Source organism: Trematomus bernacchii, unplaced genomic scaffold, assembly GCF_902827165.1.
Source record: "Trematomus bernacchii unplaced genomic scaffold, fTreBer1.1, whole genome shotgun sequence".
NCBI lineage: Eukaryota > Metazoa > Chordata > Actinopteri > Perciformes > Nototheniidae > Trematomus > Trematomus bernacchii.
Genome location: NW_022987910.1, coordinates 6,882,799 through 6,954,887, shown reverse-complemented (window position 1 = coordinate 6,954,887; position 72,089 = coordinate 6,882,799). Strand labels below are relative to the sequence as shown.

Here is a 72,089-nt window from a genome sequence, read left to right as displayed (position 1 = left end):
TAGGAAACAGCCGTGGACAGCTGCTAAAGGGAGAACTACAAACAATCCTCCTAAACCACCAAGTGTGCCAATCCAGAACAGATACGCTCCGCTGACCGAGAACCGGAGATCTCTTTCTGATGACCTGGATAACCTGTCCTCTTCACACAGCAGGGTAAGGACCAATAGCTACTCCAAAAGTAAAAGGCTAGAGGGAAAGCTAACGACTGGGCCTGAAACTCTGATTGTGGGTGACTCTGCTGTAAGAGATGTAAAAGGTCTGTGTAGTAAGAACAACACCAAAGTACTCTGTTTTCCCAAGGATATGGTCTCCGACTTGGCTGAGAAGATCCTGCATATTGGGGCTGAACATCCGACTGTGAAGAATGTGGTACTACATATTGGAACAAATGATGTTGTGAAACAACAGTCAGAAGCGCTGAAAGAAGACTTTAAATGTCTGTTGGAAACTGTCAGCTCTCTAAATGCGGAGGTGTTCATCAGTGGCCCTCTACCGCCAGTCAGAAGAGGAGTGGAGAGATTCAGCAGACTGTTTGCATTGAACACGTGGCTTTCAACTGCCTGTACTGACCATTCTGTCCATTTTATTGACAATTTTAACTTTTTCTGGGATCGCAGACATCTTTTTAAGGCAGATGGAGTTTGCCTGAACAAGTCAGGAGTGAAATTGTTTATCTCTAACATATTCAACTGCCTGCGTCATCAATCTGTTCCCTCTGCCAAGGACAAGCGGCAAGAGGAATCAAAACAGGAGAAAGACACAACACATCGCGCAGAAAACCCTGAAGAAGTATCACTGCACCCGCCTGAGGAATGTTCTGATTATGGGAGACCTATGACACAAATGGAGGAGTCTCCACTGCCCGTCACCCCCCCTGTCAACGCCTTTGAGGATACTCTTCATTCATCCCCCAGCTCTCTCTACTCTCCGCTCACCCTTTCACCCTCGCCCTCCCCCCTGGAGTTCGATGACCGCATGAAGGCGATACACAGGGTTGGCAGCATGTCCTTTACCCCCGCCCCTCAACGACGCCCACCAAAATCACCGAAGACAAGCCTACGTCAACCACCTCCCCCCCCTGGCAGCATGTCCTTTACCTCCGCCCTTCCACAATGCCCACCAAAATCACCGAAACAGAGACGTGCACCATCTCCCCCGTCTTCATCACCGTGCCTACGTCAACCACCTCCCCTCCCTTCAAGAAAGCATCTGCAGTCTCCGAAGCCTGATAAGGATGTGTGTGTACAAAACGCAACAAACTCTTACTGATATGTGCTGGGTCCAGGCTCAAGGGCGTATGGCACTCTCAACTCTTTCCAGGACATGCCGGGGCCCTGCCTGCCAGTAGCTTTGCCGATATCTGTGTTGATAGGTAATAGATTAAGAGTGGGAAATCAGCTTAGAAACAGGAAGTGCTCAAACGTTTGTGTGAGGTTATCAAATTTAGCAGTGATTCCATGTCAGCCACAGCTTGTCACAAAAAATCTTACTGATAGTGTATTTAACAAACTTAAACTAGCTTTATTAAATGTCAGGTCTTTGGCAGGAAAAACATTTTTAATCAATGATTTTATCACTGAGCACAATCTCGATTTTATGTTTTTAACGGAAACTTGGATTGAACAAAATAACAGTGCAGCTGTTCTTATCGAATCAACCCCTCCCAACTTTAGTTTTATGAGTCAGGAAAGAATGCATAAGAAAGGGGGTGGAGTTGCTATTTTGTTCAATGATTCCATTCAATGCAGGAAGACATCTTATGGGGACTTTGCTTCTTTTGAATATGTGGCCCTTCAGCTGAAATACTCCTCTCGAGCTCTGTTCCTAAATATCTATAGACCACCCAAATACTGTGCAAGCTTTTTTGATGATTTTACTGAACTGCTGTCTATATTGTGTATTGACTTTGACCGTTTAGTCATTGTTGGTGATTTTAACATCCATGTTGACAACCCCCAGGACAGAGGGGCTAAAGAACTGTTTTGTGTTCTTGATAACTATGGACTGACTCAGCATGTGGCGGAGCCCACACACAATAAGGGGCACACTCTGGACTTAATTATCTCAAAGGGTCTGAATATCTCAAAGGTTGTAGTGACTGATGTTGCACTCTCTGATCATTCCTGTGTTTTCTTTGAGAGCTCTATTTCAGTTCACAAAAATGTTAAAAAAGAGGTAACCACAAAGCGATATTTAACTGAAAATACTAGGGAAATGTTTACTAACCCCCCAGTGTCAGTAGCCTCTGAATTTCTATCCACCAGGGCATGCAATGATTTTGCCTCCTTCTTCACTGACAAAATTCAGAAAATTAGACAAGCAGTCAGTGCCTCTGCATCAGGTACAGCAAATGTGTTGTCCCTATGTCCACCTAATATCAATTCAAACACCATGACACAATTCCATCAGATTAATGATAAAAACTTAGAGGACATTATTCAACTTCTGAAATCCTCCTCCTGCTGCCTTGATATTATTCCAACAGGATTTTTCAAAGATGTTTTTCATTGCATGGCCTCAGATCTACTTCATATAGTAAACACATCTCTTCACTCAGGTATTTTTCCAGAGGCCCTGAAAACTGCAGTCATTAAACCGCTCTCAAAAAAGAATAATCTAGATGCTTCAGTAATTAACAATTACAGGCCCATATCAAACCTGCCATTTCTAGGTAAAATCATTGAAAAAGTAGTTTTTCAACAGTTGAGTAACTTCTTGCATTTAAATAACTCTTTGGATGTGTTCCAGTCAGGATTTCGTCCAAACCACAGCACTGAGACTGCTCTTGTAAAGGTCTTCAATGACATCCACTTAAACACAGACAGTGGCAGAACTTCAGTGTTAGTATTATTAGATCTCAGTGCTGCGTTTGACACTGTTGACCACAACATATTACTAGACCGACTAGAAAACTGCGTGGGACTTTCGGCAACAGTTCTAAATTGGTTTGAGTCCTACTTAAAGGACAGAAAAAACGTTGTTTCTATAGGTAAATACACATCTGAGTTGACAAATATGACATGTGGGGTACCTCAAGGCTCCATCTTGGGGCCTCTTCTCTTTAACATCTACATGCTACCACTGGCTCAGATAATGAAAAACAACAAAATAAGTTACCATAGCTATGCGGATGACACACAAATTTACGTAACAATTTCACCAGGAGATTATGCTCCAATTCAAACACTGAGTAAGTGCATTGAACAAATCAATGACTGGATCAGGGCTCTCGGCTAACTTCTTTCACCATCCTCCCGGAACCGTCCCGAAATACAATCTAAGCCGTCCCGAAATTAATGTGGACCGTCCCGAATTTAAAATATTAGTTTTTCTACATTATCATTAGTTAAAATCATTCAAAGTGACCTTTAACATAAATAAAACATCATACAAATCATTAGATGATAATTCATCAACCTTTTTAATTGAGTAAATCAGTCAAACACATAAACAAAGGCCAAATATATTTAAAAAAAACACACAAGCGAGAAAGTTACTCTAATATTGAATCCAATCAAGTTCTATCCAATTATCAAAAACATCCAACACTCTGTCCTGAAGACAGAAGACAGAACCCAGAGTAACCACTAACCAGGATGACAGTCTGTAACACAGTCAGGAGACCTTTACAAACTGCCCCGCCCCCTCGCACACAGACGGGGGAGAGAGCTCTCTCGTCTGGATTGGAAAGATCGAAAATAAGATCGAAAATACATCATAGACGCATTTTGTAGACTTATTGCATATTAGAAACGGAGTTGGCGAAACTAAAACTGCGATATAATGTTCATGTAGCAATAATACATGACATATATGTTTTAAATGTCTCCACTACCGATACAAAGTCAGATAACGTCGGAGTTTAACGCTACCACTGTCTTTAATAATTCCGGCCCGGGGCCCGTTTAATACCGGGGCTCGGTACCCATCCCTACATGGGGAGAGACGCAGCATATTGCTAAGGACTAAATACGATGGAGAGTTCTCATCTCAGCCTTATTACCCATAGGGGATGAAGAGGAGTTAGTAAATAAAGAGGCCGGCGCTCCAGGGTTAGGTTCTGCTGTGCGTTTTCGTGATGTAACGTAAACAATTGCAGAATTCCTCCACGGGATGCCATTGTCATTGTACATCACTCAACGCGAAATACACACACTCAGTACATAGCTAGACCCAATAATTTGCGGGCCAGGAGTTTGCGGGCACAGGTGTGTGTGTGTGTGTGTGTGTGTGTGTGTGTGTGTGTGTGTGTGTGTGTGTGTTTCGCGGTTTGCTAAATGTTTTGTGCGTGTGTGTTTATGTTGACAAGGAGGTTTAATAACTGTGTGCTACACAAAACGTGCAGTCAGTTTCATTTTCATCGCCGTTCGTACTGTAGTAGAGTTATCAGGGTATTTTTATTTTAACTCTCGTCCCAAATTCGTCCCAAGATTATTTTTTATCCTCCCCGACCCTATTTTTTTCGGCCCCGGGACGACGGGACGTCCTTAAGCTCGAGCCCTGGACTGGATGTGTCAGAACTTTCTCCAATTAAACAAAGATAAAACTGAGGTAATGGTTTTTGGAGCCAAGGCAGAACGTATAAAAGTTAGCGCTGAGCTTCAGTCTGCAATGTTCAAAACAACAGATGAAGCCAGAAATCTAGGTGTAGTCATGGACTCTGACCTGAGTTTCAACAGTCACATTAAAACAGTTACTAAATCAGCCTACTATCACCTAAAGAACATATCTAGGATTAAAAGACTAATGTCACAGCAGGATTTGGAAAAACTTGTCCATGCTTTTATCTTCAGTAGACTCGACTACTGCAATGGTGTCTTTACAGGTCTCACTAAAAAATCTATTAGAAAGCTGCAGCTAATTCAGAACGCCGCTGCTCGAGTCCTCACTAACACTAAGAAAGTGGATCACATCACTCCTGTTCTGAAGTCCTTACACTGGCTTCCTGTGTGTCAAAGAATAGATTTCAAAATATTGTTGCTGGTTTATAAAGCTTTGAATGGTTTAGGCCCAAAATACATGTCTGACCCACTGCTAAATTATGAACCATCCAGAACTCTCAGGTCTTCAGGGACTGGTCAGCTTTCTGTCCCCAGAGTCAGAACTAAACATGGTAAAGCAGCATTCAGTTATTATGCTCCAAATATCTGGAACAAACTCCCAGAAACCTGCAGGTCCGCTGCAACTCTTACTACTTTTAAATCCAGGCTGAAGACTTTTCTTTTTGCCGCTGCTTTTAATTGAACTATTCACATCTTAAACTGCACTGTAACTTTTATCCATGTATTTTTTCTTTTAATGTTTGTTTTATTATCTTTTCTTTTTAATGACTGATTTTAAATGCCATTTTCTTAATGTCTTCCATTTTTGTAAAGCACTTTGAATTGCCTTGTGTTGAAGGGTGCTATATAAATAAATTTGCCTTGCCTTGCCTTGCCTTGCCTAAACCTCAGATTCCAGAGTGAAAGGGGTAAAGAGATAAATAAGCTTTGGTAAATGATGAGCGATGTCACTGATTGCTCACATGAATTATGGCATAGGGCTATTTCCCAGCAATTACATTAGGGTAAATAATGTGTTTTTCACAGCCTGTCCTCCTCCAAAAAACGACCAAATATGTCGATTGTTCAGCAGCTTATTACGACCTAGAGTCACGTTTTAAAGTTTAGCACCTCTAGTGGTCATGTAAGAAACAACAATTTGCGGCATATGCTCCCGTTGATTGCAAACGCTCCGGAGGGTCGTATATTCACAAATAACCCTCTCTGGAAAATCCTAAATTGTAGGATAGTTTGGCCATTAAAATGCTTTTTGATTAGATTTATAGCGAGAAGTGTATATTGTACTTTTAGAATCCACGTCCAGTGGATGTGTAGGATCTATAGTTTGATAGATATTACGAAGATGATTTGAGGTCTCGTCAGGAGAACGTTAATATACAGTACTACGCATGGGCGTCGCAGCCATTATATGAGGGTGGGACAAGTCCCCCCCACTTTTTCAAATGGTTAGTTTAGACCCCCCCACTTTTACTATGCGGAAGGTCCGTGAATCGGTCTATCCACTCGCCGCACTTTGTAGAGCGCTGTGTCAGTGCTTCACTATCAAATGAAATCCATTCCACTTGCTTATTGAGAGAATGCCCAAATCAATGAAACTCCGTACCATGTTTTCACTGCTACTTTGTACCAAGGCAGATTCTCACATAGCGCGCGCATGTTCAAGGAGTGTTGTCATAGTTGGACAGCTCAGATCTGTTGTATGAAGCGATGCCGGTAGCGGAGGTAAGGCACACACACCAAATGTTCAGGAAATGGTTAATACAGCGAAAATCAAAGCTGACGATCTCTTGGTTTGATATGTTTTCTCCCCCAGACAACATTCAAGGTTCAAGGTTCTTTATTGTCAATCTGACATAGCTACAGAGTAATTATGCAGTTGAAAATCTTATGTCACAGGCTTCTCCAACAATGCAACATAATAACATAACATAATAACAATAAGAGCATGAGCAATACAAAAATAATAATAGTTATAAAAATGAAATAAAGTTATGATGTGGAATAGTGCAGTATGAGTCTATATACAAGTTATTGGAATGATATATATATATTAGGTATTAGATACATACTACTGAGTAGCAGATGAATGTTTGATGTTGTTTCAACAGTTCAATTTTTTAACAGTCTCACTGCCCGCGGGAAGAAACTGTCTCCGAATCTTCTTGTCCTTGCCAGGATGCTGCGGTAACGTCTGCCAGACGGCAACAGAAAGAACAGTTTGTGGCTGGGGTGATGGGGGTCTTTGATAATCCGTAGTGATTTCTTCCTGAGCCGCTGGGAGTAAAGGTCCTCCATGGATGGCAGCTCCGTCCTGGTGATGTGCTGTGCAGTTTTCACCACCCTCTATAAAGCCTTACGATCGAGGTCGGTGCAGCTGCCGTACCAGGCCGTCATGCTGCCAGTGAGGATACTCTCTATCGTGCACCTGTAGAAGTTGCAGAGTATCCTGGAATCCATTTTGAACCTCCTCAACCTGCGGAGGAAGAAGAGCCGCTGTCGAGCTTTCTTGGTGATGGTGGTGGTGTGAAGAGACCATGTCAGGTCCTCAGTGATGTGGACCCCAAGGAACCTGAAGCTTTTGACTCTCTCCACCGTAGTCCCATTGATGGCGATGGGGGCGTGTCCCTCTCCCTGCTGCTTCCTGTAGTCCACAATCAGCTCCTTTGTTTTGCTGATGTTGAGATGGAGGTTGTTCTCCTGGCACCAAGATGTCAGGTTTTTGACCTCCTCTCTGTACGCCGTCTCGTCATCGTCTGTGATCTGGCCGATGACGGTCGTGTCATCAGCAAACTTCACGATGGTGTTGGAGCTGTGTGTGGCCACGCAGTCGTGGGTGAACAGGGAGTAGAGGAGAGGGCTGAGCACGCAGCCTTGAGGGGCACCGGTGTTGAGAATCAGGGTGGAGGATGTGATATTTCCCACCCGCACTGCCTGGGGTCTGCCCGTCAGGAAGTTCAGGATCCAGTCACAGAGGGCGCTGTTGAGCCCGAGGTCTCTGAGCTTGATGGCCAGCTTGGAGGGCACAATGGTGTTGAATGCTGAACTGTAGTCAATGAACAGCATTCTCACATATGTGTTCCTGTTCTTCGGGTCCAGGTGTGAGAGGGCAGTGTGGAGAGTGAGGGCTATGGCGTCGTCTGTGGACCTGTTTGCTCTGTAGGCAAACTGCAGGGGGTCCAGAGATTCAGGGAGGGAGGAGGTGATGAATAATTTGACTAACCGCTCAAAGCACTTCATTATGATGGAGGTGAGTGCTACTGGGCGGTACTCGTTGGGGCAGGTGATGATTGTCTTTTTGGGGACAGGAATGATGGTGGAGTGTTTAAAACATGTGGGGACTACAGACTGCAGCAGGGACCTGTTGAAGATGTCTGTGAACACCTCTGCCAGCTGAACTGCACACACCCTGAGAACACGGCCAGGGATGCCATCAGGTCCAGGAGCCTTGTGTGGGTTAACCCTTTTAAAGGATTTACACACATCTGAACATGGACATGAACATGGACATAAGAACATTTTTTTCAAAGAAGAGGAAAATAAGTCATCAGCTGGTAGCAGTTAATCAGTTAACAGTGATGGCGGCGTCTCACTTCTGGAGAGGAGTTTCGTCTTTATGTCATGATAGAGAAATACAAATACTGAATAGTTTAGATGAGAAAAAGGCATCGAAATGCCAGGTTACTAGTATTTATCATGTAAACAGGGAACATGAATAACCCGATCTCTCTGTGCTCATGTAAATACCATATCCCCAATATGATCATAACCAGGATAATACTCATACACGGCTTACTGATGTCCATGTAGAGACGCAGTCAGTGTGTTTTACTGGAGCCTCAGTTCGATAAGAGATTATTTTCTGAGTTCTTTAATTTAGGTACTCTCTCTCAAAATGGTAATGTGCATTATGTTTTAATTATACTTCTTATCATTCAGAAGCTTTTTGTGTGTGTTTATATTTTACTGAGTGCTTATAGGCTATTTCCATCCCAGTATTCAGTTAACTATTTATTTTCTGTGCACATTACATAGACTAGCTAATATTCTACCTACTGCTTGGGACTTTGAGTCTTCAAAATGTCCAATGTCACAGACTGCGACTTACTTTAGAGTCAGTTGTATTTACATTCAGTATGACTTGTTATGATTCAATGTGAAAGAATATACTGCTCAATAAATAATTATCACTTCACCACCTCTCTTGACATCTAGGCACTTGAGAGTGAGTCAGAGGCAGAATACAGGGACAGTGGAGAGAGGTCCATTGCTGAGGTGAGTGATGAAAGGGAAATGACAGTTGAGAGTAAATTGTGATGTGGACTCTCATCCCAGGATTTTAAGGAAATCAGTGGGGATATTGAACAGGAAACATTTCAGTCAAGGGGCATCATATGACCAATATAGACAGAAGAGCAACATTTATTTGAACATTTAAGTCAATGATACCATTCCTAGGTGAACTTAACATCTGTATGGAGTCAGATCAGTCTCAATATTAATAAATGCTCACAGAAGGATTCACAAATGTATTTTGCGATTTATATATAAATGACTCTCCACAACAATATCTCTCAATGCACTCACAAATAATTATTGTTGTATATAAATGTACAAAAAATGGGCATTTAAACTGCTTTTTATTAATTCAAAGACGGCTCTGAATTAATAATCAAATATGTTTCCTTTCTTTACTACTGGATGAAATTACAAAATGTACCCATCATTTTCCTCATGCTAGTATAGCCACATAAAAGTATCAAACCACCTGTTAAAATGCACCAGAATACAGGAAATCTATATATTTTTTCGCCCCCACACCCCCCGTTAAAAATGTCCCCCCCACATTCAGGATGCTTCCTACGCCCATGGTACTACGTCTTTCCCCACAGCGTCCATGTAAAGTTGGCGTCAACCCTCACGGGGTGAAAACAGTATTTCCGGTCTCGAAGTTTTCATAATAAAACCGGAAGTATTCCCCTCACTGTCAAATGATTTCACAGTAATATATCTGCAGTAGGCCTACTCATCCACTAAAAAACATCAGTTTATCCTTGTTAATTACACAACATTGATTGGTTTAAATTGTGAACAATGCTTTTGTGTTTTTAACCTTCGATTCTGAGAAACAAATCGTTTTTTCGGAGTTTAGGATGGCCGAAGACACTACACTGTAAAAACTGTTGCTTTGGTAAAACTTAAAAAATATGTGTCAAGTGATTCCAAGCAATGTTAAGAGTTTAGTCAACTTTTGCATTTTTTGAGTTGGTGAAATGTACTTTTTTTAGTTTTCCTCTACTCAAGAATGTGTTACTTTGCTAAAACTTAAAAAATATGTGTCAAGTGGTTCCAAGCAATTATAGGAGTTGGGTAAACTCACTAATGTGATTTTCTCTGCATATGAAAAGATGAGATGAGCCTACAATTAAAAGCCCAGATATTAAGTGTAACCAATGCAAATAACAATCTGCTAAGAACCACACGAGAATAAAGTAAATTATAAAACACAATTGAGTTGCCGGAACCTATATACGACAAACTCTTCCTGATTTCAATCCAACTCTTTAAATATTTGATAGCATTGAAACATTGCAGATTAAACAAATAAATTAAAAAAGGGAACGTTATGGACATGTTAATACATTTGATTAAAATGTGATTATTTCAAAACAGTTGTCATAAAAGAGTAACAAGTTTGTTTAAAAGCACAACACATTAACATGGAGACACATGGTTATGACTTGATGGTTATAACTGCATCTGGCTCTTGGGCAATGTATAACTTCATGCTGTGCATCACGAGCCTGTTGCACTTCGACCTCTGCTGTTCCCTGTAAATACAAACAAAACACTAAATTGAGTACAAATCAGGACACACCACTACCCATAATCCTCAGCTATCATTTGAGACTACAACATCAGCTTTGCTTGACAAACCCCGTGATTAGTCCTCAAGCTCTGTGATTGGATGTTGGAGTGGCAGTGCGCCAAGGTTACGCCGAGCTCTTTGAAATGGAATGAAACCACTGCAGATCCAAAACTGGACTCGAACGGATATTTATCTGTCGATACCCCCAAAGTTGTTATCTTATTCAAAAGAAGACCTTAACTTAAAGTATTCTTTAATGTTTAAATAAAGCCTTATTAGTTTGTCTGTTTTGCACATCCTCCTATTAATATCTTTGTACAGGGTTAGGGTTAACATTTAGCATTAAAAATTCGACATACTATTCCTAGCCTGAGGAAGTGTTCTGTTACAGCTAAGTGTACTCTTGTTTGCATTTTCTGGGCTATTCTTTGTGTGCCTATTGTGCCTAGTCGTGGTCCCTTTAAGAATCAGGATGACATCATCAGATGGGTGTGTCAGGTGATCATTAGAGAGGAAATAGGCAAAGCATGGCTCTGTGAGCAATGTGTTATTGTTTGTAAGAAATCCAGCTACATCTGCATACGTCTTAATGCCTTTGATCGCATCGTATGTAAGTATTGTTTATGTTTATGTTATTAACAATTACAGATGATTATTTTTAGAAAATATTGTATTCTGTGGTGTTTAATGCTGGAGATCTTCGGAGTTGTCTCAATATTGTACAAGGTTAATGCAAGGAGAGTTAAATGAATACATGTACAAATGGTTGATTATATGTTTAAAATATGATGCCATTTATAACTGTTTAAGTTCTAGAATTACAATAAATACATTAAAAAGCTTACAGTAAATATAACAAGGCAATTCAATTCATGTTCAAACTGTGTTGATTTATATACATTGTGCATATTTGTGTATGTAGAAATGATCATAGAATTGATTATATTTTGTCTTGTTTATTTTTAGTTTCACACCATCCTTATATCATTAAACCTGTGGGCAAAGGATTTACGTCTTCAGAGTCTTGGTGTACGGAGGGAGTTTATCTGGCTGTTAAGCTATATACACTACATATACCGGGGACAGCACAGTGAAAATACGGCATTCTAGCTGGCAGGACAACGCAGTGTAAGCTGGCAGACAATGACAGCATATTCACATACAGCCACTGGATGACCGTCAAAACAGTGTCTAAAGAGAGGTACACTATCAGACGGTGCCATGACAGAAAAGGCTTCTTCGCTAAACACGCTCTCCCGTGTTTCAGGCTCCCAACTACGATCAAGAGCATCATCAACTGGGTCCGCTGCAGTCAGGGCACGAGCGAGAGCAGAAGCAGCCAAAGCACGTCTTTCCTACGCCGAAGAGGAAATTAATCTAAGGCTGGAAAAAGCTAAGTTGGAAGCATCTATGGAAATGCTCAACATACAGAAAGAGACAGCTGCAGCTATAGCTGAAGCAGAAGTATTCAAAGCTGCTGAGGATTTAGACATTGAGAAAGAAAGGAGTAAAAAATGTTTAAGCTCTGTATCATTGGAAGCCGCATTACGCACACAGCAATATGTTGTTGACCAAGCCAAAATAACGGATGCGAAACCTCATCATCATTATGTACCAGCAAATACAAAGCCAAGCCCTGGCGACAGCATTTCACATTCACAGCTCAAACCAGAAGCCAAACCTTTCATTCTCCATCAAACCAATCCTGGATCCCAAGCACCTCATCTTACCTCACAGCAGCCTGGCATCAACGGAGACGAGTGTGCTCATGGTTCACGCAATGTAAAGTTTGAGAACAACCATTGTACTCCTGGACAGTATTACAGGCCTCAAAACCACAGTGGTAATCCTTCCTCATCGCCCCATCCCATGTCTCCAAATTACAATCACGACGACTCAAACCTAAATGACTTTGTGAGATATTTTGCACGGCACGAGCTTGTGGCTACAGGTTTGCTTCAATTCAATGAAAAACCTCAGAATTACAGAGCATGGAAACGGTCTTTCCAGACCGCAACCCGGGTTTAAACCTGACACCAAGTGAGGAGATGGATCTTCTGCACAAGTGGCTTGGTAACGATGCAAGACAACATGTCGAACAGATAAGAGCAATACACATAAATCACCCTGAAGCAGGATTAGCAATGATATGGGACAGACTCGAGCGAACATATGGCTCACCAGAAGTCATTGAAGACGCTCTGTTCAAACGTATTGACACCTTTCCTAAAATAACAAATCAAGATTATTCCAAACTGACAAAGTTAAGTGATCTATTAATGGAACTTCAATCTGCCAAAGCAGAAGGAGACTTGCCTGGTATCTTCTTCCTCGACACAGCCAGAGGCGTCAACCCAATAGTTCAGAAGCTTCCATTCGGTCTGCAGGAAAAGTGGGCATCAGTCGGTGCATCCTACAAGCGGCAAAATCTTGTCCACTATCCACCCTTTGACTTCTTCGTGAACTTTGTCAGCCAGGAGGCTATCATGAGGAATGATCTGAGCTTCAACTTCGCCTCCCACACAGACACAGCTAAACAGAACGATAAGACAGGTTGGAAACCAAACAAATATCGGGAGGTCTCTGTCCACAAAACAGAGATCTTCCCCGGAGTCGTTACTGAAACCGGTGAGCCCCCAACAAGATCTGAGGACTTCGATAAAATGTGTCCGATACATGAAAAGCCACATCCACTCTGCAAATGTCGTACATTCCGAGCAAAGCCCATTGATGAGCGTAAGGCATTCCTAAAAGAGAATAATGTGTGCTTCAGATGCTGTTCTTCGTCATCACATTTCGCGAAGAACTGTAAAATGAAAATTCAATGTTTTGAATGCAAAAGTGAAAGACACCATACAGCACTTCACCCTGGACCCGCACCCTGGATGGAGGAGGTGGTCCCTGCTCCAGAGCATGGCGGGGAGGAGGAGAAAACTTCACCTCCTCCTCATGTCACCACCAAATGCACAAACGTTTGTGGCGGAGATCTGGCAGGTAGATCCTGCTCCAAAATATGTCTTGTAAATGTATATCCATCAGGCCACAAAGACAAAGCAATTAAACTGTATGCAATTTTGGACGAACAGAGCAACAGATCATTAGTTCGTTCACAGTTCTTTGAAATGTTCAGTGACCAAAGTCCGAGTGCTCCTTACACATTGAGAACATGTGCTGGAGTGAAGGAATCAGCAGGAAGAAGAGCCAGTGGCTATGAAGTTGAGTCTCTAGATGGAACTGTCCACATCCCATTACCCAGCCTCATAGAATGCAATGACATTCCTAACAACAGAAATGAGATCCCAACCCCTGATGTGGCTCTCAATCATGCACACCTCAAGTCATTGGCGCACCTCATCCCAGACATTGACCCACAAGCCCCTATCATGCTTCTCCTAGGTCGGGACGTAATAAGAGTCCATGAGGTTCGCGAACAGGTGAACGGCTCACACAACCTGCCTTATGCTCAAAAGTTAGATCTGGGGTGGGTCATTGTAGGCAATGTTTGTCTAGAAAGCGTCAACAAACCATTGACGATCAACAGCTTCTACACGAAAACCACAGAACTAGAGCGTCCTATTCTCCAAGTCACTCAGGATTCAGAGGGGAAAACCTCCTGTGATGCTGACCACCTTGGAAGTACTGTGCCCAATCAGGACCATTTGCCTTTTGTGCCGACAGATCAGAACCCCACAGATCATGCAACACGTTCGGTGGCTCCAGGTAATTTAAAAGACACTAACTGGCTGACTGGACCCAAGTTTCTGTCCAAGCCAGAGCCAAGTATCTCTGAGAGCACCTATGATCTTGTGGATCCGAGTCCAGACCCAGATATCCGGCTTCAAGTGTCTACTTTGAGCACTGCAACAGCTCACAAGCAGCTTGGTTCCCAGCGATCTACCAAGTCCTCTTTATGGGAGTCACTCACTCCTTCTGTTACTCGCCTCTTGCACATCGCATGTGTGTTCAAGGCAACCCCAAAAAAGAACAGTTATCGTAAGGGCTGGCATTGCTGCAAGGCAGAATTCACTGTTGAGGAATCCAATCAGGTCGCAGATATCATTCAAGCATGCAGGAAGTGGCAGTCAAATCAAGTACCAAGATATGAATGGCCTCTTCGACTGACAACACAGACGTTTCCGAACAAAGACAGGAAGTTGCATCAGGTCGAGGTGAAGGTCATCGAACCAGGAGGGACTTCGCTCTTTCTTAGGCCTGTTGCAGAGATGGTGCCTCTTCTCCCCCCAGATGGCTAGGTAATGGAAGTGTTCTAGATTTGGGTGACGTGTATCACGCCAGACGGGGAGTGTTCTGTTACAGCTAAGTGTACTCTTGTTTGCATTTTCTGGGCTATTCTTTGTGTGCCTATTGTGCCTAGTCGTGGTCCCTTTAAGAATCAGGATGACATCATCAGATGGGTGTGTCAGGTGATCATTAGAGAGGAAATAGGCAAAGCATGGCTCTGTGAGCAATGTGTTATTGTTTATAAGAAATCCAGCTACATCTGCATACGTCTTAATGCCTTTGATCGCATCGTATGTAAGTATTGTTTATGTTTATGTTATTAACAATTACAGATGATTATTTTTAGAAAATATTGTATTCTGTGGTGTTTAATGCTGGAGATCTTCGGAGTTGTCTCAATATTGTACAAGGTTAATGCAAGGAGAGTTAAATGAATACATGTACAAATGGTTGATTATATGTTTAAAATATGATGCCATTTATAACTGTTTAAGTTCTAGAATTACAATAAATACATTAAAAAGCTTACAGTAAATATAACAAGGCAATTCAATTCATGTTCAAGCTGTGTTGATTTATATACATTGTGCATATTTGTGTATGTAGAAATGATCATAGAATTGATTATATTTTGTCTTGTTTATTTTTAGTTTCACACCATCCTTATATCATTAACCTCTTAAGCCCTGAGCCTGTTTTTCAGGTCTCAGGCTCGAAAATGACATTCCCAGAACAAATGACTATATCTTCCCTTCTAAAAGGGTTAAATTAATAATCTTTATTCTCAAAGTAATGATAAACCTGTGAGTTGGATGTAGAAAAGTCAGAATCAATATAGATGTTTTTTATTTTAAAGAAAATTCAGATTTTACATAGTAAAAAACTGTAAATTATAGTGTCCGTCCAAAAATTCTTTTTTACTTATAGTGAAAACTACCCTTGGATGATGGGTTAGTAGACTAAAAGCTTAAGGAATCCAAAGTACAACATATAATAAGTACCCTGTATCAAGATTGATGCAAAACAAGTGAAATTTTTTAGAGAGATTTCGCCAAAAAAACCCACTTCTGGGGTCATTTGGGTGGATTTGACCTATCTCTGGCTCCCCTTGCTCGATTTTGATGAATGAAATCTCTTTATAACCGCTAGAGCCAATGGAATCGAGGGAAAGTTCTATACACACCAAAACGTTAACAAATAAGGAGTGAGAGTGACGCGTTACCAAAACCGGAAGCTGCATACAGATGGAGCCTCTTATTTTGGACCCCAGCATACAGCTTCCTGCCGACTGCCAGCCAGTTGCCAGCCAGTTGCCTGCCAAAGACCAGTATTCAGGAATGTTAGGCCCTCCCACTATTCTCCAATTTCAGGGTTTAACCAGGAGATGGCGCTATATATTAAATAACTAAGACTTAGTTTTTCACAATAGAAAATGCAGATATTATATAAAAAACTAAAGTTAAAATCTTGTTTTTAATGCCCCAAGAGCAATAACATCTTGTCACAAGCTTTTTGGAAGAAAAAGACTGACTCAAGAGACCTGTAGTTGACTAATTACAGGCCTCAATAAAGTTCTGCCATTGGTTGTGAAAAACAACGGTGGACATAGTGGAAAGTGAAATTGACATTGTCGAATTTAATAAAAATACAAAATAATGTATCTGTGTACGTGTTTTACTATGTGATCTGCACTTATCAAACATCTAATTAAGGCGAGACACCCCAGGTGAATAGGGTATTTTTAACTTAAAGATATCAGCTAAATATTTCTCCAGTTAATTACTTACAATAAGACAATTGTTTTTTGTATTACAAGTTTTCTGAAATAGCATGTTTAAATATCCAAATGAACCATTATCTCATGAAATATGCGCATATTTTAACACATTTCAGGAACCGAAATCTGAACTTTGGATAAAGCCAGGATCAAAATTATTGTTTCATTTTGTAGTCATATTAGTATCTAAGGCTTTTACAGAAGGGATTTTGGATATCTCTTTGTATCACTCCATAAATCAGAAAATACTGTCAACAGCCCTAAAATATCAATTTTCACCATGTTTTTAGGTATAAAATGTTATATAATTCAGGCTATGAATTATATATGACCAAACCCTTCTGTAAAAGCCTTCATAATATTGATAGGAATATAACTGGAAGGTTTGGTGTATGTAACTGCTGAGTGATTCTACAATTTAGGGTACATTCCATGTCCATTGATGTCCATTGATGATAATTATAATTATTCTAACTATTTTCTTCAAAAAGATCATATTTTGCCTATTATTGGAAAGCATGTTATAATATCACACAAACATTATGTGCATCCTATGCTTTATTTAGCTTGAAATGTGTCATGATGTTCTTAAATTGTCAGTTTTTGCTATGTCCGTTTTTCAGTTGAGGGTGTCTTGGATTCAAAATAATGAATAAAAACCATTAAAGTAAACTTAAAAAATGATTCATTTATTTCAAAAGTCTAAATACTAAAGAATAATAACATATTTTTAATTGATTTCCCCCTTTAAATAATTTAAATATCTTAATATATGAATGTCCGCAAAAGTTCTGTCAACTATGTTACTAACAGAACTTCCCCCTTTAACTCAAAAATTGTTTGTCCCAATACCATGTCACCAGCATCACATGATGCCATGTTCCTCTTTGGCAGACATTTTGAACACACTGTGGTGATTGTCCTCTACATTTTTACAATATTTTATGTATAATAGCACATGGTCAATTAATATACTCATTGACAATCAACAATGTTACGTACATTGTTATGGTTTACAATTGTTTAATGATTTTAATTCAATTATATGTGCAAATGTGATGTTAACCTGTTCAAGAAAATGACATGTGGTCATCCAGGCAAGGCCTACCATTGAAATGATGGGTCAAAATAGGGAAATTGTCAACTAGGATACCTGTCAACTGAGTTACCCAGTACTGTAATACCTGTAGTAACTTAGTTGACAGGTAACCTAGTTGACAATTTGTACGACATGTAGACGTCATTACACATCATTATCAATGGAATTTTGCACTTCTGCCTTGAAATTAACATAGTGCTGATGGTTAATAATGTGTCCAGTCAACTATGTTATTTGCGTCAAATGTTTGACTTTCATTGTCAACTATGTTGCACCTCATTTTTTCAAATTTAAAATATCTAAAATAGTGCTTCTGATATCCTTTATAGTATAATGTATATCTACACAGGTTGGAGTTTTACATGACATCTCTTAAAACTATCAAAATGACCTGTATGGTAGTTTTATAATACAAAATATCCCTAAACTTAATGACAGTGCTGAACATATCACATGAAAAAACAAAACTTTAATACAATTATTTAAAAAATCTTTGGATATATGGTAGAATAGACTCAAGAGCCTTTCAAATTTGATTTTACTTGAAGTGCAGGACTTAATCAAATGATTGTAATGACATCAAGTTTGTCCGTAACATAGTTGACAAACTGAGTAGTGAAAACATCCTTTCCCTTAAAATAAAAAAATATGTAAAAATGTTTAAGCTTTGCAACTAGTGGATATGTTACACTGAGGAATATACTAACTTGAACCACTGATTGTTCTATCTATACATTTTATTTGGCATTAGTAAATAATTATGCACATTTACAGATATTTTACATGATATGAGTGATAACACGTGTTATAAGGGCTATTTCGCACAATAGGTGTGCCTTGAGATTTTTACTTGTCCTTTGGTGTGCCTTGGGCACAAAAAGTTTGGGAACCACTGCTGTAGAGAAATGTAAACGTTCACCATCCCCCACCCGCCTACTGTATGTTGCTTTTTGACATGTAAATGGGTAACTACCCCCCTCTGAGTGAATACCTGTTGTACCTGTCCGGGGCTAAGCCCATAGGACGATGCTCTGATGTCATCACCCTCGCACATTGGTCATATGTTTACAAAAAACGATGTTAACACTTTCTCGTTCTTAATATATGCTATATTTAGGGTCGATATGTGTTGAATTTACTTTAAAATAGCAGATCACTGTGATTCACTTCTCCGCGGCTCCTCCGTGCAGATAGGCCCCCCCCCCCCGTTGACAATTCACGAGCGTCTAACTCTCTCCCCCCTGTGAAGAGATATCACAGGGGGGGGTTGGGACACACACATTCCGATGGCCAATTCGTTTTAAACAAAGAGTGGGGTGGGGGCTGGTGAACGGTATGGTCAATGTTTGTAAACACTGTGACATTTTGACTTTATTTGATCATTTCAGTTAAAAACTAACGTTCATATTTCATATTACTGTTTTGCCTGGCTGGACCTGTAATTTACAGGAAAGGAGTGCACGCTACTAAAGAGACACGCTACCATGGAAACCAAACAATGGTGTTGCTGTATTGAAGTCCGAGTGGAAACAGTCATATTTGGAGCGTTATGTTAGAATGAAACAGCGAGGTCGTGACTCACAAAAAAAAAGTGTTACTTCACTAACTGTAAGCTTGTCACTCAGAGTAACCTACAGTTAACTTAACTGTTGGAAAAGAAAGATCAGAGTTAGGAGTGTGAACACACAGCTGAGAGCTGCCGTTTCATTCTGACTGTTTAAAAAACGGTAACAACGGACTATTTTTCTTAGCGGATGCATGTACATTTAAATCAATACATAGAACTATGTTTTAAATCAATAAAAATATTTTCTAAATCCATAAAAGCATTTTAATTAATATTGGGAGTCATGTCGTTACTTTGTTGAGAATGTGGCCATGTAATAAGCGGGATAATTTGCAGCGACTTGGTCATTATGGGGAAAAATAACACCCAGGGATCAAGATCCCTCCGCGACGCGGAGGGATCAGTAATTTTTAGTGAATTACTGAGTTTAGGCACGTTAATAACATTTTAATGAAGTTGAATACAGTATATTCATATTTGTCAGTGATTTCATGTCAATTCGGCGAACATAAACGATTAAATTAGGATTAAAAATCGAGAGCCGGCTGCTGTTCGTTACGGTAACCCAACTAGGACACTTGACACAGTGGCTTTTGGCAAAGCACACAAAGAAAACAAAAAAAACCGAGAGAGATGAGTTATTGTTATTACAACGTGACTTCACTATTATTTAACAACTATTTTTATTGGGTTCTTTTATTTGGGGTTAAGTACATTGTCAGAATAAGTGAGAAATGGATTTAACTTCTGTTAGACAGCTATCATACTGAATAAATATTTATGCAAAAATGTATGGCATTAATAATGTATATCTAATTACATTTAAAAATGTATGGCATTAATAATGTATATATAATTACATTAACTGTGAATGTCTTTCATTTTATTTAAAATGAAATAAAATTACATAAAACATTTTCCATAAAAAAGTTGATTCAAGAACAAATCAGTACTTTTCTTATATGACTATTATTGCTAAATTTGAAAGGTCTTTACCAGCTTTGGAATTATATATATATATATATATAGCACCTTCTGCCATCCCATCTCTACTGACATATGGATCTTAACAAAGATCCGCTATACATTAGTACCAGATATACTGTACACGGACATTTTAGTGAACCAGACCAGCTGTTTCCGCCGGGTCTTCGCTTCCCGGGCATCACGTTGTTTACAAGTGTGTTCAGATGCTAAATGACAAGTGCAAGTGACAATTGTTGTCGTCTTCTCTGTGAATGTTTTTTTCTCCGTTATTTTGCCATTTTCAGATTTAAATTTCGAGCGGAAAGCTAACCAGGAAGTAATAATTACTTAAGCGGAGAACGGAGAAAGTAAACGTTACAGCAGGCATAACAACAGCCGGTGTTTATTTTATTATAATATATATCATTTGTTTTAAAGCTCAATATATAGTTCTATCCGTGACATATGGATCTTAACAAAGATCCGCTATACATTAGTACCAGATATACTGTACACGGACATTTTAGTGAACCAGACCAGCTGTTTCCGCCGGGTCTTCGCTTCCCGGGCATCACGTTGTTTACAAGTGTGTTCAGATGCTAAATAAAAGTTTAGCTTGTACTTTTGATACCCCGCCTCTCGGCACCACAACATCCAGTTTACTGTATTTCACATGAGCGATGTCGAACATTGAAAAGTCCTTATAAAATCTCTGTTATTAGATCAGTACTTTTCTTATATGACTATTATTGACTTGAACACTGAGAATGTATTTATTAACTTCAGACATTTGAAATATTTGAAATCAGATGAAAACAAACTGTAACGGACCCTGCCGTGTTATCTATGATTACTATGCCTTACTGTACATTCATAATTTCAGCCGGAGGTAGGTGGTAGGCGTTGCGGAGGAGCAGATTGCGAGTGAGGTGCCTGTTCTAAACGAACTATTCCAGCTGTTATAAAGCATTAAATAAAAAGTAAGCAAGGAATACAGAATGTTTCGTTACGTAACTTTGTTGAGAATGTGGCCATGTACATGTAATACATGGGATCATTTGCAGCGACTTGGTCATTGTGGGGAAAAATAACACCCATCCTGATCGTTTCAATGAAGTTGAATACAGAATATTCATATTTGTCAGTGATTTCATGTCAATTCGGCGAACATAAACATCAATGATGATGATTAAATTAGGATTAAAAATCGGGAGAGCCGGCTCGTTCGTTTTTTCCGACTAAACAACATCTATTATTTAGAAGTTGATTTCACATGACTCCAGTGTGGAACCCCACTGCACCCCCTGGTGGATCAATGATCCATTGCAGCTGGCTTCACAATAATTAAATGTATTTATCATGGGGGCGGTATCAAGTCTGACTGGGGGCCGGCCGGCCATCACGGAACGTGCATGAACCGATCACGACCCTCGCACTTTAAACTGTCCAAAATAAGACGCTTCATCTGTACACTCTGGTGGCTACCATTAGCAGCTAACTTTTCCGCTCCGATCTTTACATAAAATATGGAATTATGGATTATAAATAATTTTTTAAAAGGCACAGGTACATTATCAACCTATGGATCAACAGTTGTAGAATTTTTTTTTTTTTCGTTTTAATGCCATTGAACACGTCTTTTGACCTAATTGACAGCTACGGTGAGACGATCTGCCATAAAAGCTCCGTAAAGGTACGTGTTGTGATGTCTGTGTTTGCTTCCCCTGTCGCAAGTTCGGATCGCTCAGTGATGATACTATACCTAAATAATCAGTGGAGTCTCAGCTTTAATTGGCTATATTGTATGTGCAGCTACGATAAGTAATAAGGGTATCTTTATCTTGAATTGTGTGCCGCAGTGCGTTAGAATTTTTTCGCTCAGGGGTCATTTAGACCCTTCTTATGAGACTTGTGTTTTGTTTTGGTAAAAATGGTTCATATCTTCAGTTAGCTGAGATTCTTCCCGTTAATCTGGTGCTACACATTAATAGTTTCATAAATGTTAAGAAGCCCTGAGACATTATCTCGAAAACAAAACGGTGGGAGGGGTCCAATGGGGGACCGCCGTGCTTAAGAGGTTAAACCTGTGGGCAAAGGATTCACGTCTTCAGAGTCTTGGTGTACGGAGGGAGTTTTTCTGGCTGTTAAGCTATATACTGTAGTGCCGAGAGAAAGGAGACGGAGGCGGTGCATCGGAGGTGCAAATCTCTCTTTATTGGGGAGCAGAAATCGACATGCTGTCGGGTCGAAGGCACAGGAGACAAGAGAAAGTGCAAGAGACACACACACAGTAGGTACCCCGGAGGTACCGTCAAGATATGTGTCCGTGCGAAACAATACCCCCAACCTGTAGTTCCATGCGTGAATTATGTACCCTAGTTAAATAGTGGTCACTACACAAGCCCCCCCAGAATTCAACCATGGACACAATCCTCGCGTCCGGGAGGAAGCTCCACAGGGGCCGAGGAGGGCGGGCCATGGAACGGGCCGTCGGAAGGGGGCCGCAGGAGAGGGTAGGGGCCCCAACGAAGGCGAGGGCATCCCCACCGGAGGGAGGGAGGCGGGCCGGAACGGGCCATCGTCAGGGGGCCGCAGAAAGCAGGGTCGCGTCGTGGGGACAGGCGTGAAACACCCGGAGGTCCCCAGCAGGGAGGAGCGCCGCCCGGCCGCAGGCGAAGGCACAGCGGCGGCGGGCACGAAGCCCTCGGGAGGAAGGAGCCGTGTCCCCGGGAGGAGGGAGACGTGGACAGGGGAGAGGCCAGACGGGGCGCCGTCGAGGCGAACCGTGAGCCGCGGCTAGAGGAGAGGCCAGGCAGGGTCCCGAAGCGCGCCACCCGCGGGCCGATGAAGTCACGGGTGACGTTCGAAACCGCCGAGGCGAGGGAAGAGGCGAGACGGGGTCCAGAAGCGCGTCACCCACGGGCCGAAGCAGCCGCGTGTGACGTCCGAAACCGCCGTCGAAGTGGTGATAACAGCGAGAGGGTCCACACGAGGCCGACCAGACATGGTCGAACCTCCTCTCAGGCACCAGAAAAAGCTCAAAAATGGTCGTCCCGTCCACGAACAAAAACAGGTGGGCGAAATAGCGAGAGGATCCACGCGAGGCCGACCAGACTTGATCGAACCTCCTCTCCGGCACCACAAAAAAACAAAAATAAAAATAAAAAAACAGTCGGATGTCAGCCGCTAGCTGCTGTGGCTAGCCGTTGTTAGCTGTTGCCAGCTGCTAGCCGTTAGCAGTCGTGGCTAGCTGATCTTGGCGGCCGTTAGTCGCTGGCCGGACATGCAGCCGCATGTCCCGAACCAACCCGGCACGGTCGTGTACCGGCCCCATGGAAGGCTTGCCGTCCCCCAGAGCCGAAAAGCCGTGGAAATGGCGAGCGTCGTCCGCGTCCATTCCGTGGGGCGCACCGAGCCACAGTCCGAGCGCACGAGGCAGCTACGGAGGTCTCCAAAAATCCCCGGCATTTCGAGAAAAGCTGTGCTTTTTGCCGTGTTCGATTCAGTCTCGGATCCTTCGCGAGACTTATGTCAGGGTCACCACTGTAGTGCCGAGAGAAGGGAGACGGAGGCGGTGCATCGGAGGTGCAAATCTCTCTTTATTGGGGAGCAGAAATCGACATGCTGTCGGGTCGAAGGCACAGGAGACAAGAGAAAGTGCAAGAGACACACACACAGTAGGTACCCCGGAGGTACCGTCAAGATATGTGTCCATGCGAAACAATACCCCCAACCTGTAGTTCCATGCGTGAATTATGTACCCTAGTTAAATAGTGGTCACTACAATACACTACATATACCGGGGACAGCACAGGAAGATCTGAATAATCAACAGATTTGAATGGAGTCTCTAACATTTTCATGTAGATTAAAGACAAAAGAGTGATTATACAAATTACATTTATTGAAACATGCCATTACGTCACTTTACTCAGGAAGAACAAAATGGAAAAAGAGAAATGTCCAACGAGGCGTTCTGGGGCAGCATAGACAGGTATTTTCTGTGTTAGAGTTTTACTCGCTACAGGGTGTACTTTGAGGGTTTGTGACTTTGCAGACCGTTTACATGCAGAAAAAGCTACATAACACACAAGGGGACGGGTAATAACCGGAAAAGCATATGATGAGACCTTTAAAAGAGAGAATGTTTTGTGTGAATGTGTTGTGTGCTAAAGTGGACAAAAGATGTACAAAATGTTCATATAATTGAATAAAATCGTAATAATTAACTGAAGAAATAATGGCTCTTTTTTTGTTTGTTCATTTTAGTTCATTTGCAATGTCTGACATCAATGTTGATTGCAATCTTCAGTGTGACAATATCTCAATGTTGATTCAATTACTTTTTGCTATCTGATAATAACATTGTTTCAATGTATAATGCAACGCATAATATAGTTGAATCAATGTTGATGCAATTCTACATTATTTCAATGTTGATCATATCGTAATTGAATCAAGGTTGATTCATTGTTGGGATTGATTGAAAATGCAATGTTCTTTCAATGCTGATCATAGCGAGCACTTTCAATGTTATTTTCAATGTCTGACATCAATGTTGATTGCAATCTTCAGCGTGACAATATCTCAATGTTGATTCAATGACTTTTTGCTATCTGGGAAAGGATCAAATTTAGATGGTAAGAATTAGATATTATGGTTAGGAAGTAAGGGGAAAGAAAGATAGATAGGGCGTACAGTTACACTTTAATATTAGGCATTTAAAATCACTTCATCATAAGCAACACACACTTTAGTTCTGCTGACTGAATCCATCAACATCTGATTCCCAAATCTTTCAAAATCATCACCCGTAGACTGTACCAATCCCCAAAGTCCACCCTGTGATGCGCAGCAGCTCAATCTTTGCCCACGCGTGTGCAGTATTACTGGGAATTGAGTATCATTATGATTGTCACACATCATTAAACCTCACCATGGGTCTACCTAACACCTCATAGGTGTTTGCCACAATGGAGGCTGCAGTGCAAAGATCGCCAAAAATAACTGGCACACAAATGAACCCAAACTAAGTCTGAGTCTTTTGAGTGGCGCTCTCTGCTAGACAAGTATCATCTGCCGTATAGCTGAGGGTGAAGTTTGATAGGAGGACTAGGGTTATTGGACATTTCCTCCACTGCAAAGATCATGGCCTGAAGCCAGTGAGAAGCTTATTGGTTCTAACTGGAGCAGGTGCGACACAGGGGAAAAAAAGAAAGTTGATCATTGAAAATCAGGACATATGACGACAAAGTGTGTTAAACAGACTTAATTCAGCTAAACAAGGACAAAAGATATTCAAAATCTTTTCAAAGGAATCTACAATTTACTACAAAAATCCAACTCACCTGTTCGCACAAACAGGAAAAATATCTCCTCATCACGTACCGGATTATTTTTACCTGGAATAATCTTAACCATCGACCTCTTTATAATCCCTGCAGGATAATCCCAGGGAGGCAGCAGAGTGAAGCAGTGCAGAGATATGCATCACTTGGAAGACAGAAGGTCAGCAAGAGAAATCCAACTGAAGGACAAAGTATGAACAGCATGCCTTAGTTAACACAACATAGTATGCTGCAGCCAGATAAAAGGGATGAATGTGACAAGAGCTAGAAAAATTCAATATCCCGTGGAGACAATATGTGACCTTTTATCAAATGCTCTATCTGCTGTTCAGAGGAATTTAACAGCGGTACAACAAATGAGGTGATATATTCCATCTTCTTCTCAAAACACACTCCATGCCAGCCACAGTGAGGGTTATTTCTAGTAACAACAAAGAAAAGAAGAGGAGGACTATGCATTTAATATAGCCTAGAGAAATCAATGCCACATAAGAAGGGAAACAGATTGGGTAGGAGAGAATTGTAAACAAGTAATTTGGAGTTAAAACAGTAATGGAGCAAACCCATGGTGCTTATTTAGATCGACGGGGACAGCAGTTTCCAAATAGATTACGTGCCTTTTCTTATCTTAATCTCAGGAACTGTAACTTTTGCAGAGACTAAGGCTTTGACCTTATTATTGACCTTTGAAAGATAGTACAAAATATTTTGATGAAAATCAACAACTAAACTTTATAGTAGCAGGGATTGGGTAATTCCATGTTATCACGCAATCAACTTGAGCCTATATCTCTTGAACCGTACCTGACTAATGATGGGTTACATGCGGGCATACTTCTGATACAATTAGCAGATGATATATTCGAGTGGTCTAAAAAGATGAGAGGGGTTAGAGGAAGAAAGAGAGAGCTGTCATTTTCAGGATCAGGCTCTGTCAGTGACAAGTGTTCGTTCAATTATAGCACGAGTGCCCTCTCTTCTCCACTCTATCATTCTTCCTGTGCTCTCCTCCTTCAGCCATTGTTGGTTCTTAGAGAGTCTCCAGTAATTACCTCTCCTCTCATCTCTTTTCCTCTCCCCTGGCCTCTTTCGCTCTGTTAGAGGAATAGTTTGATATACGAAATATGAAGCTGCGAGCCATTTGCCTCATCTAAGATCAAATGCATTTTACCTTAGCACAAAGACTGAAAACTGAAAAGCTGACCTATCCGTGACAAAATCCCTGTCCCAAAATCTCTCACACTCATATAAACTTAATCTCATGTGTTAAATCTGCGCAAAAATCAAAGTGTTAAAACATCAAGGCTCCAGGAAACCACAGCTCCGGACAAGAAAAAGTCCTTTGCGTAACCTCTTGACATTAAGATGTTTATTGTGACATGCTGTTTTAGGCTTTTTTTTTACATTATAACAAGATGTTTTCAGGCTTAATAAATATATTTTGATGTTATCACAGCTTCAAAATTACGTAGACTGTTATAAACATGTTGTTATAATAACAAACTTTTGTTTGAAAAAGGGAAATGGTGTGCAGAGAACAGATACATTGAGGAATATAGCTCATTTACACTATTAGATTATGTTCTACTTTATGCTTCGGTTGAGACATGGCAAGATGCTGATACGGTGGATGATTTAACTAATGCCTTACTGTATTGGGTCACAACATACCCAGTTTGAAAGCAGCTCAGATGGTGTTCCTTGTATCCATAGAGGATCCGTGCTCCTGCTGCTGATCTGATAGAAGCAATGTTCAGACTCATTCTTCCTTCTAGTACAACCCAACACATTTTAAAAGCCTCTTGTTTGTGTGTCCAACTTATCAAAATATCATCCCCCATGATCAATAACAGCATGTGTTGCCATGTCTCAACCTTTCCAGCCTCTTTGTTTGTTCCTCACTTTATTGAGCTAACTGATGAAGACCCACTTTACCCTTGGGAGACAGAATTTGCCGGCCCCAGCTGCAGAAGCTCCTCCAGGGGAATACAGGGAGAAAGGCACAGGGCCTTGCACAGATGAGACCAGGTCCACTGAGAGAAGAATATGACGAGAGTGGCATCACCTCCAAAAGATAAGGGAAAACCGTACGTTCCTGGGATTATCATAATGTGTTTCGTTAATGTTGAGAGGGGCATAGGCTAGAGTCAGATGTGACCGATGAAGGGCTAAGGATGGATTTAAATCCCCAAGATTTGTTCCACCCTTCCCTGCCGGATGCCAGTGTCAAGCCTTCACAGCACGGAGCCTGGCGGTGCACCCATCACAACAAAAAGATTATAGAAGAGAGAGGTGCCATGTCCAAGAGAGGTAAGAAACCCACATTCCAACCACCAATTCAAGCAAAACATGATCCTGAGTTTAATTCAGCAAATCTTTCCACAACACGTTTTAATTGTTTCTTTTATATTTGTCTCTCAGCTTCGTCCCACAAACTCTTCCCTGTTCTGCTGATAGTGGGATGGATTGTTGGCTGCACAGCCGTTGTCTACTTTGTCTTCATTTTTGCTTGGGTACGTGACTTTACCAATAAAGTATAATTTGCTTGTAAATACATGTTTAAGCTTTTGAACAAAACACTAGGTGAGTCCTAACCCAACCCTAACCCTAACCATATTCTTAATTATACATCAGCATGTTAGTATATTCACGCATGCAAGCATAATTAAACTAATGTTATTTAAAAATATAAAGACAGCTGTTTGTTTGCTCTACTAATGGATTTTGATTTTCTTTCTTTGGCAGAAAACAGGTGCACGGGGAAGACATTAAATTCATCACAGAAACTCCTTTAATGCAGGGTCAAAAGATGATTTATCTTATACAAAATTATGTTTCTATTACATTCTGTAACCTTCTTGTTAACGTGCTGGAATAGAATGAATGATGGACTCGGATATCTGTGGCAACCTTTATTTTGACATGAAAACGTAATCAAATAAAGATATGTATTGTGGTTTTATCCTCTTCGATTTAATACATCACATAATGTTGTTTAACTCTTTTAGGGATTACATATTGAAATCCATTAACAATTAACTCAAATAGAAGTCCCAATGAGAGCACAGTGTCAACAGTGTCAGATGTAATACATTACATTTCTATTCAGGCTGCTACACTTGATTCAGAAGAGCCTTTGAGAGATAAAGTAAAACTGACTGTGTTTTGTTACAAAGGAGTAGTCATTTGAGAGATGAATATACCTGAGAGTTTCTGCATATTTCTGTCCTCTGTGTATTCAAGTCACACTGCTGTCCATTAAACATACTAAGTGTTAGGAATGTCAATTTGGTTGCCATGGTCACCACGCATCTTTTTTATCCTGATGAGTGCCACACTCTCATAGGACGTGATGATTAAAACAATGGAAAGAAAATCGGGTGGGGAGCTACATCTTCTGAATCACTTTTAATTGTCATGAGCAGAGACAGCCAAAAGGGACTTTGTGTTCATAATTTGATTTTTGTAGGGTAAACACTTGATGAATTGTTTTACTTTTGACACATTAGGGAATTTAAGATTAAAGCAGAATATTTCGATTTCAGCTACAACTAATATGCCTGACATGTCGGCTCATAACTTGCCATTACAACAAAGCTTCCATGTCATAGTAGCACGGTCAGCCTTAAAGAGCATTTTCAAGACTGCCTTTAATAACAGGGAATTAGATTGTCTGGTCCTTAGTGCAGGTTGTGCCACTTCCACTTTCCAGTAAGCAGAAGGTTTAAGCCTTATAACACTGCACACGCAAAATCATCTTGTTTCCTTGGTCTCATGTGCTCCAGATGCAAACATCACTGTAATGAGGTTTAGATGGAAACTTTCTCTACCACAGAAGTTCAATATGGTTAGTAGAAACACATGTAAGACAACAAACACATGCAACACATGAAGGCAATCAATCCAACTCAGACACATTAGTGAGAGTCAGGCAGAATGAAGCTTCAATTGAACATGTACAATATTGCATTATCATTCCTAAATGTTACATTTTAACTGGTAGAAAAAGTATGTGTTTAGGCCATTAAAAGACCCAATTTGTATACCCAATACCGCTCACTTGCACTCGTCGAGACGTACACATCTCCAGACTATTGCACGCTCAGTCTATATTTAGAATGACCTCTGTATAGAGCAATATGCAGGTACACCACAGAGTGCTGACTAATAAGATGTCTTCCAGGTGTTGTACATTAACTCTGTGGGTTTACAGTACTATTAAGATTGTATGTTAATTGCTAGACTGCTTGCATAACAGAATGATTGAATGGAAAACATGTGGTTATGACCCAAAGGCTACAGACCAGGGGTGTTTAGTGAAAAGCCAGGTCTCCCTCGGTCTTGGGACCACAAAAAAACCTTCATGTGATAGGGAAATCATAGGGATTTCTTAAATGTGTTATAACTGCAGCTTAAGACCAGATCAAACTGCAGTTACTAATACAAAATAAAACCCTAAAATAAATCCAAATATAAAAAGTCAGAAATTGAGTAATGTGATTTGTTGTGTAAGTGTCTAGAATTTGATGGAAACATTTCAAGCAGTCCAGATGTCAATAAGCACAAAAGGCATTACAAGCTAGATGAAAAAAAAAAGATTGCATTTCTCTCTTTAAAAAGAGCAAATGCCCTGTCTAATATTATTTTTAAACCCGAATGAAATGATTGCACTGGCAACCTGCCTTTCTACCTGCGCGCACTCTGCCTGTGCACTCATTGCTAATCACCGGAGTCTTCTACAAGTTGCTAGCTTGACAGCTTTGGGTTACGTTTGGATGGAGGGCCTAAAGGAACTTTGCTGCTAGATTTAGCAACGTTTTAATCCAGTGTTAATGCATATACTTTAAATGAGTTGCCTACAATTGTCTGTTCTACAATTAGATAATTATTAAAATGAAGTATACTTTTGCTTACTTCTCCAATGTTGAAGCTGCCTTCACTTGATCAGCAGTAAAACCGCTCTGCAATCGTTATGCAGTTTGTTCCTCAAAGTCTGTGCCGCTCAACTAGGGGTTAGCTCTACCCTTGGCATTTTTCACTGCTCAAAATGGCCAGAGCTCACTCACAAAGGTCAAATAATTTATACTTTTACATTGTTTGCCCCTTTATTCAAATCGCAATCCTTGCTTAGATACCAGCTGTTCGAATTTGCACAAGCAGGGGATGAAACCATGGAAAAGAAGCTAAATAGCTGTCTTCACCCCAAAATTAGCACCAGCCTCTTGGTAAGCAGTGTAGTGTGAGTGCAGCTTAAGAGACAAACTGAAACCTACACAGTACCTTAACTACCACCTTTAACACCAACTTCACTGATAATTGCCTCTCTGCCAACACCTTTCTGCAGCATATCCTCTCTCCCTCTCTCCCTCTCTCTCTCTCTCTCTATCTCCCTCTCTCCCTCTCTCTCCCTCTCTCCATCTCTCCCTCTCTCCCCTCTCTCTCTCTCCCTCTCTCTCCCTGAACACTGAGTTCGCCAAAGGATCTGTGGTACTTTCATAATATGGAGGTAGACATCCTCCTGTAATTGGTCTGTAAGTTTAAAGCAACCAAAAATATATTTCAAACTAGAAAAACAAACCAGATCATAGTTCAGTGAATCCGTTCTGAGACCACCTGTATCTGTGATTCATCAGTGTGTTATGATGCAAGATTTCACTGTAATGTAAGTAATGTGTTCATGGACTAACAAGGCATCACAATGGAAAGCAATATGCAATATACTATAATAGTACCGCCTCTTAACGAAGAAGTAGTATTCCCCCCTTGTGACAGAAAGTTTGTTGTATCAGCTGAACCAATTACGTTCGGTGACCTTCAAGCCAGTCCTGAATTTGAAGCAGTTAATAAGAATTGCATAGGTTAGAGTGTCACTGACTGCACTAAGATGTGAAAGTAATGAAACCGATATTTCACCTGTCTCCTGCTAACAGATGATCAATGGTTACTTTAATGGTGGCAGTCACTGTACAGTAGTAATACAATAGCCTCGATAAAGATTGCATTTCTTGAAAACTATTTTGATTCATTAAAGCTATTTGCTCGTAAAACAACTATAACATAGATAAAAGCTTTCTTTAAGGCTTTGGAGAGATAAATGCTCCCTTCTGTGGGGGATCAGGTTCAAAAGGGAAAGGTAAGTGCACTGCTGTAGCCTGGTCGAAACGTGAGGAGAGCATGAATTAGAATAAAGCATGAATGGCTTTCTCCAGATTGTCAAATGATATATGTGGTCAGTGAGCTGTCAGTACATGTGTGTTAAAGGGTGTGAGAGAAAGCCAACATGGAGCTTAATCTGAAGAAGAAATTAGATTCAATGGAGAAATATATAGATGTTATATATTTGCTACAAATATATCAAATATTGTATGCATTCATGGCTTTATTTGTTATGCAACCTTTGAATTACTTAAGTCAGCTGAACAGCATCGGTATTTTTAGCAACCACAGGATGTCACTGTTTTACATTGAGAACATAATATACTACTCAAAGAGGGTATGCTTTCTTGGATACATGATGTAAAACTTGGAGTTTATACATTTTCAAGGGTTCATCAATAGTCATGAACTATTACATTATTTCAAACATAAACCCTTAACACAAGTCAAAAATGCAAAGCTACAAAACTAGTGATACTTTCAAATAATCAAAGAACCGAATCATAAATGTTTTATGCCACTGCCTGAAAAAGTATTGGCATTAAAGCCTTGATAATTAAAAACGTTTACAGAATAATTCTGCCTCTTCGAAATCAGAATGCAGAGTTATCATTGGCCTTTTAACAGTGAGAGCACAATTTGATTGCACTTCACAATAAGAGGTCCTTTTCAATCAAGTGTGCAATGGCACAGTGCTCTCTCTAATTGTCTACCTGAAACAATGTATTACTTATGTTATGATCCTAATAAATAATTTGCACGTGTATGTAAACGGTAAGCACATGGGGACTTTAGTGCATGTGTTCTTTAAGGTGTACATGTAGCGCATCTGCACACATATCTTATAATTGCGGTGTGCTTCCCTTCAGACACATCAGAGACCACATACTGCCCCAAGCTCACACACACACACACACACACACACACACACACACACACACACACACACACACACACACACACACACACACACACACACACACACACACACACACACACACACACACACACACACACACACACACACACACACACACACACACACACACACACACACACACACACACACACACACACACACACACACACACACACACACACACACACACACACACACACAAGCATTCCAGAGGCTGCCTGCCCCCACACACACACATACCACTGGACCCACTGTTGGGTCGCTCAAAGGGCAAATGCAGGAAAGCTGAGTCGTTTTATGACCAGAGTGCAACTAAGGAGAGCAGAAGTTTTTTATTGACAGCAAAAACTAAAAGTAGGTCGACATTATAAAAACAATCTCCAATATCAAAGATTTGCAAATGCAAAGGTGTTAATTATGTTTTTTTTTCCAATGACAGATACTGTTTGTTTTTTGTTTTTTTTGTATGTTATCAATCAAGTAATTTGCTTATTCTTATTTTGTTTAAAGTTTCAAACATCCCTCATGCTGTGTTACTCCGGGTTAAAATCTCAGACGTTTATGGTGAGCAACGTGCAAAACACTCCCAGGAACATGCTGAGGTGTCGTAATGTTAGCTGTGAGCTTAGCTGCTAATGACAGGGAGGGTGAGAGCACGTTGAAAGTGGGTGGTGTGAACCTTTAGACTTCTAAGTGCTACCAGCCACTGAGAGCTAAAGGGGAAGCCAGGATGTAAATAAGGTATTGCAACTGATATTCAGCTGACATTAATACTCCAATGAGTTTCAGAGAGTCACCTCACCACACAGGCTTGTTTCTATATTTATTGTACATGATGAAGTATGAACAATAAGTCACCAAAAGTCGTTGATTAAAGCCATCATAGTTGAGTCTGCCATATTGGTCACTTGGGTCATCATGACATTTTTTGGGAGTAAATCCCACACAATGATGTTGGTCTGCTCCTCCAATCAGAGGTAGTACATTCTCATTTGAGTTGTTTGGTTTTTCTTTTTTATGAAGAATTCCATAAAAAAAAGATCATGAACTTCCCAAATTCCCTCATGTGCATTTGCACTAAAGTAAATAAATGTGTTAAAAACTAAATGTTTTGTTTCTGGCTCTTGTTACATTTCACCATTCCTCTAGATATTTGTAACACTTGGCTCCAATGTTTGGCTATATTTCTGGTGCTCTTACCTTAAACTGTACATCCTGTATGTTAGAATCCTCTTTGGCTCTCTCTTTTACACCTGAACTCCTTGAAATGTTTTTTTTTTATTCCCTGTACATCTTTGACGGCCTCTCCAGTTTCAGCGTGGGTACGAGCCTTCCCTGTGCAGGAAATGTGCTTGGTAATTGCAACATGGGGTATAATTACCAAAGGCAGCATGGGGGAAGCTATAAAGAATTTAAACATTAATTGTTTCTATCTAGCCTTTGACTTACAGTACGTAGGGCATTATCCCTATGTTTATAGGTCTAATTGTTTAGCCTAATGCTGCCGCATTTCTCTGTCTCTGTGGAAATAAAAAGATAAAGCTGTCTCTATATTCCTAATGCTACCCTAAAGACATTTAATACTGTATGAATTAAACTAATTATTTCACTATATAGACAGTACTCTAGGCTGCATAATGTCTGCTTCGATATATAGAGGAATAATGCAAGATTTCTATGTAAAATCTCTAAAGTCCAGAAAAAATGGTTAGACACATCGAACTGCCCGATTACTACGCCATATTGTGTGTGTGTGTGTGTGTGTGTGTGTGTGTGTGTGTGTGTGTGTGTGTGTGTGTGTGTGTGTGTGTGTGTGTGTGTGTGTGTGTGTGTGTGTCAGAGTTCCCGTTAGAATATTTTTTTGCCGGTCAACATGTCCGTTAAAGTTGAAATCTTCCGGACAAAATTAGATAAGTGCCGGTTAAAGGTCTTCTTTGTTATTTATTGAGCTTTAAAACAAATTGATATGATTCGACATTAAACAAACTAATTATAGTAGATTAACTACATTATTCAAAAGTGTACAGTAATTTACAAAAACGCGGGAATAATAAACGGAGCGCTCTCTCCTTCTCCTGACAGCCCGTCAGTATCATGCAGCTCGCGGATCCAGTAATGAGTGACCCGACAGTAAAACTAAACATATCTATAACTAGTTTAGGTAGTTTGAGAGGTAATTAAAATAGCTACGTGTGATTTTCTAACCTGAAGTGTGTTTTGCTCTGCTCGCCGCTGCAGGGGATCATGCAGAGCTGCGTGTCGACTCGTCAGCAGCAGCCGATCTCTCTCTCCTGTCAGATTAGACTTTACTCGCATTTATGTCCATATCGATCAGATCTAGCTAGTTCTAGCTAATGATATGACTACCTGCTTGTTAAAAGACACCTAAACAATAAGCGTCGCTATGCAACCGGATGAGGCCACAAAGTATAGCGCAGCATTATGCATTTGTTTACATGCCCACCGGAACCCCGAGGCATTACCAACAGATCAACGCACAATCAACCCATACAGGACATCTCTTTCTCCACATTAAGTGTTAGACATTAGAATTGACAATTTTTGTCTGTCACATACTCTTTTGTCTGTCACATACTATTCTTGTCTGTCACATAAGTGGCGCAACTGATGCGGTATTGCGCTAAGGGAAAATTATTTTGACCGGACATTTTGACCGGAGAGATTTAGATTTGCCGGACTTCAGCATATTTTACCGGTCATTGTCCGGTAATTACCGGCTAACGGGAACTCTGGTGTGTGTGTGTGTGCATTTGTTTTCAGAAGATATTATGATAGTGGTGTTTGTTCCGGAGCACTCCGACAGCATTTAGCACTAGCCTACATCGAGATTAAGATTAAACAAACTTCTTTCACTTGGGAATACACACAGGGCCGTCCCTGGCCAATTTGAGGCCCCACGCAAAGTTAAATGATGAGTCCCTCTGTTTCGCGAGTATCGACGGGGTGCTACTGGAGCCTCGCAGTGGCAAAATCGTGCCGCGCCACACTAATTGCGCCGCAGAAACGCATATGTGCGCCGCATTTGCGGCACAGTTGAGGCTCCCTCCGCAAGATGAGGCCCCCTCCGCAAGATGAGGCCCCCTCCGCGAGGTGAGGCCCCGCGCAGTCTGCGTGATCTTCCTGTAGGGAGGGACGGCCCTGAATACACATGTGTGTAAATTACTGTTCATGGTAATTTGAAAACAAATGTCGGTGTCGGACACACACATACACCGAACACACACACCCACACAGAGCTGAGCTGAGCAGAGCACAAACACACACACACATCATGTAGCATTTCACTTTTCCATAGCAACAACAACTTCCTGTCAACAGCGTAAAATCTCCTTCAAAATAAAAGCATCTAAATAAACCAGGAAGTTAATCTAAATTACATTTAAGACATATACAACTGCAACGAAAGTAACAAAAACAATGTCATATCCTTTTCAGTTTCACAGAACACAAATTGGTTTATTTACACATCATGCGCCCTGGTGACCGGACATTGATAAAACGAGTAATAGGGGGAATAATCGGGCAGTTCGATGTGTGTAGAAGTGTGTGTGTGTGTGTGTGTGTGTGTGTGTGTGTGTGTGTGTGTGTGTGAGCGTGTGCGTGTGCATGTGTGTGTGCGCGTGTGCATGTGTGTGTGCGTGTGTGTGTGTGGCTAAAACGTAGCAGCCTCGATCTCTATTCAGCTGTTCTAATGAAGGTAAACACAGTGAAGGCGCTGCGTAAAAGACACAGCTCTCTGATAGCAGATACTGTGAGAGTCACGGACATGAATAGAGTGGCGAAGTCACGCCCATCTACTTCCGGTCCATGGGACCTTATTTCGGAAAAATTATGCATTGAAGTCAATGGGGAGAGAAAACGTATCTTTCGATCCCGTTTGAATTGTGCCATGAATTACACATATGATGTTTGTCAATCTTAAAAAATCATTTCCATGTCAAAAAAGTCACAGTTTGTCGTAAAACTGTTGAAATATAAGACTATGAAAAATACGCAACTAGAAAGACTACAAATCCCAGATTTTGTAGTCTTAGGTAAGTGATGTCACAATTGTTTTCATCCACTAAGAGATAGCTAAGATCAGCGCCATATAGATAGAATCTATCTATATGGCGCTGGCTAAGATAAGATAACTTTAACAAGATGCCTGTGTGCTTAGTACCAGGTTGTTATCATACCAGCAATGGGTCTTGCTCGTTCTTTCGCTTCCCGTCTGATGAAAGGACCAGGTGTGGCTTGATCAAGTTAGCTACATAGCTAGTACTGTAGCTAGCATGTTAGTTAGCATTACAGCCTTGTCATTTTTATTAGCCTTAACATAAAGTAACATTAAGTAACCCAAAATGTTAAACAGTAAGAGTAGTAGTCATATTTCGTGAACCCTTTGAAGAGTACTGTCACACCGGTGTGATCATTCTATAATACACAATTTAAGCCCAGGGGAGAAAGGCTAACGCTAACGCTACATTAGCATCGGCGATCTTTTGCACTTCATGCTATCTGCACAAATGGTTGACATTAAACATTAAAAAGACCAGGCAGTTCAGAGAGAATCAAAGGAAGGCAGGCAGCTTTGCACGACATTCATAGTGAGGGTAGTCAATCCTTTTTTTGACAAGACAGCAGTGATGGCCATCTTGGTGACGTGTGTTATTGTGCGAGACCGGAGATGTAGTTCATTGAGCGTTTCACACAAACAAATGTGTTACTTCACAGTTTTACGACATATATATATTTTTTTGACTTGCAAAATTATCTTTTAAATTGACAAACATCATATGTGTAATTCGTGGCACAATTCAAACGGGATCGAAAGATAATCTTTCTCTCTCCATTGACTTCAATACATAATTTTTCCGAAATAAGGTCCCATGGAGGTCCACCGGAAGGGGAGAGACTTCGCCACACTATTCATAGATCAAGGCAGACTGGTTCACAGACTCTCCTGTTTTGCGAATCCGGTGCTTAAAAAAATAGCTCTACACTTCTGGCCGAAATGTCCCTAAAATGAAGTCCGAGTTTGAAATATATCTCAAATAATGTATGCACTGCCATTTCCCCACATAAACATAACAGTCTGCAATGAAACGGTTGTCTCCTGTGCGCTCCACTTCCTACTTGGCGCACCGGTAACTTTTTCGTGCGAACGAGAAAGTATCTCATGCGCACAAAAAAGTATCTCGTGCGCACGAAAAAGTATATTGTGCGCTCTAATTAATAAAGTGTAGCCTCGATTTATTTAAATTAAGGCCATGAATGACATCTCGTACGCACGAATTACATCTCCTGCGCACAAATTAATAAAACGTGGCCTCGTTTTATTTAAATTGAGGCCACGAATTACATCTCGTGCGCACAAATTAATAAAACGTGGCCTCGTTTTATTTATTTCTTCTCTCTATGAACCCTCCAGGGCTCCGTAGTTGTGCTATGCATAATTTAAGTCTTAAAAAAGGTTTCTCATTTTGAGTCTCCCTTAACAACACAACACCTGTTAAGCCCGAGAGACCCCGGTACCGGGGCACTGCCGCAACATCTTGCAGGAAACAGTGTCTGAGGGCATGTTCATTTAATAAAACTATGAATGTTTTATATCCATGTAACGGGAAGAAACTCATCTAACTGATCATTTTTATTTATTTTTCAAAAGAAAACCCACAATGCTAATACTGAGCCTCTGAATTAGCAACGAGCGAAAAATGCTAACACCTTACTGCACCGAAAATCACTCACAAAACCTTATTATTTATCTTTTCACCACATCCAACACATCGTTTCACATCGTGAGGTGACACAGAATCGATTGACACTGACATTACCACTGAATTATACGTATTTGCGACGTTATAAGCAAAAACGGACATCAAAACAGGTGACGCTAGGTAGCTAAAAATGCTAACATTTTTACCTTGGCTCTGTAGTCTCTCCAAAGAGGTCTTCAATGGCATTAAAACGATAAAAACGCTGCTGAAGTTAATCCATAGGTTAATCTAATGTGTCTGTGTCCCTTTGAAATGATTTCTGATAATCCATAAGCATTAACACTGCTTTTCCGTTTCCAGATGTCAAAGCTAGAGATAGGTTCACTCTGATGGAAAATTACATGCGCGAAGCCTTCACCTTTTCTCTTCACAACGTGTGTGTGGGGGACTCCCCCTTCGATTCTATTGGCTCTAACGGTCAGAAAGAGGTGTCAACCATCAAAATCGAGCAAGGGGGGCCAGAGATATGGAAAATCCACCCAAATGACCCCAGAAGTGGTTTCTTTTTGCTAAATCTCTCTAAAAAGGTCAAATGTCACTTGTTTTGCATCAATCTTGATACAGGGTACTTATTATGTTGTACTTTGGATTCCTAAAGCTTTTAGTCTACTAACCCATCATCCAAGGGTGGTTTTCACTATAAGTAAAAAATAATTTTTGGACAGACACTATAATTTACAGTTTTTTACTATGTAAAATCTGAATTTTCTTTAAAATAAAAAACATCTATATTGATTTTGACTTTTCTACATCCAACTCACAGGTTTATCATTACTTTGAGAAAAAAGATTATTAATTTAACTCTTTTAGAAGGGAAGATATGGTCATTTGTTCTGGGAATGTCATTTTCGAGCCTGAGACCTGAAAAACAGGCTCAGGGCTTAACAGTTAAGATGTAATGTAAAAAGTTCTTTATATAAGATTTAAGAGCTTGCTTCCACATAGAAGCCTGATTCAGATGGTAAAACAATACATACACACATAAACAAACGTTCACCTGCAGGCTTAGCAAGTAATTTATAGATTTATTCTGAAAGAAAAAAAATGCTCCCCAAGGTGATTATCATTCATTATTATAAAGTATCTAAATACAGGCAACTGAGGTATATCTGTATTTCTACATGTGGAGTGTGATAGAGAGGGAGATATAGAGGCAGAAAGAAAGCATTAGGGACTGAGAGACACAGAGAGCTTGCACAATCAATGAAAAGGACGAAACAAAGGAAACCAACACGTATAAAGGCTGGACAAGGACTGTTACAGTTTCTATACAAATGGCCCATGATCATGGCACATCATTCACGTCTATAAAAGGGGTCAATTAAACCTTGTGCTAGATAGAGCCTTGGTTACACTTCAATGTAGAAAATAAAGCCTTACGCAATCATGAATACTATTCAATCCAATGATACAACCTTCTTCAAAAAAATGCATCGACTGTTGAAGAGCTCATTAGGTTTCAGCAAAGACTTGGCCCGCTGTTTGAATTAGATCATTCCTTTGAAAGCTGTGTTATATCATCATCTTTAAATTGACTCCTCAATGTTTAAAAATATAATTATATAAAGATGGAACATGTGGGGCACATAATGTGATTAACCATGATCAGCTCTAAAAGTTGCTACACGTTTTTTAAATAGTTTCATATTTTGTCAAATAAACTACTCCTCTTTTTTACCAAAAGTTAGTTGAGAATATTGATACCACTCATCAGTTTGCTATATGTAAAGCTACAGTCAGGTAGTGGTAAGCTTAGCAGCTAGTCTGAGTCCAGTCCAAACAAAGAATATGCCTACGAGCACAATTTAACCAATTAAAATTGCATTTTTTTTTTCAATCAATAACAAAGGAGAAAGAATTCAAGTCGTGTAATCTTGTCATCACCATTAGGTTTCCAGGCAGCTGGCTTAAACTCAAGGAAATGCTACCTCCAACCAAGAAACAGTCTGGTACATACTGCCATACAAAACCACAACCTATTGCTTTCCACACTTGCTACTTGTACTGATAATACTAACATGGTTAATAATGAGCTTAAATGATATTGCTGGTCAGGCAGGCAGTTTGCGGTTGTTATGCCCCGCTAAGCTAATCAGCTCCTGTCTGTAGCAAAGTCACACGACAATAGTAAGTGACTTTGCAATCAGCAAGAAAAGTGTATTTGTGGTAAGGTCAAACACATTTCTTTATGGAAAATGTTCTAATCTTTAGTTTTTCTGCAAATACACATACACACGCTGAAACACAGCAGCAAAACAGAACACGTCAGACATACCAATTTGCGTGACAAACAGTAGGCAGTAATCATAATGACTTAAAAAACCTCAAAGAGACAGTAATCCACGCAGAAACACACAGGAGGATCAGTGAGTGTATAAAAGGGTCTGCTGACTGTAATTTGTCTGCCTAATGATTCATGAACAGCTGTCATCTTAAAGGCAAACATTTAATTTTGGTTTATTTGACATACTGCTAATGAACAGCAGCCATCTGTCAACCACAGTTAAGTCATTATCCTCAAATATAGAACAGTGTTGTGTAATATGTGATTACAATGACATAGGTATTGGTCTATTCAGCAAAATAAACTCTGATTTAATAATTTACCTAATCTAGTTGTTCTTATAAACAAAGAGTACATTACAAATACATTGTATACTGTATCAGCGTGTAGATGAAGGCTGAAACCAGCTGAGGTTTCAAGAGAGGCATACAGCTCAGTCCCACAAGGAGCACAGAGGTTCAGCCCTGTTACATGTGTATGTGCGAGTGGGTGGCTGATGTATTCATATGCTAGTGGATATGAGCACTTTTGTCAGCCTACCCCTCTCTTTACAACTACTTGTACAGTATTTTGACTGAAACACACACACAAGTACAGTATTTTGACTGAAACACACACACAAATACACACACACACACACACACCCCCACACACCCACACACTTTGGCAGACTCAAAACAATGAGTAAAAGAAGATGAAAATCCAGAGAGAAAAAACAAACAAAAAACACAATGAGTGATTGTATCCAGTGAGTAGCAGAATAATCAGGCTGATTGAATGAACTACAGTATCAGAGTCAGAGAGACAGTGCTCCGTCTGTCCGTGAAGGTACAGTCCACTGCTTTCCTCAGAGGAAGTGCATACTGCAGTGTCAGTCCACCAGCCCTGGTCCATCCAGTAAAGAGCTAAGGGGAGCTTTCACTTCCCTGTAGCCCCACACAAGTCCCACAGTCAGAGGGAGAGGTACTGCAGCGGGACAGGATCTACCCACGTCAGAACAGTCCCCATCCTAGAGGTTAAGGGATCACCACACACGGCAGATGTTGTCCGGGACCATGTAGCTGTTCTTGTTGCATTTGAATGCTTTGGCAAATTCGGGGAAATTCTGAAGAGAGCCCAGTACCCTGTAACACATACAGAGGGTAAAAGATGCTGTATTAGAAGGTTACTTGACATTATAATTCACACAGCATGAATATTTATCAAGGTTTTATCAACTGTTACCATTGTCATTTATGTAATCCCCTCCATCATACATGGCGGATTGATGTAAAGGAAAACATTTTGTTTTACTTTACCTGAATTTCCCTGGACTGTGTACATTTACTTTAATAGAATTAACAGCTTGTTCCGGTCGGTGCGTTCCACACCACACCTGAAAAGACAGAGATTAGGATGCAATGTATTTGACCATTATCATTTCTTATCAATTTATGTATCTATCCATTCATCCATCACCTCAATTATACATTTCATCATCCATCAATAACTGATACCATCAATTCATCATATCCATAAGCCAATCAATCCAACCATATATCGATCCCTCATACATCCATCAATCCATCTGTTTATCATGTATTTAATGTACTCAATCATCCAAAGATCCATCAATCAATAATCAGGATTACCTGAGCAAAGTTTAAGAAGAAGAGTTGATCGTGGGAAAGGCTAATGCCAGGCAGTGATGGCTCCTCTCCATGCTCCTTCACGTAGTTCTTATAGGCCTGCAGTATTGAAACAAATGTTCTTATCTTATTTTACCAACTGTTAGTCGAAAGAATAGTACAACTGTTTTGAAAAAGCTTTTCATCCTGTTGTTTCAATTGTAAATGATGACAGATTTGGTTGTTATTATCCTCATCAAAAGGTATAATTACACAGTAGTTTCACATGCTGGGCTAATTCATTTAACCATAAACACATGTCAGATATCCTGCAGAGCAAGAAACATCAATAATTATACAGGCATGTTGTCTGTTTGAGACCGGTTTACTAATCAATAACATAAAATCTATACTTTGGCTCAAAGGAGCAATGCAATGGATAGAGTTCATGCAATTATAAACGAAACAACATGACATTGCAGTTGACCTAAATTAAGAATACATAATTATCTCTTGAAATCAAATCTGTGAATATCCTTTCTCCGTTCACCTCTAGTAAAACTGAGAAAATCAGCAGCAATATCATATCCTTCATTGTTGTATTTACATTAGCTAATGAGCCTGTCAGTGACTTGGCAGAATGACACATCTATTAATGTTGGCAAGCAGACAACATACAAAGCTGCATACTGAATCCCATCCTCGATCATCTTTAAACTAGGGCCATTAAACTGAGTTTCTTCATTTGTTTTCAAGCTCATTACCTGATATGCCTGCCGTATCCCTCCATTGTCAGCGATGTTCTCCCCGAGGGTGTTGTTACCATTTAACTAGAAATGGGTCATAAGGACAGAAAACAAAAGGATGGAAGGGAGAAGGACAGAGGGTGATATTGATTTTTCCGATGTATTTCAGCAATTCACAGCTATCACTTTTTTGATAATACAAGACATCTTTGTCCCAGGGGATAAAAGAAGCATTGTGCAAAGCAAGCGGACAAAGGGAAGGGGGTGGATATGTCAACACTACATATTAAAAAGGCACCTGGAGGAGAGAGGACTATAGCTTGCAAAACTGGGGAAAAGATGAAAATGGATAATCTGACAAAGGTATCAGGAAAGCAAATAAATAAGACAAAGATTGAGGTTTGGGATAATACTTAAAAAGTTTTACTGATATAAAAACTTGAGGAGAAAGCCAAGCAAGAGATAGAGTCTACCAGGACATACATGAAGTCCATTGGCCAGGTCCCAGGAGAAGTTGCCATACTGATTGACAATGCACTTCGACAGGTCTAGGAACTTCTGAGTGGAGTCAGGTGTCCACCAGTCCTTCAGGTCACCATCCTTATCATAATTACGGCCTTAAAAATAAGCAAAATGCATGAATGGTTGACTTTCTGGATTAGAAAAATATGACACAAATAACAGCAACACTTCTTTATGCCCAAACTTAAATGTTCTCGTTAGCTGAGATAGCACTGAAGTGGTGCAAGTAATGCCAAAAACATTTTCATTTTAATTTGCTTATGTGTGGGTTGGTTGCAGTTGGGGGTATCAGTATCAAACAATACTGACACTGAACCTCATAACTTCAGATTACCCAATGGATATGAACTCAAAGAAAAATGATCTGTCGCACAAAGAAATTACATTTCTGAATTGGTACCAGTTACAAAAGGGGAGATATTTCTCTCAGAATGGTATTGTCTGCCAAAACTGCCTTTGGGGGAAATAGAGAGCAACAGTGTGGAAACTCATACCATTGTCATCAAAGCCATGAGTGATCTCGTGACCAATCACCATGCCGATGCCACCATAGTTGAGAGATTTAGCCTGGCCTTTGCTGAAGAAAGGTGGCTGGAGGATTCCTGCAGGGAAAACTAACAAAAGAGAAAAGCAAAATAATGTTTTTTCCTAGAATACTTAACAAAATGATTACACAGATGAAAGTTTGCATGTGCATATACCTATTTGGTTTTTGCTGGATGAGTAGAAGGCGTTGACAACGGCAGCTCCAGTTACCCACCTGCAGAAGGAAAGGAGGGTGAAATTAAAGAGATGAGCCCGGTAGTGCAGCAAGATTCAGAGTTGATGAAAGGTATTAAAATTAACCTAACAGAGAGCTAATATTAGCATTCCTGTTGTGCTCAGTGAAAGGCTGAACTGTATGTATGAGTAGGAGTTTGTGTGGGAGAATGTGAATGCACTGTGCTAAATGCAAGATGGTGTGTCTTACCTCACACAAATACATCTTTTATTACTAGTCACTTTCAATTACCATGCAATTGAAATAATCCTGTTAGCAGAGCAATGTTCTAATCAGGCCCCAAGAATTACATCAGTTAACTCTTACTCCTCTTTGTTGACTTTGACTCTGAGTTTCCGCAGGCGTTTCTTCTGCACATACTCCAGGTTCTGCAGGATGTTTTCAAAGTACTCCTCTGCACCGTAGCTCAGCTAACACCAACACACAGCCAAAGAAACCGGAGGATTAGCCATGATGAGAGCTATCAACACTTAGTCATATTCTCCAGAAAATCTCAGAAAAAGCAGGAATTTACAGAGATGTTTTCGTAGCACTGATATGAATGTATTCGGTTACACTTATTCCGAGAAAGAAAGAAAAAACATTAAAATTGGCAACTCTTCAGACACTTACATCTTTGTATTCATTGTTAAGATATCCGTCATCCCTGATGTTGTCAGAATAGCCAATCCGTTCCCGAATAGCACGGGCCTATAGAAAAGTAGATGAGAAAGAAATGGGAAAACTAAGTCTTAGTCACAAACCCCTGCAACTTTGGGCCACATGTTATCAGCATATTAAACACTGAATCATTTCTTAAATCATTTTTAGCAAGCAGAAGGGAATTTATCCTTCTAAAAAAGTAATGTTATGTGCGTCTTCCCCTGCCTGCAAAGCCATTATTGTCAAAATGAAATGACCTCATGTGCAGTCTATTTATGTATTTTTGTTTTGTCTTCATTTGAATATATATATATATATATATCTATAATATATTATATACTATATTATATATAATACTATATATAATATAAATTATATATCTCTACATATATATATAAATATAATATCTATAATATAGTCTCTAATATATTCTAACTCATATATATCATATCATATCTATATCAATATCTACTCTCCTTCTACTTCTCTCTCTCACTCTACTCATCTCTCTCCTCTCCATCCCGCTCCCATCTCTCTCTTCTCTCTCTCTCTCTCTCCCTCTCCCTCTCTCTCTCTCTCTCTCTCCCTCTCTCTCTCTCTCTCTCTCTCCCTCTCTCTCCCTCTCCCTCTCTCCCTCTCTCTCTCTCTCCTCCTCTCCCTCTCTCCCTCTACTCCTCTCAATCTCTCCTCTCTCTCTCCTTCTCTCTCTTCTCTCTCTCTTCTCTTTCTCTCTCTCTCTCCTCTCTCTCTCTCTATCTCTATCTCCTCTCTCTTGGTTGTATGTCTGTGTGTGTGTTAATAAAACATTCTGTGGGTCCCAGAATCAGCATTGTGTTTTCTCTGCTCATTATGACTGTACTGTATGACTTCTGGTGGAGCTATTCACATTTGTATTGGTAAATATAGACTTGAAACCAGCAGTTAATACCTTTTCCTCAGCTGCTTTCTTGGTCTCCGCATCCATCCATGTCAGGTCATAGAGGTTACTAATGAACACTTCCCGAATGTCTTTAATCATCTCCTCCATCTGATCGCACACACACACACACACACACACACACACACACACACACGTCACAGATATTTGACAAACGTATAAACTATTGTACATGTTTACAACTTAATTGTACTACTTGTCGTCTTAAAAGGTTCTACAGTGTATCTCAAATGCATGCTTCCCACTTCCTTTCAGCACTTTACAACTTTTAATATTAAAATGTACTTAAAGAAGCATCTAGTAGTTTGGGATTGACTTTTTGATTGAAAAAAATCAAGAGCTTTTTAACTCCAAATTAAAGAAGAGGTTATTGATCTTAATATTTACAATATCTAACACAAATTAGTTATTTTCTTATTAACCCTTAGATGCATAAGTGGGTCCATTTTGACCCGGTAAGGTGGTTTTCTTGAAGTATCTTTGTAATTACATTTTTTGTATAATTTCATATTCCAGCTATTCCTCAAAAAACATGTTTTGGATATCATGCCATTCAAATTTTGTATTTACATTTTAAGAAATTGTAGTTTTTGTATTACTACCCCAAGCTTCCATAAGTGGGTCAAAAATGACCCGCATGCATTTTCTATGGAATCCTATGGGAAAACCTTTTTTTTCAAAATGTAAAAAAATGTCTAAAATTATAAATAGTGAAAAATGTAATATAAAATATTTCTAGTGTGAACCAAAATATAATACTAAATATTATACAAGTGATTTTTCTTAACCAAAATGACAAAAATGGCATAAAAACACATTATTCTAATACGGGTCCTTTTTGACCCACTTATGGAAGAGTGTAAGGTCCAGTCACTCGTGCATCTAAGGGTTAAGCAAATAATGTGTGACACAGAACGAATATTACCATGTGAGAAAACTAATACTAACCAATTGTATACACATATAATATTGGCATTGTAGAGGTCTCAAGATGGAGGTCTCAGAATAATCAGATGTTTTTATATGACCGTTCTCACAGTAAGATGCTCCAAAATCAACATCCAAATCTCCATTTTCAGTGGGAACCTGTGGTGCAAGTTGGTCTCCATACAGTATTACTCTTGAGTTACAGTATTTACAAGTATGCGCCTAAATACTGTTCATAGAGACAGACTGACTGACGCCACCATACATAATTCTGTGCAAATCATGTACTGTACCGTGGTCATCGGATAGTTATAGGCCACACACAAACAAAACAAAACGCAGTAAGAATGAAATCTAAACAGTAAAGGGGGGAAACTTAAAAACTGCAGTGACAGCTAAGGTCATGCTCGCAGATCTCTATAACCACAGTTGTGCTCTGAGACCGCAGAGCGCTGACAGAGGCATTCCAGCGTCTCATCACATCAGCCGATCCCTCACTAATACACTCCATGACCACTCGGACAGCATGCTGTGGTTTACCAATAACTAAACTCCAGGGACCATACTGATGAAGCTATTTGGAAGCCTTGAAACGTGTGTGTGTGTGTGTGTGCACATGAGTTTGTCTTGTGTCAATGCATTAGAATCATATTTAGATGTCTGTTTGCATGTGCAATTTTAAGATATACTGTATTAACACGTGTTACATGCTGGGTTTCTATTAAATGGAAAGCCTATTTAAACTTTCTGTATCATATTAATCATTTAAAGTGCAATGATTTCCATTTATGGGCACCAATTCACCGCTCTTCAACTTGATCTATTCACTCGCTCTCAAAATAATGAGGTTTTGCATAGAGTCAAGTCGCTGAAGAGAACAGCATAATCATAAAATAATCTAAGAATCAAATTTCTCATTATGCAGAAAGAAGTTGTTGTATATTATTGTTGCGTTATTTTATGGATCAGAATAATATTTGTTTAACTGTGTACGTAGTTTTTTTGTCTGTCATAATAGTTGTATCTTTTAGTAAAAATCATGCTGTAAAAGATTTTCACATAACTTAATAAAGGCAAAAAAGAAAAAAAATTGTCAAAGATTAAATTGTACAATGTTTTCTTCTGAGTCATAGGTATCAGTGTTAAGTATGTGTGGAAAAGTACTTCATTACACTGATGATCATATATCTGAAATACATCTCTGTGGCTGCGAGAAGGTTGGTATGTGAGGAGTGCAGCATGTGTGCCAGCTGCAGGGCAACTCTCAGCACACTTACACATATTATATGCATGGTCGTGAATTCGGAGAAAGGGGTGTTGATACCTACTTGGAATTGTGTGTCACTTTTCACACACACACAAACACATTTGCTCAGGGTGCAACGTGAAATCCAAGAGTGGGTAAAGTTCCAGGAGAGGACCAAGATTTAAGGAGTGTGAGGCACTCAGCATTGCAACTGATGTACATGGTTACGCAATCTGACACGCATACACACATGTGCGCACAGAGTTGAAATTCACGGTGGTGTTGGTGGGGGCATGATAACCAGGACACCTTGTTCAGCTGCTTTGAATGGGTGCAAGCACATAATACATTACAGTGGTGGGGACAGAAGACGCACATGTGATGAAAGATTAAAACACGAAAACACACTTAGGAGGAGTCTGAAACATAAATGCTGTCAAACTGTCTGGATGCATGTTCAAACCCTCCAGTATATAATCAACCCTTCACTGACCAGTTCTTTGCTCTTTTCAGAGAAGGCCTCCTGCACATACAGTCTTCCCACAGCATTGTCCATGTTGTTGTTGACGTAAAGTGCACACTGTCGCCACACTGCTGCCTCTGACGTTGTACCAGACAGAGCCTGAAGGAAAAGTAACACGGCACCGATCAATTAGAGGTGCAGAATGAACCACTCAGCATGTTGTTTAAAGAGGCTCATGGTGATTCTTTATTTGCACCTCCATTATGCATCACTTTTGCACTTAGGCCTATAAGAAAAAGGACAGAAGGGAATTGATTTGTTTACAAAGAAAAAATGAGCAGTGTTGACAAGAACTGTTTATTTGAGCCTATTAAGCACAACTTATATCTGAGTATCTGCATATAGGTAAGCTGATGCTAAGAATCTGCAGTATAGAATAATTTAGTAGTGTTTCACCAAAGCTCCAACAAGGTTATTCCAGCAGCATGGCTTTAGGGTCGGCCACATTGATAGACTTTTGATCAAGTTAAAAATCTTGAGTACCGGATGGATTTCTATAAAGTTATATTCACACATGCATGGTCCCCAGAAGATAAATCCTACTAACTTTGCTGCTGCTTTGACCTTTTATCTAGACCCAAAGTGAGCTTCGCATTTTTTCTTATGAGTGAAATGTCTTGTACAAGTATTCATTTTAATAACCTAGGGTTCCACCAGCAGTGGAATAACATTGCCAAATGCTTTTGTTTATGACAAAACAAATGCCAACCTAATTATGTTCCCATCAGCATTAGCTGTCCTTTTGTTTTGATGCTATTTAGCAAATGTTCCCATGCCTAATATGTTACATTAAAATGGTACTATACATACCTGCCAAACATCAGAAATGTTTTATTGTCGAGTTATAAAGTTCTAACGATAACAATTAGCATTTAGCAAGTACATTTTGTTTTTCAGATTCAGAATGATCAGATCCAGGAATACTATATTGATCCCAGGGAGAAAGGTGGCTATGTCACAGTTGGTCCCATCCTAGAATCTAGTATAAGAATGAATATATAGACCATAGACTTAGAGATATCATAAGAAATGGAAATAAAAAAAAGTATATAATATACACAAATACATTTCTTTTTATAAAAAACATGTTTACTACAACATGTAACACAAGTTTAAATACTGACAATATAAAAGCACTGGATCTATGCTTGAGTGTGGTCATATTTCAGAGCACTTAAAAAAGGATATGAGTAATAATATATGATGTAGCATTTACGAGTAAGCTGTAGGAGTGCAGGGTTGATTTATTGCACAAAACTGTTGGCATAGTTGAATATATAGATAAATAATGTGGTTATAGCCACTGACAGGGGTGAAGTCCCAGGGCCTGTTTACTGATGCTATTTAGTGCCCAACTGATTGCTATCCACCTCTAAAATGTAGTATCAGTTGTGCCAAGGTCTTTGAGGTTTACCTTGCGGAAGGCTTTCCTGGTGTCCCTGTAAGATCTGCTCAGGCCCACCACCATATTCATAGCAAAACGCCACACCATGTAGTTCTGCAGATCCCTGTGAGCAGAGGAATGATGTTCAGAGGAATTATAATCACACAAAGCTACACGATGTCAGTACTGGGTGAGCAGCTGTTTTCATTGCAGCACCGAAAGGCACCCACAAACACTTCAGTCTCAAACAAAAACATACACACACCTCTTGTTGTATTTGGCCAAGATAACGCTGAGTCTTCTGTAATAGTTGGGAGAGTAGTTGATGACCTTCTCTGTGTCAGGAACACTGATATTGACTGTATCCATTATCTTCGCTGTGAAGTAACTCCAGTCAAATACCTTCAAGTCCAAAAGCACAGAGAAACAGGACAAAAAGTGGCATTAAAAAGAGGAAGGAAGGTGAAACAGAAACAGTCAATTCTGACATAAAAGCAGTCTATTTTTACCTGGGATTCAACCTCAAGGGTAAAGTTGGTGTTCAGATCACCCAGTTCCATCTTGTTGTAAAGCAACACAGGGTTGTTACGGTCCTCTGGAGTATCAGTAGCCTTGGAATGGATAAGACAGATAGGCAGAAAATCAAGAATGCTGTCAGAACAAAACTCTCCTGTTTTCTGACACATCTGAGCAATTCCCTGGCAGGTCCAGCAGCAACAAACATATGTGGTGTCCCGTGAGGCTTCAGGTCTGTAAATGTCAGAGCTTGAACAGTGTGACTGCCTTGTAAAAGCCATCAGCCGTGTGGAGGGGAAGTGAAGCGTGGCAGTGAGCAGAGCACAGAACCAGCGCAGAATGACAAACATGGACTGTGGAAACCTGTTGATGTCAGAGAAAAGTTGTTGTGTAGGGATCAGGCTGGTTAACAGCTTGTTTTACACAGCAGCTGCTCCAGACTAAACCCCAAAACACACACAGAGGAGAGCAGTTTGGGCAACAAATTGTTTGCTCACATTATATACCTAGCTGAGACAGACGATAAGGTGTGCATTGTGTGTTAACGTGTCCTCAGTTTCTCAAAGAACAAAATGGGATATTTTCTGAAGCAGATGGAGGTGGAGTGCTTACATTGGCGATGTCCTTCTCCAGGTCCATGACTCGTGCCACCTGCTGCCTGATGCTGGTCTCATTGATGACCAGTTTCCGGTCAGTGCGAATTAGCTTAGCCAGGTCAAACATGAACTGCTCGTAGGCCCGACATGCCTGTTAAACACACACATTCATGATATTTGTATTCAGTTTTGACTTTTAAAGGAAGTTATTTCCAAATGTATTTTCATAGAAGATTATTCATTTATTTTTCAATAGCCTATTTATTTTTTTCACAGATTTTAGAACTGCTTCTCTTTTATAAAAATATGGGTGTTAAAATTCAGCAGTTTAATTGTAAAAACTTGGAATTCATCCTGTATTGAATAAAACCATTCAATAATTCCCAAGTGTGTGGGTCCACCTCAAGCCTACCTCTGCGTAGAGTCCAGTGCAAGCATAGTAATCTCTGGACAAGAGTCCAAGGTTTGTCTGCTGGTCAAACTGGTGGAGAGGAAGACAAGATCATATACATCCTTATTTATATAAGCCAAGAAATACGATTTGAAAGAATTGGTGGATAGTTATTTTCTAGCTACATGCATATTATGATGTGTGAGTGTCTGTATAGATGTGATTTTATGCAACAAAGAGAGACCTGGGCTTTCTGCCAACAGTTGCACACCTACATGAATGATGTGAGAGTTTGAATCCCTGTCATCGGTGCCAACAAAAAAGTTAACCAAGAGTTGTGTTCCATATTTCTCATTCAGCTTGGCGATTACATTCTCCAACCTCCACGTTTTACCTGAGTAAAGTAGAAAGAAGGAACAGTGAAAATGAAAATAATTGCTGGTGTATGACATCTGTTCTATGACAGTGGAAAATAATACTCTACCATAGTTGGTCTCCCAGTTATCCACAGCCATGGGCCAATCAAACACATCAGACAGCATGTCGAGCAAAGGAGCCCCTCCTCTCAGCTCAATTAAACCTTAAATGAAGCGTAGATAGAAACAAGCAAATATATCATTATGAGAATGGTTATACTTTTTTTATATTTAAAATTCAATTTTCTTGATTCTTTAAACTAATCAATTATAATTATTATCACAGTTTTTATTTATAGTTTGAAAATGTAATAGACTTAATGAGACACATGACCTTTGATGACTGTAAGAAAAATGGAATTAAAAGATTTTAAAATGAATTGTCCGTTGCCTGCTCACTCACTCTCATTGGTACAGGACTTGTAAAGGGTCTTAGCTTTGGTGAGAGCAGCGGCTTCCCCCTCCACAGTTTTTTCAAGGACACCTACAAATAGAGCAGAAAAACAGAGCAAGCATGAAAGAAAACAATAAAGACAAAGACAGAATGATGAAGGAGGAATGAGCGTACATGTGACAGGAGGGAAAGAAGTGATGTAGTGTTTTTTCATGTTTTTAGATTCAAAATATAATCTAGCTTTCGTCCAGATGCATTAAATCATTTTAATTAAGGCATATTGTCTGTCCCTGTGTCGGAAAGTGTCAACAAAAATAAAGTGATGACTTCCAATTGTGGCAGTACATCACAACCAGGGACAAAAAAAGGGATAAGAAATGTTTCACGGTGAAAGAAAGAAAACAATTAATTTATTAGTTTAAAGAAAATCAACTTCAAAGCTTTCATGCTTTGAAATGCCACAAAACTGACGAAACATTAAAGTACAGTTGAACATATTTCTATTTTAAGTTTTTATACATAATGTACAGTACCTGAAAAGCAAATTAAATATGTTATGATTTATGTAATGAGAAAACTAATCAATATTTGAAAATAATATTGTTATGAGCGTAAATACAGAGGAACAGTGCATTCCTATGTTAAGTTTCCTTAAACATAGGACATTATACATTTTTGTGTGCATATGACAATAAAACAGTTTAATCTCACGCTTTAATGCAATGGAACGTTGTATTCATTAATTTCCAAGACCAGGGACCAGGAACTAGGAACGCATATCAATGACTAGTACACCATGGATCATAACATTTCCCTTGTACTGTGCATGGCCAATCTTTGCTTCAAATGACTGACAAATGATTAAACAAAAACAATTTATTGCAGTGTAATTAATCTTTACGTTTGAGTGGTTAAGATTATTTGGGTCATTTGTTGTAGAGGTCAACGTTGTCATATAGATCACAATTGAAAAATGCAATGCATATTTTAATCTCTGCTTGCTATAAATTGAATTCTAATCATTGCAGTCTTAAAGCAAGCCTAGTGACTTGAAAGAAGGGAAATCATACACTAAAATATGAAAAGAAGTTAAGAAGCAACTAAGCTGAAGATGTAACAGTAAAAGTTCATTTCAAAAGAGAAGTGTACACCATTACTTTTTTATTGTCTGCATTCATTGCCTCTTCAACACCTGTTGTTGGCATATGGACTCCAGTTAGCTCAGCCTGAGGCTACATAGTGTTTCTAGGTAGACAGCAAATCAAAATGAGTGATAAGTGTTGGAATGTATTGTAAACTTGCTCCAGTGAGGGGGAGGAGAATGGCACAACCAATATACTTCTTCTGTGCTGCCTCAAGGCCTACAGTTGCATATTTTAGCTTTAGTGTAACCATTCCTTCAGGATGCGCTGCTTTTTTTTTTCAGCAGACAGCAGCCTACTCAACTGGTATCTTAAACCTTTGCTCAACTTTAGTTCTACTTACTTCAAAGATATGATTATGACTTTTCTTTGGGTACCAAATCATTAAACAACATTCTGCAGTTCCTTCTAGTTTGTGGGGGCTCACGGGAAGCATGGGAATCTTTTTAAAGACAATTTTAGAAAAGGATTGCCATGTCAGGGATTAGGAGCTCAATTCCTGACTGAGTCGCTTCAACAAGCGTTAGTTCTAGCTATTATTATTTATGATTTAAAGCACACAGTTGTTTAAGTACGGAGGGAAATAGAAGCGTCTTGGTGTGATCCCTTGTAATCCTTAACACCTGCTCATAACTCCATGACACAGTGCTGCTTGGTTACAGTACATACATTATAGGTCCATTTTAGCTTAAGGATCAGTATAGGTACATTAAAGGTTCAACATTTTTCTCCATGTGAAAATAAACTGTATGCAGCTGTTCATTTGGAAAAGTATTTGCAATATTGTGCAGAGTATGTTGGATTTATGATGTGTCTATTTGGTTTATGGGGGGCAGCATCATGAATAAGGGACCTTGTATGTCTCTTAAATCTAAGTGCATGTGATTAACTTCCTTTAAATGCAAAATGTATGTAAATTGTAGACTTTGTGATTGCTATGGATGTTGTTTATGGTAATTTAGAGGCTAAATGGGCTGTTGAAATGTTATTAAAGCAGGCAGTAGCCTTTATGAATTTTAAATGTAAATATGCAATTTAAATCTATTTTCATTTACATTTGTATCACATATTATTGCATTTTATTGTGTGTGCAAGGTGTGTCCTGAGTTCATTATTATTGTTCTGTCATCATCCTTTTGGACTTGTCTGCTGCATTCAACACGGTGAACCATCAGATCCTCCTTCGCACTCTAAGAACTTGGAGTTTCAGGCTCTGCACTTTCCCTCCTCACCTCCTACCTCAAAGACCGCACCTACAGGGTAACTTGGAGAGGGTCCGAGTCAGACCCTTGTCAATTAACTACAGGGGTCCCTCAGGGCTCTGTCCTTGGTCCCCTCCTCTTCTCTCTGTACACAAACTCGCTCGGATCAGTCATTAGCCCGCATGGTTTTTCATACCATTGCTACGCTGACGACACTCAATTAATTTAGTCTTTTCCCCGTTCAGAAACCCAGGTCGTCGCACGCATCTCTGCTTGTCTAGCTGACATCTCTCAGTGGATGTCTGCTCACCACCTCAAGCTCAACCTTGACAAGACTGAACTGCTTTTTCTTCCTGGAAAAGATTGTCCCACTCTTGACCTAACAATCAACATCGGCCCCTCTGTTGTTTCCCCGACTCAGACTGCAAGGAATCTGGGTGTGACCCTAGATAACAACCTGTCCTTCACTGCAAACATCGCTGCCACAACCCGCTGCTGCAGATACACTCTTTACAACATCAGAAGGATACGTCCCCTCCTGACCCAGAAAGCGACGCAACTTCTGGTCCAGGCTCTCATCATCTCACGCCTTGACTACTGCAACTCCCTCCTGGCTGGTCTACCTGCATGTGCCATCCGACCTCTGCAGCTCATCCAGAATGCAGCGGCTCGTCTGGTCTTCAACCTTCCTAAATTCTCCCACACCACGCCGCTCCTCCGCTCCCTTCACTGGCTTCCAGTAACTGCTAGAATCCACTTCAAGACAATGGTACTAGCGTACCATGCTGTGAATGGATCTGGCCCTTCCTACATCCAATACATGGTTAAACTGTACACCCCAGCACGTGCACTCCGCTCTGCATCAGCCAAACGGCTCGCTGCACCCGCACTGCGAGGGGGACCCAAGTTCCCATCAGCAAAAACATGTCAGTTTGCTATCCTGGCTCCAAAATGGTGGAATGAGCTCCCAATTGACATCACGACAGCAGAAAGCTTACACATCTTCAGGCGCAGACTAAAAACTAATCTCTTTCGAGTCCATTTCGAGCAATATAATTACTAACAAAGAATTGCTAACAAAGCACTTGTATACTAATAAAGGACTGGCTTATCTAAAGCCAGTTGAGTAGCACTTGAAATGTTTTGACTATGAAACCTGATGTACTTATATGATTCTGTTTTCTTCAAGTTTGTATATTCTTGGTCGAATGCACTTATTGTAAGTCGCTTTGGATAAAAGCGTCAGCTAAATGCAATGTAATGTAATGTAATTGTTTATTTAATATAATCGATTTTGAGGGTTGATGATTGAGAGCTCTAACATTGCTAAACATTTGTCTGATGTGTGCAGTGTCATTTAAGTATTAGTCCATCCCTCAGATTAATACTTTTTCGAACAATAGACAAATCATAGATATCTCATAGCTAAGCATCAAATCAAGTCAATCACAAAGCCTTTAGTTGTTGAAACCCTCTGAGTGAAGCTGTGTAAACCATGGTTGCTCCAGTACAATGAGTGTACAGTATTAGTCATCAGTCTATCAATTACCTTAGATCCCTTATTCCTCACAGAATACAAATATAAAGTGGAGGATTAAGGTAAATCTTATGTCCAACCCAACTGCTGAAACTAATCCTGCCACTTTCGCAATACAATGAGCTAAAATAAACAATGCCACAGTTCACATCATTGAAACTACATTTTATATATTAAGGTAATCCAGCTTGGAATGATAGTTAGGCTTAGTTTTAGGAAATATGCTCATTGGATTGATGAATACACCATCACACAACTCATGGCTTCAGCCTGTCACTTATAAAGCAATCTCTTGTAAATGTTGCATAGGGATCAAATACCATCATACTGTTCATACTGCACATCTAAATGCAATGCAAAGATCAATAAAGGAAAGAGGATGGATCTTGAAAATACAAAGTCAACTGACTGCCCATCTCCCTTGAGTCCATCCCTCATGTCACTGTGAGTGAGTAAGGATCAAAAGATAAGGACGATTGTCTTTCTTTGTAATGTTCAGGATTTACTGACAGGGCCAATCATAAAGAAAGTTAAATAAAGCATATTTTAAACAAGGTTTATCCCTTTCTTTAATCTTCAATTACATTGAATGTCACAGCAGTTCATCTTGTCTTAAAAACCTGCTCTGTTATTGCATGATTTATGGAAAGTCCAGTCTCATTTAACTCGGCAGCCCCAGTATAATACATTTAATTCACACTAATCTATTTTAATTATTTTTATTTGGTCAATGATCTGAGACGATTATTTTCTGTATTTCTGCTCGTTTAACTCTTTACAAGGCTGCCTTTCAGCCTCTTTCTACCCTTTCATTTGTCCTCCTGTTTTCTCATTATCGTGTGTGCACTATTTATGTGCTCATTTAATCTTAATGAATCCTGAGATAGAGACCCTTCATGGGGTGCTTCCTGCAAAAAGGGCACAGATTATGTGTTTATGATTGGATTACTGACTACCTGGTGCTAATGTTGAACCACAGCAAAGGCTTACCCTCTCTCTGTCACACACACTCTCTCTCTCTCTCTCTCTCTCTCTCACACCCCATATTTGTGCACGTTTGGATTTATTTGAGAATGGATTTTCTGCCACCTGATGTTTGTTTGAAACATCACGTCAATTTCAGCCGAACCACTCGGCATGATACAGAATTCGAATTTTGTTTCTTCTCTTTGCATTGCTATTTTATCCTTGACTGGCTGTAGTTCCAACTGGCATTCCCATTGCAGTGTTTTGAGGGAGAAGTCAGCTTGCAGTTTATCATTATGAAACATTTATTCAGGGTATTATTACCATACTCACAGAAGCTGTGAACGAAGTTCAAAATAAAATGAGCTGACACTTTATGAGAGTGAGTCTCAATCAGTACCAAAAAACGTGTTTGTTCTGTGTGTGCTATTTTAAGATAAAATACTTATTTTACACTCATTGCTTTAAATTGTCGCAGCGGCAATTGTAAGGAAACACACATATAATAACATAGATCAAGTTTAAGAAGTCATTCAAACCAGTACAACAGCACAGAAGTGCTTTAGTGAAGTTCTTAGAAATGCAATAGTTTGTTGAAGTACTTGGAATAAAGGTTTATGGAATTATAGGTTGTGTTTGCAACACAAGGTTTTGTTGGTATTCGTGTTGTTTAGGAGTTGCGCAATGAGAGAAATTATCTAGATTTTCAACGGCTCCGTGAGTATAGTAAGTTAAAATCTAGGTATTTGATCAAAAGCATGACCTGTCTATATTAAAATGTAGGAAAGAAGGTAGTTAGACTTTCCAAGGTTCATTTAGATACAAACATCTGTCATTGCATTTACTGTATTCATCTAACTTTGAAACTATGGTGTGAATATTTAAATATATCAAATCATTAAAGTGGTTGCTTAAAACAGTTATCCAGTTCTAGCAAAAGTAGTGTTTATGTTCCATCATATTGATACCTTTGATTTTGGTGAAATCCTGATTTCTCCCCTCAGTAACATGTTGTCAGTAAAAGTAATGCCCCTTGGCTTACTTGATAAATAAAGTTATGTCACATACCCAGCACAGAATTGGCTGAGAAACAGCTCAGTGCAGATTTTTTACCTTAGTGGAGGTCTAAACTCTTTCCCGTTATTCATATCCTCGCTGGCAAAAACATATTCAATTCAGGATTTTTTTTGTCACAATATTTTAGTTGGCCAAGAATAACTGCATTAGTATTCATATTGCTTTACTTGGCCACTGACATCTGGGCTGCTATCTTTATTTGATATGTTTATGAGAAGTACAGAATTAATGGTGTTGTGCAATGGTCCTGACTGGAATTTTAAGGTCATATGAACGCACCGTTTATCTCACACGTCTTATTGCAGTCCATATTGTTTGACATAACTTATGTCTCGGTTATCATTATCACATGAAAAACAGAGACATCCAGTCTCTGGCTGTTAGCAGCATGCTTGATGAACAACTGACATCTGAACACTAAATCACAGCTACAGTACCTCACAGACATGCTTTGATACTTGATGTCAAATTTCATAACAAACATAAGCTGGTTTCTGTGTGGTAGGCTTCAAGTCATATCTTCTCTGAACGATTTAGACCTGGAGTCATGCAAGTTGTGTGATACAGAAATGTAGCAGTGCACTCGCGTACATGCTCCAGCCCAGATGGATGCATGCATCATAGAGCTTAGCTTGGAGATGACTACCACATACTGTTTCACATTTCCTGACCAATCCTCAAAGCTTTTCTCAATATAGCATCATCCTCTGGCTACAATGTTCTACTCTATGTTACCCTAATCCCTGTAGCTCATGTGTATCTCATCTGACTTTTCTTCTAACATCCCATGCCATTCATTGTAATTCCACCAGATCTATTCTGTCATTTTTGTTAGTTTGGATGAAAATGATTTATGTCACCCTCTTCTGTCTGTTGTCCCTTTCCCCTTCCTCTTCCTGACACAAGCTTATTTGTAATTAAAACACTCACGGTCAATTAGGCATATTATTGCACAGTATGCCTCACCTGACTAGGGGGAGGTGAAAAAACTAACTCAGACAGGCGCACTCACACACATACACACTGAGCTGTGGCCACAATCACAGTGCAGATCCTCATTATGAATCATTTATGGCCTTTTATAGCAGCAGCCAACAATCCAAGGTATTTACAAGCAGCCACAAATCGACACAGCTTTTCACACACATACACACTCGCAGAGCCTGTTTTATTGCTGTCATGCAGCCTAGAGCGCTGCAGTGTCCAGGTGTTTTCGTGCCCCTGCAGCTGTTGACAGGAAAAAGGATTCGTCCATCAGCAGGTGGTGGTGGTGTCCAAGCAGGACACAGCAGCCGGTCCTGGGATCAGAGGTCGCATGTTTGATGTCACCTCCACAGTAGAGGTCACAACTCTGCTAAGGCCTATGACTGCCGAGGCATAAGTCACTAAGAAAAATATAAATTCTGACAGCTAGGAGGTTTTCATTTCCACTGCAAGTGTTCAAGAAAACAGGATGCACACATTCTTTGAGAATATCTAGTATGATCTTAAATACACAGTGCTCTTTTTATTTCTTTCAAACACACAGACCCATACAGACAGAGTAAACCTGAAAATATGTGCAGAAAGTAAAGACGAAGACATTCCATCTCCGACTGGTAAGCCAGACACCATGAAGGAATGAGCACAGCACTGACGGTTAGTGGGGATTTAAGCTGTTGAATGATTAAGACCAGTTCTTGGCTGCTCCATTGCTTTCTACTGTAAATGCAGCATTTAGAGCAGTTCAAGTCAGCGATTCTGAAACCTCAACCTTTGCACTTCTGCCAGTACCTCATCATTAGTTGCAAAAGCGTATTTTTCCTCTGTCTGCTTTCAGACAGGCAGCAAATATCACAGTGGGAACTCCGCTGAATATGTTCAGAGGCAGTCAAAAATGTAACAAAGTGTGAAATGACACCACACACTTACACAAATACATGCCATGTACGTAAATTCACATACAGTAAGAAAATGTCAAAAATGAGCCCTTGTTGAGCAATGTTTGTTTTCCTTTTCCCCCCCTGTGTGTGATGTTTATGGGTGTTAAGCCATGGAGAAGAGGAGAAGAGAGTGGAAGGTTGTTAGCAATGTAAAACTAACAGAAAGTTAACATGCATAGTCTTTCCTAAATGCTTTTCCTACAAATCTATGATAATATGCCCTGCTTGTTAGACATTCAATTATACATCTCTAAAAACATATCTCCCCTCACAAAGTGTGACTGAAGTCAAACTCCCATGGCATCTGTGATATCTATAGAGCTGCAGTCCCTAAAGTACAGTCCTCTTTAGCTCGCATTCTCAAACAACTGAATCAAGCTGTTCTCAGTCCTCTTATGAAGCAAGTGGATTGAAAATGACTTACCCTTCTAGTTTGCTTAACAAGTCTTAATCATGGAGTAAAGAAAGTACCATTACTCTACTGAAAACAGACACACTAGGTGTCCATATGTTTGTCTCCCTGAATGTTGGTCTTTGTTTGTTTGTGTGGGTGTGTGTAGGTGTCTGACCTTTGAGAATGACCTCCAGTTCGTCTCGTAGGATGTCAAAGGTACTGTATCTAGAGCTGGTCTCAGGGATGATGTTCTTTTTCAGCCAGCCTCCACAGGCATACTCATAGAAGTTGTCACAAGGGTTCACGTTAGCATCCATGTTCTCAATTAGGCGAGACGCTGCATGGACAGAGTGAAAAAATATGAGGAACTGGAGAAAATACTTTCTGACAGAAACTGTCATGGTTTTGGATTTATATTTTCATTTTCCACCTTTGTTTTGAAATGTTTTCCTCCTTATGTCTTGTCTGATCCTACTCCCTGTGTTTGCCTTCCTGTCGTTAGTTTCCCTGGTGTGTCTGATTGTCTGATTGTGTTCACCTGTTGCCCTTGTGTTTCTGCCTCCCCTGCCAGCTGTGTCTTGTCCTGTGATTACCCTTCTGTGTATTTAACTGCACTTGGGTCCTATTTTCCCCAAACCTGACAGAAACTATATTATACTGCAGGTTATTAGTACAGTGTGAATTAAACACAATTTATATCAAAGTCCTTGGTAGTATGACATTATGCACTTGAATGATCTTCTTATCAATTCTATTGAAAACTATAGCCGTAGGAAGAAGGCCAGGTGCATTTATTGATTGATAAATATGATTATCTACTTTATTCCTAAGAGTTAAATGAGAAGATCAATACCACTCACATACTCACACACAAGCCATTCACTTGTTACCTTAGCTTAGCATAAACAACGCAGTAAGAAGAAGCAGCCAACAGGCTCTGAAGTGTAACAAAATATGATTTATTCAAATGTAGTGTAAAGTTTCTGTGTGATTACAGGAAAGCATATGCTGGAATATTTTTTTAACTATCACTTTGGTGTTGCCATTCAACCAGCAAGGACTCCAGGAGATCGCTAAAGCCTGCCACATGTCAGCTTTATAGCTGTGGATTTTGTTTGCTACAGAAACAGCTATGCGATAGCTGATTATACCTGTTTGCAATCTTCGTGCTAAGCTAACCTTCTGCTGGATGAAATCTTTCAGTGAATGGACGAATATGAGAGTTAAATTCATGTTTGTGTCTTAAAATTAGTATGAATTTAGCAAGCACGTCAGGTTATAGACCACCTCAATTTTAAGAAGGTAAGGAATAACATAATGCACCTAAAAGCCCCTTTAAAAAATCGAACTGTGAATACACATTTGCAAAAATAAAACAGTATAATGGCACACATGGGATACTTTGGCACCAGTTCTGAACTTGTGTGAACTTTTTTCAGCTGCAATTAGATAACATGAGGCAGCTGAGAGATCTCTTGTGAAGTCTGTCAAATCTGACTGAATGGGGAGTTTAGTTCCCCAAAAACGCATTGTTAGAAATGGCCATCTGTTGCTGGAAACTAGAGAAAGAGTTATACTTTTTTTTTTTTTTACTATACGACATTTTTTTCTCATATCAACAACTTTTACTAAATTGAGAAAATAAAGTGTTCAGATTTGGACATTTTGGACACACGTTGAACACAAACATAATAATGCATTTGATTAGATAGTTCAGTTTCTCCACTTATCTTGTATAGTTGTTCAGAGATAATCCAAAACCAATAACCCTTTGGAACATGTTTCTGTCGATAAGAACTGTTTCTGATTGTTTGATCACTTTTTTGAATACCTTCTACATCACTCACTAAATGTTCAACATTTGATTTCCCCTCAGAGAAAAATGAAGGCCTTCAGAATCAGACCAAAGAAAACACACAAAACACACAGTGCTTACCTGACTGCGTGCAGTCAGCTGTGGTGCAGATTTCTTCTACAGAGAAATGAAAAAGAAACAATTATTATGTGGCATTTTTGAAGTCATCAGTAAATATATTATATTATAACACTTTGCTTTCCCTTTAAATGTATTACTTTATATACAAACCATATATCCAACTTAGAAGTGTTGCTTCCATTCTGTCAGGACAATGTAAATGCTAAACTGTTAATCATATTCAGGCTGACATATACTGACACACACTGAGCTGTCATGTCTTTATATATTAACACTGCTTCGTTTGCTATAAGCAATGACAATCATGTGAACACATGTTCACACACAGGTACATACATAGATAGAGTCATTAAACTCTCGAATTCTCCTGACAGAGAAGTGTAAACCTTTCTCAAACACGAGATTGCAGAAGATAATAATAGCAAAACAAACACACACACACACGCACACACACACACACACACACACACACACACACACACACACACACACACACACACACACACACACACACATGCCAACTTAACCAGTTTTGCACGTATTGTTGTAATTCATTAGATGGCTTTCATGACATGTTTTTCCTCTCTTGACCTGCTGAACCACCAATTGGTTACTTTGTCAATAATTAATCTGTAGATTGTTAAATAAGCTGTTTTGCTATTGTTATAGGAGATTGTGTTTTGTATCATGTCACAGTGATCCGTAGTCCTTGGACTTATTAGTGAATAACAAATCCTAATGTTATGGAAGAGTGACTTTGGGTCAGTAGTAGTTAAATACATTTGATATCCAAGTCAATATATTAATGATTAAAAAACATGGGGTACTCATATTGTAGGCTTGATCTGAATGGAGCAGGTTTGATAATAAATAAATAAAGTTGTGTGGGGGTTTTCTGTTCGATTTCCCTTTGTCCATTATAAATGATACATTTTTCATACTGGGAATTGATTTACGGCAATATATCGGTTACACCATTCTTAATCAACACAAAAGTCTGAACTGTAACATATAACAATGCTTTGAAGGTGCATATTGTTGTGTAAAAAGTCATTAGATCACAAAGGAAACTCTAAAAAGGACCTTTGCACGCTGCATTCATCTTTCTGGCCCAGTGGTTGTACTTTTGCACTTTGCTTTAAAAGCACACAACTCGAGCGTCTTCTATTCACCTGAACAAAGTACTGCTCTTAAATCATGCTCCTTCATGCTTAACATTCAACTCCAGCTGGAAGTGACAGTCAGTGCATGTGCACAGCTTCTAAAGTCCTGAAAAATTCACTCAATATTGAGGTGAAAAAAACTATTAAAACAAAGAATGTCCTATAAGCTAAACATCTTATCAACCTGAGTCTGTTATCCCCACTTATGTTTTCATATAAGTATATTTCACTCTCACTCTTTACTCTGTCCTTATTCAGCACTCACCAGTCTTCTGTGTTGCAAAAAGGATAATGAGGGCGACGATGACGATGAAGAGCAAGGAGACAATAGTAATGAGGCCGACCTCAAGGGAGGTCCAGCGAGGCTTCTTAGCCAGCTTGGGGGGGTTTGTCTCTGTCATTCTCAGGTCTCCTCCTTCAGCTGCCGGCTGTATCAACTCACCTGAGGAGAGGGGGAGAAACACAAAGCAAAATAAATGAGTCAACAAATGTAATGCCATTTATCAATGAAACATGGCAAACATTTGCTGGTGCAGCTTCCTTAATTAGAGAATGTGCTGCTTCTCTGTGTTTGTCCTTGTAAACTGAGTAGTTTCCTGTTGGTATTTTTGTAGGTACAGTAGGACAAAACAAGCAATTTTAAGATGTCATCTTGGGCTTTGCGAAATGTTTTTACAATTTTGCCATTTTATTTAATGATTAATGAACTGGTCGAAATATAAAGGGATAGATTTATTGATAATGAAAATAAGCATTAGTTGCAGCCGTAAACAGAAGAAAACAAGGAGAGTCACATGCATTATATTTGGAAAAGAATATATATTTTTCAAATGTGAACTAAAAATGAACTAAAGAATCTAAGACTTGTATTTTCAATTGTATCAGCACCATTTAAAAATCCAATTCCCAAAATCAATTCATCATTGAAGCCATCATCAAGCAAACATTCCAAATGTTTGCTGGTTGCAAATGATCAAGATTGAAGATGTTATTACTTTGGCAACTTACTACTTTCAATCAAAATATAAAGATATGTCAACAGTGTTAATGCAAACAGAATGTCTTCAGAATTATTAAGCGCAAGCTAAAGAAAAACAATACAATGATTGAGAGAAAGATAAAACACCCCTGACAGTCATAAGAAAACTTAAGAGAAAAAAAGACAAACCATAATATTTTATTTTTAACCAGTCTCGAAGAGAAAGGTGAGAACAATGGAAGTTCTTACCCTCTGGTGGCAGTTTGCTCGATAAAAAAAATAATAAAAAAAATAAAAAAAGAAGAAACACACTTCTGAAGAGTAGAAACCAAGAGAGACCTTTCCTCTGCTACTCACTGTTGTTTTCCTCTCTGGGGCCAAGTGAGAACTTTACAAAGCTCGTGTAACGACCAGTTAAGTCTATCTCTGAAGGCAATTAATCCTTAATCCCTCACCGAAGGCGCACACGCATGGACACACACTCACACAGTCACTTCACACACACACACATCCACAGCCATGCTCTCACACACACTTTTACAAGCTGGTGTCATGAGGCATCTGTGCAGATGGGAGGGTCTCTCTTTGGGCGTGCTGAGATGAGAGCAACACCTGAATAAAGGACAAAGTCTCTTAGCTTCCTTTGAGCAAGAAGAAAGCCACAGACACACCGACTATATGAATATAATAACAAGAGTTCTGCTGAACCTCCAAATCCCCTATCATTCTGTTTCATGACCAAACAATAGCCCAAAGTAAAGAACACTCCCCCAGTCATTATCCGGGCTGGTAATGCTGTATTACACCAACCACAGCTCCCAACAGGCTGCTTTCCCAACTCCACACTAACCCGACAGCATGCAGGACTTCACTCTGGGTCAAAAGATTTACTTTAGGACATGGTGGCCGTGCATGTAATAGATATTTTTCTTTTTGAAGTGTTTGGGTTTGAAGCATGCGATTCAACAACAGGGATAAGGACAACTGACAATATGGGCAGAACATGAGTGATTGAAGGCTGAAAACAGTAGAGGAGACAGTAGAAGGACACTAGTTGAAGTGTTAATTAGAACTTCCTGTCAACCTGCCTCTGACTGGCTGAGGGAGGGGGCAGGAACTTTGTGTCAACTTTTTGTTCTTCTTTTCTTTGTTGTCCGAGCAAACACATCACAGTGACAGCCGTCCCACAGCTCTAATAAAACCATGCATGCGTGTCAGCATTGGAGAAGTTGCATATTAATTTGCTCTAATCCTGACAGGTGGCATGCCAATAAATGAAAATGCCTGTCAAATGTCTTGGAAATAGGGACATAAAGCCGGAGTGAAGGAATGTACAAAAATGAGCGAGTGAAAGGGAGGGGGGCGTAAAAACAGAGAGGGACACTGAGAGGTCCTGAATCATGTTTGAGTGAGCCGAGGCACGTTAGGTATGAATCTTAAGGAGCACGTACCTGCACTTATGTATCACTCACCCATAATGATAGCTGCTGTGTGTCTTTATATGCCTTGGTAGGATATAGGAATGGCACCTGTTTGAAGTCAGGTCGTTATCATTCCCTCTCAAAATTGCTTCTGGATGGATAAAGGAGTGTCTTAGTGTAGTATGTGCATGGCAATGATGCCTTTAAGGATGTTTGCTCTGTTAGGGAGAAACGCCTAATACTGTATGTGTGTGAGTTATTTTTAAGGTGAGCTGCCATTTCTGCTGCTGGAGTTACTGCTCTTGTTGCAGGAAGCAGTCACTGACTTTACTTTACGCAATGTGGCTGTTTTTTTCCTGAATGGTTTGAAAGCTCTTTATCGTGTCTGTCATGATTTATCTGAAACATAAACAGTCCCTAGTGAGACCTTACTAACCTCTTCAAAATGAAACCCATCATTCACTGACACGCCCTGCGCGTCTGCACACACACAAGTAAACCAAGACAACCTACATTTGTGAAAGCTATGAACATGTCATGTACCTAATTTGAGGTTGAATAAGTACAGGAATGTGGCCTACTTTAACTTAAAATAACACCTTCTCTGTTTCGGCACTGGTTGCACACAGGAAGCCAAAAGGTGCTTTGATTTTGCTGAAATAAAGTTCCAACTGGTTTTTCTGATAGCAGTATTAATCTATTAACTATTACACAATTGGAAAACAACTTTTTGAGGCATAGTAAGGAATATAGCACCGCACTTAAAACACCACTAGTACACTTACAGCCCATATGCAATGAACCAAAACCACAAAGTAAGTTTAGGATTTTCAGGAGTTTAAGACATTAATTAAAGTGTCATTTCTGATAGGACCTCATGCAACTGAAACCATATTCAGCGCACACAGTGAGCAGGACCAAGTTACATGCATGCCAGGTCCTCATCTCCTGTTGCACGTCGGGAATTCTGATGATCAACTGGTGCATGCTGCCCCGTGTCACCCAGCCGGCACACGGGCACACGCAAATATAATGCAATCACGCGCACACATGCACGCAGAGGGAGACGCACACAGATGGCACAGCGTTATAATACGCGCTCTGGGTGCGTGAGCGACTTACCAGATGTGTCGGGAAATTTTCGGTCGATGATATATATTGGCATCACATCCGCTGATCCATTAAATCCACAAAGGGTGCGCGAAGAGCTGATCGATCTGTTACACACCTATTTGCTTCACCCTGGATTTCAACAAGGCGCAAACCGATCCTGCCTGTCTCTTCTTCTTCTTCCTTTGGCTTTCTATTCAAGGAGTGCTCATCCACACAAAAACACACGCGCTCACGCAAAGACTCTTCACTATTCAACTACCTACTATACTGTAGGCTACCTCATCTACCCAGAGAGGATCGCTGTATTCAAATGACCCATCAGATTCTTGCGCGGGCGCAATTGGTCAAGTGTGTGATCCACAGGGGGGAGATCCCATATTTATACAGCCTGTGACATACAGTATAGTGAGGCAGTGAAGCAGCTCTCTGAAGTTCCTCCGAGTCGTTGCCTCCTCCGTCAGGGCGGACCCTTTCAGAGGCACTTGCTGTCAGTGGCACCTAAATAGCTCCAGCGCAGGTTCAGGTGAATACAGTAAGTAAGAGAAGTGATGTGTTGTAGGGTTTATTTTATTGCATTTACTAATAGAGCTTTTAATCAAAAGCACTTTGTAAGCAAGTGATTATAGCAACAACAAAAAAACAGGTTCTAGTGAATGTATAGCTTCACTTACATTCAGAATGACTAATGGTTAGTTTCAGACAGAGTCAATAAATAGTTTATTTTTTATTTGATCTTCTGATAAACAAGACATTCACACATCTTCAATTCACCATTGTTTTAAACTGCAGTCAGACCACTTCAATGTTTGCTAAATGTTGTAAAATACCACAGTGGTTGAACCAACAATGTTCTTGGGCCTTCCATGCAACATTTAAGAGGTTCTCTCCAGCACCTTTGACTGTACACTAAAAACCTGCTTGCTCTGTGATCTTCATTACCACAAGTGGTTCGTGAACAAAGTATACATTTTTGCGTTTTATTGTGACATGGCTCACTATCGAGCCCCATAAAAAAACCTTTTACTTTGAGCCGTCTACTGTGTTTTGGAGCTGTTACGTTACATATGGCCTTTTGATCTGATGTAGAATAGCAAAGTTCATCAAAGGGTCAGTTACAGCGATTAACTATGCAAACACATTAGGGTTTTGGGTGTAAAAGTGAAAACTACATTAAAGTGAGGGAAAAAAACGATGACAACATCACTGCAGAGAAAAAATGTGTCATTGTTATCAGTGGCTTGTCAGAGTCATGCGGTCTGTCAAGCAGGGGTTACTGATGGTCACTCAGACCTTTAAGTGCAGAATATTCCCCATTGGGCTTTTTGCCTTAATTAGCTATTACAGCTGAAGACAGATAGGAAAGGGGAGGACACTATGCACATAGATACAATAGAGACTTTTGAATGTCTCAAAAATGATTAGGAAACTGCATTTATTTTGAACTTATCTATGACTGCATCCAAGCCATCTCATGTGGCCTTTAGACTTTATCTCTGCATTTGATTTCCTTACTGCTCTTATGTCAATGTACTCAGAAATGAAAGATAAATGCTTATATATCCCTGTTTTAGTGTCATCCCATCATACCATCCATATTTAATTGCTTCTGATAAAGTAAAGCCAGATTCTCTTACAAGGACTGTCTAACTATAACTGTGATGCTGAACTGACAGCAAGTTTCACAGCAGCTGCCTGTCGATGCATTGAAAAGATGTTCACATTTGCCGACAGTGCAACCTCTGTGATCATATTTTCCATCTTTTTGTTGTCTGCTCTCCAAATAAAACCCCTTGCCCCTTCTCTCTTGGCCATTTGAGCTCCTTTCCCTGTCAGTAAACCCAGCATGTAATGGACTCCAGGAGAGGATTGGATTTTAATTGCACTGTGCTCAGGGGGACACAGGTATTAAACTGACTTGTGTTGCAAAAAAAATATACAGCACAAACACGGATACACAGAGACGCATGCAGTCTGCATTACTATTGTGGTATTGTATTTCTCAATGAAACCGAGTGCCAAACCCACAGATTACACATCAAGTAGCAGCATGCACTTTGCGTCCTTAAATTTAGTTGGAAAATCTGCCATTTGACATGAACCTTGTGGTTTTAATTGTGCGTTTCTTGAAGGAGCAAAAATCTACACATTTGCTTAAGATTTGATGCATCATCAGAGTTTTGAGTGACAGCATTGTGGTTTTGCTATTAATTAACATCATAAGACATCTTTGTTATTCATGTCTCCCTAGACATGAATAATGTTTACCAGGGAATTGTTTCTGCAAGGCATCAGCACTATGACTAATAAGCAGTTCTGCAATTGGTCCACATATGCTTGTGAATCACAGAGACCAGTTGGTTCTCCAAATTCCAAGGACTTGTTTTTCATCTGGGTCTTTGGTTGAATGAAGGTCACTCAGACTGCTTGTTCTATCAGCACCGTCCTTCAGGAACTGTCAGGGGAGTAACTCTCCTATCAGCAACAGACTGGCTGTCCAGTACTGTTCAAATACTGCTGTCAGAGCACATAAAACACACATACACACACAATCTAACCCCAAAGTACAGAAACACAACCACACAAGCAAGCACTCACACTTCACACACATTAATAGGCTCACTGCTGTCAGTCAGAGAGAGGGGCTTAACGTCAGAGGTTTGGCGGGTCATGAGGCAGCAAAAAGAGGAACAGAAAAGACGGACATAGAGATAAGAAGAGGAAAATGGTTAAAAGTGCCAACTTACCAAACATTTCCAGAGTGGCCCAGACCATTCATGATTTTCTTTTTTTGCTTTTGACTGAATAACCATGTGTGATAAAACATTAGCTAATTGTACACATGGGAAAGTGTCACAAAATGAAAGGGTGTATGATCAAATGTTCTCTTTCCAGAAACATACAGTATACACACTTGTCTTTGGGAAGACTCTGTATTTACCTTATTATCTGTGGAGATATATAATCACAAGTTTATGGTGGCCCTGAAGTGCAAGTCAAAACAACATTTCACATAACACTACAGCATTTCACAAAACACTACAGCATTTCACAAAACACTACAGCATTTCACTAAACACCGCAGCATTTCACAAAACACCACAGCATTTCACAAAACACTACAGCATTTCACTAAACACTACAGCATTTCACAAAACACTACAGCATTTCACTAAACACTACAGCATTTCACAAAACACCACAGCATTTCACTAAACACTACAGCATTTCACAAAACACTACAGCATTTCACAAAACACCACAGCATTTCAATTTATACGGAAAGGGTATTCCTTTAGGGAGAACTCTTCTTGTTTGTGATTGGACAGAGCCAGCCAGAGAAGCACTGCTGTGATTGGTTGTTTTTGCTGCCAGTCAAGAAATTACGCTTTGTGATTGGTCAGCACCCGACAGCGCAACATGTCCCGAAACATCAGCCATTAGCTGTTAGCACACAGAGCTCAGAGATCAGTATGTTGTTACTTCGACATCATTTTGAAACGTGTATTACAATGAAATCACGGTAAAATATGTACATGTTGTTGTAGTTGGTATCTACCATAGGATTTACATGCAGATAAGCCTCGCCCCCTCTCCAGCGCGTCTTGTTTGAATGACAGGAGTAAACAGCTGACAGCTGCAGTGAAACTCGAGCGATTAGAGCGATGCGAATATTCGGGGTTTATCTCCATGTAAATACTATGGTAGACCACAGAATATTCGCATCGTTCTAATCGCTCGAGTTTCACCGCAGCTGTCAGCTGTTTACTCCTGTCATTCAAACAAGACGCGATCGATCAGGCTAAACTAAGCTGTAGCTGCTCTGTCCACACTCACAACAACGTCATACAGACAGAAATAAAGCAGCGACTGTATTCACCATGACATAGACAGTCTGTGGTTTGTACATTTTTTACTTTTGTCCAGTTTCTGAACAGATATGAGGAGCTGTGAGCTCTGAGTGTGTGCTAACAGCTAAAGGCTGATTTTTAGGGACATGTTGCGCTGTCGGGTGCTGACCAATCACGAAGCGTCATTTCTTGACTGGCAGCAAAAACAACCAATCACAGCAGTGCTTCTCTGGCTGGCTCTGTCCAATCACAAACAAGAAGAGTTCTCCCTAAAGGAATACCCTTTCCGTCCAATGTGAAATGCTGTGGTGTTCTCATTCATAACATTCGTTTCAATGTCTCACTATGGGATGCGCCTCCCCGCGTATGCTTCAGAAGCATCAATCTCATTACGCCAATCCTGATTGGCTGGTGATCTTGACGACTACGTCAGGGAATCCACCCACCCTTTAAGTAGCTTGCGATACGACGCAGCATCATTCAAACACCTCTTCTCGCTTCGGAGCACATCTCTAAATTATCAGTAGCCTGGCTAGCTTAACCGTCCATAGACTGAACCAGACTTTCGGTCGCCGGACGCTTGCCGGCTACACTTGCTTCGCATAGATTTGAATATTAGCACACCAGTTAATACTCGATTCTCTTCAGTTACACATGCTGGCACGCAAACTGATACTATGGAGCTGCGGCCGTCTCCTTTCTCTGAGAGCAACGCACGTACCGGGGGTGATGAACCTCGGAGTGGATCTGTTGTCCAGAGGTGCACCACTATATGCAGATTGGGCTCTGCATCCAACAATTGTGAGTCAGTTGTGGATGCGTTACGACCGAGCCGCGGTGGATCTGTTCGCGTCAAAAGAAAACGCTCAGTGTCAGCTGTTCTTTTCAATGTGCGGTCTAGACGCGCCGCTAGGCATGGACGCGCTCGTGCACATTTGGCTACCGGTCCTTCTGTACGCGTTCCTGCCCCTGGCTATAATACCTCCGACTCTGTTCTCAGTGAGAGAGCATTGCCACACGCTGATCCTGATAGCTCCGCACTGGCCTGCAATGTATTGGCTGGCGGAGATATATCAGCTGCTGTGCGGGCAGCCGTGGCAGCTCCCGTTATGCAGGGACATACTGTCTCAGGCAGGGGGGACGATTTTTCACCCACACCCAGAACGCCTGGCACTATGGGCCTGGCCTGTG

The 72,089-nt window shown here is 40.0% G+C and overlaps 2 protein-coding genes across 2 annotated transcripts; one reads left to right on the top strand and one right to left on the bottom strand.

Annotated features, from left to right (window-relative positions):
• The first annotated feature begins 27,658 nt into the window (after positions 1–27,658).
• LOC117470299 (sarcoplasmic/endoplasmic reticulum calcium ATPase regulator DWORF-like) lies at positions 27,659–28,229 on the top strand. Its single transcript, XM_034115023.1, has 3 exons — positions 27,659–27,738; positions 27,850–27,941; positions 28,174–28,229. Exons 1-3 carry the CDS (start codon positions 27,726–27,728, stop codon positions 28,198–28,200), a joined length of 132 nt encoding a protein of 43 aa, XP_033970914.1. The 5' UTR covers positions 27,659–27,725; the 3' UTR covers positions 28,201–28,229.
• An 11,066-nt stretch (positions 28,230–39,295) lies between these two features.
• Positions 39,296–67,398, bottom strand: LOC117470227 (neprilysin-like). The gene is made up of 23 exons (XM_034114923.1): positions 67,060–67,398; positions 63,803–63,979; positions 62,375–62,410; positions 60,614–60,775; positions 52,208–52,288; positions 51,873–51,968; positions 51,664–51,782; positions 51,410–51,478; positions 51,014–51,148; positions 50,395–50,496; positions 50,151–50,287; positions 49,916–50,009; positions 48,472–48,600; positions 45,797–45,895; positions 44,839–44,916; positions 44,533–44,636; positions 44,147–44,205; positions 43,940–44,059; positions 43,407–43,540; positions 42,942–43,007; positions 42,202–42,297; positions 41,869–41,945; positions 39,296–41,694 (listed from the first exon to the last, which is right to left on the bottom strand). The coding sequence occupies exons 1-23, from the start codon at positions 67,100–67,102 to the stop codon at positions 41,595–41,597; spliced, it is 2,313 nt and encodes a 770-aa protein (XP_033970814.1). The 5' UTR covers positions 67,103–67,398; the 3' UTR covers positions 39,296–41,594.
• Between the last annotated feature and the right edge of the window lie 4,691 nt (positions 67,399–72,089).

Bases quoted from the DNA above. Each gene is read 5' to 3' on its own strand.
- LOC117470227 (XM_034114923.1), bottom strand. From the start codon at position 67,102: ATGCCAATATATATCATCGACCGAAAATTTCCCGACACATCTG. The intron at 51,783-51,872 runs GTAGAGTATTAT...TACTTTACTCAG, and splicing joins TAACTGGGAGACCAACTATG to GTAAAACGTGGAGGTTGGAG. The intron at 44,206-44,532 runs GTAAGAGTTAAC...TTCCTTCTGCAG, and splicing joins GTCAAAGTCAACAAAGAGGA to GTGGGTAACTGGAGCTGCCG.
- LOC117470299 (XM_034115023.1), top strand. The intron at 27,942-28,173 runs GTACGTGACTTT...TTTCTTTGGCAG, and splicing joins TTGTCTTCATTTTTGCTTGG to AAAACAGGTGCACGGGGAAG.